The following is a 54546-nucleotide window of genomic DNA, read 5'->3' as shown; positions in this document are numbered from 1 at the left end:
TGGTATGCAAACTCAATATGAATTATCCATGTGATGTGGTTTTCCAAAAAGCTAACATGCTCTTAGATTGTGGTGAAAGACACACAAGGTTTATAATGAAGGAGGTAATAGTGCTCATTTATACTGCATCTGAAGCACCATTTCCAGGTCTGTTCTGAATATATTTTATTTGGGGCGTTGATAAGCTGGTGTGCATTCAGAGAAGGGTGAACAATATGATGAGAGGACTTAAAATCATGTGACATGACGCTGAATTGAAGAAACTAGAAATTGTCTAGAAGAGACAGTAGCGGAGGGGCAGTGGTGGAGAAGGATATGATTTCTGTCTTGAAACACATGGAAAAGAGTTTAGATTTTTGTCTGCTTGACCTCAGAGGGTAGGCAGAACCATGACTGATCAGTAGACATTACAAAGAAGCAGATTTTCATTCAATATGAAGAAAGACTTCCTAAGAGAACTGCCAGTCATTAGAATAGTACAGGACACCTTGGAAGTTAGTGACCTTCCCAATGCAGGTTTTCAAGCAAAATCTCAATGACTACCTGTAGAGAAGGTTGTAGAGGGGATTCATGCTTCAGATCAGAATTGGAATGATATTGGAGGCTCCTTAGTGTGGGATGCTATTACATAAACAGAGTAATTTCCAAATTGGATTAAGGTTCAAAAGCAGATCAGTCTTTATGTAGATTGTCATTAGGGTTCCATAGGAGTAGGTGAACTGGGGGTAGGTAATGGTTTGAGCTAATCAGGAAAACTTCCTAGAAGAGGTGTGTTTTAAATGAGTGTGGGAGGTGGGAAGTGATTGGTGAGGTCAGGTGAGATGAGCTGTTACATATTTATGAGGCAATTGAATGTAGGAATGGAAAATTCAGACTGGGTAAGGGTAAGTAACAGTAAGGGTAGCAACATGGCCAGCTTTCCACAGTGAAGAAAGCAGGCCGGTATGTGGTGGAAGAGAGAAAGGCTCAGGGTGTGTGAGACAGTGGGGTTAGCTGGTGGAGAGCTTCAAAGAAAAAAAGGCAGACGTCTGTATTTTATTTACTAGGTGAAGGGAAGCTGGGTATGGGCTTAAAATAATGGGACGACATGGTTGGAGTTAGAGAAATAAGGAAGCTATTTTAGCTACAGATAACTTTGTAGAAGGATGGAAGACCTGGGTACTGGGAGCCCAGCAAGAAGATTATAGTCTTCTACATCTTCAAGGAGTGTAGCTTCTGTAGACTAGTTGGAGGTAAAGAATGAGAAGAGGGAGATTTGAATGACATTATAGATGGGAAAGCTACTGCATGAACCTGGGAGGGGAGGAAGACAGGGAGGAAAGTCCCCCAAATGATTCCAACATTTGGGACCTGGGAGAAAGGTAGGGTAGTGGTACTTATATGAAAAAAAAACAACTCCAGAAGGAAAAGCGAATCTCCAGGCCAGCCCTAGAGAGGAACTTTGAAAATTCTCTCTCTGATTGGTCTACACTCTAGAGGTGTCTTTGCACTCTAGCACTTAGTACTGTACCTAATATATAGTAGGCACTTAATAAATGCTTGTTGTTTGACTGATTGACAGATGTTGGGGTTGTTTCTTTATAGAGTTACAATAAGGCAACGTGACGCAATGGAAAGAATCAACAGATGTGAGTTCAATTTTTAGTTGCATGATCATGGATAAGCCACCCATTCCTCTGAGCCATTTCCTCAACCTTATTCAACAAGTATTTTTTAAGTTCTCACTATGTACAAGACAGTGGGGTACAAAGGGGAAAAAACAAAACAGACCCTGCCCTCAATAATGTCTGTGGAGGCCTCCTTCCTCTTCTATTCCTCCTCTGGAATGTGCTCAGCCACCATTCCTGGTGACCACCTGGAAGCTTGCAGGGAGGCTGGCCATAAGACTTGTTTCCCAGTTGAATCCCCTGAGTTGGAATTATGTGCTTATACGAAAGGGGTGACCTCCTTCTCATCTGGTCCTCTTCTTTCCACTTTCAAAGCATGAGGATGACTCTCTGAGCTGCCCAGAGGGTGAGGGTCTTCCCACTTGGCTGTAAGCCATAAGCACAGGCTCTGCCTAGGTGAGTCAGTGCCTAGGATGGGGCTGCCTCCCTTCTGTGGCTTCTTTCCTCCCATACAGGGCCTTGAGGGAACTTGAAAGGCCTGTAGACCTGTGGTTGGAGTTGAAGCTTCTCCCACTGACAAGGTGGCACCCCCTGGAGCTGACAGCATGGAGAAGAGCATAAATCTAGCAATTCAACTACCACCGGAGAAAATGATTGAGCAATGGGACAAGCAGGCTAATGTGAGGGGGGAAATGCATGAAATAAATAAAATACATAGGATTACAAAAGAAGTCAACTATGTTGAAATAATTCTAAAAAAATTTTAAGTTCATAAGTTAAAAACTCTTTCTTTTAAGCTATCTAAAGCCTATATTTTCTTCAGCATTTACCACAGCAGGCACACACAATAAACACTCAATAAATGTTTGTTGAATAAATGAGTCCTTAACTGCTCTGTGAGATTATTATTATCACTTCTTATTATAATGGGAAGGATGGTTAGTGGTAAAGACTTAGGAATTTCCCTATATATAAACAATTCTTTCTGACTAAGCAAAGTCCTTTTTTTTTTTACTTTAGGAAAGCACATTAACTTCATTCAGTTAGTTTTCTCTGACCATCTACCTCCTCTACTAAATTGTTGCTGAATAGTGGTAGAGGAAATTACACTATTATTCTACACTGGGCCCTCTCTGCAGCAAGGCAGTCCTCTTAGCCTTCCTTAGTTGATTCTCTGTCCCACTCTCCAAAGTGGCTATTCCAGTTTTTTCCTGCAGCCTCCCGTAGTCACTGCTCTGTGTCTTTGCACGGGCATTTTCCATACCCAGAATGCACTTCCTTCTCACCTCTAACACTTGGAGTCTTTGGAGTTTCTTTCAAGACTCAGCTCAAGTGCTGCATGACGTTTTTCCTGGTTCCCCTCCTAGTGCCTTCTTTCCCTCTGCAAGGTAATCTTGTATCTGCTTTGTAAATGCCTACAAATTAAGGACAGGACTGTCTTACTTTTGCCTTTTCATCCCCAGCGCTTAGCACATTACTATGGTAGGCATGTAAAAGGCTTGCTGATTGATTCAGTCAGCACAATGACAATATTTATTGAGTATTGATACTATGGTTTAATAGGTGACTGTGACAAGTCCCTTGGGAACTGTATTTAAAATGACACAATAATATTAAAATTCTTCATATTAGGAAAGTTAGTTTCTGTGGGGTATACATCTGTTTTATATTTGTACAACTGTATTTTCTTTTTTAAGTATATCTCTTAGAAAGTTTACATATACTTTTTATTTCAGTATCAAGCTCATTAATAAATTGCATTTTTTTTAAATAAAGAGAATTCTAGACATCGTGTCCATTCGACCATTTTAGAATTAAAATAATAGGGTAATTTGTTGCATAGAAATCTAGTGGCCTGAAGGAGCTTCTTTAGTATCAGAAAGCAGCAACCTTTCTCCCACGAAGTGGCTTAAAAATAAAGAAAATATGGCTCATTAAATACTGGACTTTCCCTGACCTAGTCCCATACTGCTTATCTAAGGAGAAAGCCAAATTGGTGCCCAAATAGATGCACTCTGTGAGAGACACACATGGTCCTGGCTTGTTCAAATTCATTACATTGTTTTCCTGTAGCCTCTCACTTCTTAGGCAATTGTCTTCCCATGCAATTCAGTGCATAAAGCAGCCCAAGTGAAACTCCAGAGACTGGCTACATACGTTAATAACACTATTCTTCCTCCTGTAACTTCAGAGTGACTCATGATACTTTGTCTCGTTTCCTCACCCTCCTAGGAACCTTATTTCAAAAATCATTAGGCCCACAAAATGTCTAGTCAGACAGCAGAATCTGAATTGATCCTGCCCCCACTGAATCAGTGCCTCCTGATAACCTCTTCATTATCCTATTCTCCGTCTCCTGATCCCATATCATTAGACAACAAACATACAAGCATCTACCTGAAGCATGTGGAGCGGAAGCTCCCTCACAAATGTAGATGCTTATAGAAATCAAACAAAAAGAAAACGGAAAGAAGTGGGAAAACAGGTTTGCTTTTATGCTCATAGTCTGCTTTGCTATGGATCCTGGGTATATATTGGGCATGTTAGTCAGAGTTTTCATTGGTCCAGGCAGAGAATATGTGATCACAGGCTGTTCTGTCCTCTGCTTTTTGAGACTTAACTGGAAGAATATTTTGCTTGTAGTTTCAACAACATCCACTATTCCTTCCTTTGTTCTTATTTGGAAATGTTTCATGTTCTTAGAAATCTGTAACTTCCCAAGCCTGAAGTTACTAGACAGATATTTTAGATGGTTCATTGTATTCTGAAGAGTTTTTAGCATCCTACAGTGCAAATTTATAGACAAATACATAGATATACCTGTATCTATATCTCTATTGCTTTCAGAGGGAGTTGCTATTATGTAACATACCTACCATGCTGCTCCTAAGGAAATTGTAACATTCCTTCCTGAGCAGCACAATCCCCTTTCACTGTGAGGTAGATGAATGTTACCTTTGGAAAGACACACAGTGGGCCTACCCAGAGACGTTGGCAAGGTGGAAGAAGCAACTGGAACCATACCAGCTATCCCACCCACAGTGATCTCTCCCTTCTTTGAACTTTTAGGGCACTTATCTGGGGTACTGATTCGGCACTGATATAAACTGCCATAGACAGACAGACAGACAGACACAATAGATGATAGATGGATAGATAGATACATAGAGATACATGTGTAGACACACATATGTAAACACACACGAACATATATATACATATAATGAATATATATACATATATATAACTATACTCACATATAAAATCTTGTCTCTTTGAATACATTTAAGCTCCTTGGGGGCAGGAACTATGTCTTAAACTTCTTTGTATTCCCTACAGTACCTTGTAGTTATAAAAAAATTTTTTGATTGATTTCTTATGAACTAGATGGACATTAAGATCCCAGCAAACTCCAAATCTTACTACTCAGGTCATGAGATAGGGGGCAAAAGAGAATTGCAATGGCTCTGTCCAACATGTGTCACTTTAAGCTTGGAAGGAGAAGAAAAAGAAGGAAACAGAATGATGCATGGAATGTGAGACAGGAAAAGTAGAAGGGGCTCCCTAGAGAAGTTTTCACCAACTCAAAATTAGAGGAAGAGAATTTAAGCCATCATAAGAATAACCAGCTAGGTGGTACGGTGCATAGAGCACTAGAGTCAGGAAGACTCATCTTCTTGAGTTCAAATCTGGCCTCAGACACTTACTAGCTGTGTGACCCTGGGCAAGTCACTTAACACTTGCCCCACTTTCCTCTTCTGTAAAATGAGCTGGAGAAGGCAATAGTAAACCACTCCAGTATCTTTGCCACAAAAACCACCAACAGGGTGGTAGGATATGACCAAAAATGACTGAACAACAACAAATAATAATCAAAAGAGGCAGTATGGCATAATAGTAAGTATTCAGGAAGACCTCTAACATATACTTGAGAGAGTGAGGCTGGTGATTTGCCCAGCCCTCCCTGACTTAAAGCCAATTCATTTGCAAGTCATGGCATCGCCCTTCTCATGTCATGGTCCTTGTTGAGAAAGAGGGACAAACAACAACCTGTGACTAGTAGGAGCTGCCCCACTGGGTACCCAACTGGCCGATTCCAGTAGGGCAATGCACTTCCTTCCTTCCTTCCTTCCTTCCTTCCTTCCTTCCTTCCTTCCTTCCTTCCTTCCTTCCTTCCTTCCTTCCTTCCTTCCTTCCTTCCTTCTTTCCTTTCTTTTATTCTTTCCTCTCTTCCTCCCTTCCCTCTTTCTTTCCCTACTTCTCTCCCTCCCTGCTCTCCCTCTGTCCTCTTTCTCTGTCCACATAGGGTATCTTTACCTGCAGGTGCTCTGCCCAAAGGAAATATAAATTTTGATCACTGAAATCTTGCAAGATATCTTAGGGTTTACTGGCTAGATTTCTTTTTTAAGGACCATGCCTTAAACCCAAATCACTCTGGCTCTCATCGATTGGCCAATAATATAGGTCCCAGCCCAAGCCTCACTTGGTCATTGTTTGGGGCCCCGATGGTTCAGAGTGAGTGTAAATAGCAATTGTTTCTGTTATGGCCAGAAACCCTGAGGGTCTTCCCCTCCCAGAATGTTTGTGTGTGTGTTTTTTTTAACTAGGTAAAAGAGGCCTCATTTCTTACCTAGCCTTAATCACGGAATGGGCATTGACCTTTTTAAGGTCAAGGTCTCCCACTGCATCCAGGGTCATCTCCAGTCCTCCTGATCTATATCTTTCCACTGCACCCAGATGGCTCTGGAGGGGAGAGTGAGGATGGTCACTTTGCACAGCCCTCCCTCACTTAAATTCAACTCACTTGTAAGTCATGGTATCACCTTCTTGATGTCATGGTCCTCTTCAAGAACGAAGGGCAAACAACAATAATAACTAGTTAGTTATATGACCCTGAGCAAATGATTTAAACTCCTTAGCACCCTAGACAGCTCTAATACTGTAATGTCCAGATGAGTGGCTGATCTGCATCACTGAAAGGAGTTTCCACATCAGGACTCCCCTACACCATTGAAATCACAAGTCCAGGCCAGAAAGAAAAAAAAAAGAACTAAAAGTCTCTACCACTCAAAGGGTCCTGTCAGGATGACCATGGGTAATAGACTTTAATGACAAAGACAATGACTGACTGTAATTACTCTGATTATCCCTCCTATCACAATAATCTAATACTAAAATTTCAGGGGGAAAATAGATCACAAAATTAAAGATCATTTGAGTTGGTTCTTTTCAGGAAATGTGGACCTTATTTGTCTTGGCATTCCAACCAAATGTCTTGGGTGCGATTCTGTGCTATGAAGCAGACACAGTTGCATTTCAAAGCTGTGCACTGGGATTTCTTAGCTAACAAGGGTGCCATAAGGCTTAATTACTTAGAACCACATTCTCACCTTGCTCTGTGCCCCTTGGAGTTCTTTGTGAAGTCAGTAGGAATTTTTTTTGGTGTAGTTCAGCAAAATGAAAATTTAGCTACAAATGTTTGCAAATTACCTGGAGGTCTGTTCATGGAAATTGTAGAGGCTCATTTATTTTTCAAATAGGAATATGTTCACATTTCCATCCCAGCTGTCACAGACATCAGTATTACTTCAATCATATTCTATTTTCTTTGATTAATTCCAAATTTCAGATGTCTGGGTTGTTTTGTTTGTGTTTATTTTTTCACAGTTGGCAGATTCTACTTCTCTTAGACTTCTTAGTCTTAATCAAACAACTAGCAATGTCCTGTGGTATTGTGACCTTACTTAACACCACTCTCCAGAAAACCTAACACATTTTCTGTTAGGAGATTTAAACTTCTATTTTGTCTCCAGGAGAATTACAATGTACTATTTCAGATAGAGGAGAGTAAAGCCTCTTTATGCTTCCTTTCCAACTTCCTGACACAGACTGGGTTATCCTTGACTGTTGCTAGAAAACGATCAGGCCATTCTCTGCCAGCAGTCTTGCTCCCTGCTGATTCACAATGACTGGCAAGATGGAAAGGTCTTTTACAGGAGAAGGGCAAGAGAGCCTAAACATTTAGGGTTGTGTTCTGATTTCATCTTGTCCCTGTCTGGTCCCAAAGGGTCGTAGGCTTTAGAACTTACAGGGTTCTACAAGATCATCTAGTCTAACCCCGTCATTTTGCATATAAAGTAAATAAAGTTTCAAAGGATTGAGTGACTTATCCAAAGTCACAAGGACAGTAAGAACTGGGATTTTAACCTAGGCTTCCGACTCCAAATCCAGAGTTCATTCTATCACATCAAATGATGACAGATCAATAAAATAATGGTACTTTTAAATAATATCACATGATTCCTAATAGTCCTTATCATTTTCTGCCTACCAGGACAGAGAATCTAGGGTCTTGGTATCATTGAGTAGCTTCTGAGGCAATTGTTGATGGTGCCTAGTCACTTTTCCCAATGACAGGGTCTTCAGTGTTAGATTAAGTTTGAATTCTATTATGGAGGCAATAAGGAGCCATTGAAAGGCTTTGAATATAAAAGTGACATGCTCAAATTTGTGCATGTGTAAGAAAGACTATTCTGGAAGTGATTGGAAGGATGAGTGGAGAGAGACGTGAAACCAGAGGCAAGGGGAACCGTTAAGAGGCTAATGCAGTAGAACAGGTGGATGATAATGAAGGTCTGAACGGTGACAGAGGGAGTAGATGGGATGGAACAGTTTAAAGATGTATTACAGTGGTAAAATGGACAGAACTCAACAACTGATTTTTACATAAGGGGTAACAGAAAGGGAAAAATCAAAGATGACACGAACATTTTGAATGTGGGTGACTGGGGATGCTGCTGACAGAAATAAAGACGTCAATCCTTTATATGTTGTGCTAGAATATATTTATAACTGTATTTTTATGTGGAGAGTGTACATTATAATGTGTATAGCTTATGCTTATAGAGGACAGGATGTATGTTGGACATACATTCTGTAAATAGTACTAAAGAGATATTTAATAAAGATCATCAGAATTCAGGCTGGAGGTATATACAATATAATCATTGTTTACCTACCTATAGGTTATTTAATGTTCTCTTAACAGAAGGACTCATTGAAAGTATAAAACAAATTAAACATTTAGATATAATGGATAATGGTATGGTCAAAGAGCAATGTATAATTAACTATCAACAATTAATGAGGACACCAAAAGAGGGAAGCATACCCAGGAGGGATGGGAAGCTATTAAGAATATTTTGAAGAAAGAAAGAAAAACAATTCCAAAAAGGAGGAAAATACGGAATTCTCTAAATCCACTAATGTGGATGCAGAAGGAACCCCTAGACTACTTTGGAATTCAAAAGTCATGTACAAAAGATAGAATCAAGGACAGTGAATAAAGAAAAATATATACTTATGATATGGTGCTATAAAAATAGTGTCAGAAGTAGCAAAGCTCATGATTCCATTTAATTTAATTAAACAAATATTTATTGGTGTCAGATACTCTGCTAGTCAGTGGGGAAAGAAAGGCAAAAATGAAACAGTCCTTGCCCTCAAGAAACTTGTGCTCTACTGAAAAAAAAATTGCTAGCTATATTCAAATATTCAAAGACTATTGTAGATAATAAAACATATATATCATCTATTATTATATAGCACTTTAACATTTGCAAAGCACTTTTCATATACCATCTCATTTGAGCTTCACAACAACCCAGAGAAGTCAGTTATTATTATTATTCCTAAGAAGAAACTGAGGCTCCAAGAAGATAAATGACCATGGTCACCTGGTCTGGAGGAAGCCAAATGTCCTCTTTTTCAAATCAGGGAAGAGAATGGAGTCCAAAAAGCACATGCAAGTGACCTTGACTTCCAGTCTGGAAAAGTTCTGCCACTTATTCCCTACATGACCTTGGACAAATCTCTTGTCTTTTCTGGGTTTCAGTTTTTCTCATTTGCAAACGATCTCTAAGGTCTTTTCCAACTCTCGAATCAATGATTTCAGGATGTAGAAAAGGAAGGCGAAATGACAAAGCGCCATCACGATTTCATCAAGAACAGGTCATGCCAAACTCACTAATTTCCTTTTTTCTGAATATATGATTAGACTGGTAGATTTGGGGAGTGCTATAGATGTAGTCTACTTAAATTTTTCATATTTTTATTTTGGACAAGATAGAAAAACACGGGCTAAGTGACAGTACAGTTATATGGATTCATGGTTGGACAACCAGATTCAGTCATTAATGGTTGGATGTCACTTAGAGGTCTCAAATGAAATGCCCCAGGAATTTTGGCCTTGTGTTGTTAAACATTTTGATCACTGACTTGGATAGAGGCATAGTGGTATGTTTATAAAAACTACAGATGACATAAAGTTAGAAGGATAGATAAGTCATTAGATGACAAATTTACATTATAAAGAGACCTTGATAGGCTTAAGTGCTAGGCCAAATCTAAGGTGAAATTTGATAGGTATAAAATTATACTTGGGTTCAAACAAAAATTGACCTCATAAGTACAATGTCAAAAAGAAGGAGCTTGGCTATACAGTAATTCATCTGAAAAAAAAAACATTTGTGATTTTTTTTAGTAGACTTCTAATTCAAAATGAATCACACTGTGAGTAGACAAAAAAAAGTGAATGAAATATTACACTGTCTTAATAGGAGCAAAATGAGGTGATAACATGGAAACACTCTGACTCATTCAGTTCACATTTAGAGTGTTGTCTTCATTTCTAGGCATTACATTTAGAAAGGTCATGGATAAGATGGAAAGTGTCTAAAGGTGGTGAATCAGGATGGTAAAAGGCCCTAAAACCACACTGTATGAGGTTTGGTTGAATTAACTAAAGATGTTTAGTGTTGGGGAAGAAGAGGTGCCATCATAGCTACTTTCAAGAATCCACCATGCGGAAGAAAGATTACACTTGGTAAAGCTGAAAGAGCACTGACTCTGTAGTCAGGGGATCTGGGATCAAATCTAGCTTTTGATGTTTCCAATCAATGTGACCTTGGGCAAGTTAATTTTCCTAGGCCTGTTTCCTCATCTATAAAACGAGAGGGTTAGATTAGACAGCTTCTGATAGTAGAACCTGAAACAGTGGGTGGAATTTTCAGAGAATCAAATTTAGAATTGATGTAAGGAAAAATTTCCTAACAATTAGAGCTATTCCAAAGTATAATGGGATGCTTTGGGAGGTAGTGAGTTCCCCCTCAAGAGGTCTTCAAGCAAGGGGGTAGCTAGGTGGCACAGTGGATAGAGCTCTGGCCTTGGAGTCAGGAGGACCTGAGTTCAAATCCAACCTCAGACACTTGACACTTACTAGCTGTGTGACCCTGGGCAAGTCACTTAACCTCCATTGCCTCACCAAAAGAAACAAAACAAAAAATCCCAAAAAGAGGTCTTTAAGCAAAGGCTGGGTGGCCATTTGTCGGATATGTCATGTACAGAATTCTTGTTCAGGTGGTATCAGATGAAGTAGATGACCTCAGAAACCTCTTTTAACTCACAGATTTCTGATTCTGTGGTCCTGGATATTTCAAAACTTTAAGATTTGGTGGAGTGGACCCATAGCTTTGGCCAAGGACGAAGCTTCTAGTGCCTTCTTACACTCTGTTCTGCTGAATTCAAAATATCTTTTCAACTTTCATCTTCTTCTTCCCATACCCCCCAAAGAAAAAAGAAGCTTTACTCTTCCCCTCCAGATGTTGAAATCACTCTGCTTATTTAAAGAGGCAAACATTGAACATTGATGAACATTGCTCCTTTCGTTGTTGCCTTCTCAGAAAAACCCATTTCAAAAGGATATGTTTCTTGAATGCAAGCAAATCTTATGATTGCTGGAATCCTCTAATGATCTGACCTTCTTAGACTCACTTAGGAATTATGAACATTCTCCAGGGAAACCGCATAATTCTCCACTTAGCCAAAGGCCTGAAACACTAGTGACACATTAACAAATTATCCACTTTGATTGTAAGATATAGGCATATGGTTCATATCAAAATATTAAAACTGCCCAACTTCAGCTTTCGTGCTATCTCAGTCTCTTTCAAAATTCATAGAAATATTAATTCTTCAGGAGCTATTAGTAATGCATACATAGTAGCATTCTTGAGAAAGCTAATAATTATCTCACTGTGGCAAGTTCAACTTACTGCAGTCTTTCACTGCAGGAACAGAAAAATATTGTGACTTGTCATACTAATGCAAATACTGTGGTAGCATAAACTAGGACATGTAAGCTAACAATAATAAAGATATACAAGTTTCATGTCACGTTAAATCTAATTGATAAGATTAATAGTAAATGGACACTGTGATAAGAAAGGCATGTACTGTGAATGGCTGAGTGGGAGACACTGAGACAAATCTCCCTTTCCTTATTACCCCAGTGTAATTATCATTTAGTCAGCACCTGCTGGGTATTGGCACTATTTTTAACAGTGGTAAGAAAAATATGAAAAGATTATGTTCCAAACAAGCGCACTCTAACTTGATAATGGAACTAGACATAACAGTTATTAGTCCTTCTGAACCTATTAAGAGAAAGCTTTTGAGATAATGGGTCAACGGGCAATATTTTCTGAATTGGGGAGCAGCCTTGGAGGGAGTGTCTTCCAAAGGAAAAAAAAAGTTTCTGTAAGGGGAACAAGTAAGTGCGTCAGTATCCCTATCAATATAACTGATGCTGTGTTATTTCTTCATATCCTTCTGATTCACTATTTAACTAATGCCAGTGTAGATAGATCTAAATCTCTTTATGGTGGTGGTATGTGAGTTGCTGAGGTTGAAAAATTTGCAATCTTAGACCCACCGGTGATAAGTTGTACAGAACTTAGCTAGGCTGGTCCTCAGATGGCAGATGTGTCTAACACTGGGCCCATACTGAAAACCTTTTCAGCTTGATAGGACCTGCTGGGGAGGTCAGAACTTACACTGTACCAAGCTCGACTATCACAATGAAATAATAAATCTGTAATTCTACACTAGACTTTCACTGGATTAGGGACAGTACAAAAACCTTCCCCCAAAGGTTCAAGATTTTAAAAAATAAATAATCTGGTAAATTGCAACATGCTGCATAGCCATCTCTATGGTATGATTCAGCTCTTCTTATCTCAGGATTTTTTCATCACTATGTAGTAAACTACAGTTGTAACTAAGGTAACATTAGGTAGTGAATGGCTGAAACGCTGGACCTGGAGTCACAAAGACCACCTGTACATTCATCACTTCTCTGTCATGGATAGCATATTCATCACCAGTCATCTGGAATCATGGATGATTATTGTATTGATTAGTGTTTGTTTTTATTCTCTAAGGCTGTTTTCTCACTTGTAAAATGGGAATAATAATAATACCGACAAAATCTATCTCATGTTTTTTGTAAGGCTTAAACGAGATAATGTATATGAAGCACTTTGCAAATTTTAAAATGTCATATAGATGTCAGTTATCATTATCAGCTTCAGTCTTTGTATACATTGTATGTATTTGTTTAAATGAATACTGTGGTAGAACCCCACCCCCTCTCTTTTTCCTTAAATGATTCAGCAAAAAAATGCCTTCTGTGGAACCTCAGCACTCAGGGCTATGTTAACTTTGCGCAACTTGGGATTTCACCTCATTGCTTCACCTTCGTTTCAGCAAAGTGATTCACACTGAGGCTGCTCAGCCCTCCTGTGCTGAGGGAATAACTAAAGTCTAAACAGAGGAAAAGCATCCTCAACCACAAGCAATTTATTTGCCATGCAGCAGCTTGAGAAGCTTCCAGGGACTTTCCAGCAATACATATGACTGTTTACTTAGACGGGCAATGGTTATGTGACTGTGGTCATTGTTGCCATCTTCCCAAGACTCTGGAGTTTGATTTAGGGCCTCTGGTGGCTAGTAGCATCCTCAGGTGCATGATCTGGAAACTCTGCTTCATGATCAGATCAGAAAAGAAGGATATTGTTATCCCCTTCCCTCAGGACTCATTAGGGGAACACTTGATAAAAGTGTACTGGGGAATCTTGGCTTCTGTCCTAAACATGGTCTCACTGAGGTCTCATCGAGGGATAGTGTGACAAAAAATTTTAATAAATGCCATTTCTGTAGCACCTTTAAGATTTACAAAATACTTTAAAAAAACCCAAGATGGGCAATACGGGGATTATTACTGTCGCAATTTTATAAAAGGAGAGGCTAAAGAACAGAAAAATTAAGTGATTTGCTCAAGGTCACACAACTGGCAAACAGTATAGTTGAAGCAAGGGTTCTCCATTGCAGCTATAGAGATTTGAAAACCTCTCTTTCCCCACCCTGCTTCTCAGTATCCAGCTAGAGCTTTGTTCTACGGTAAGGAAAATGGGTGTCCTTGCTAATGTTTCTGGTTGCAGCCCAGAATTGGTGACCCTATATCAAGGAATACCAAGGCACAGAGTCCTGCATGGCTTCTAGAAGGAGCTGTAACTGGGATTTTAAAGCCAGCTCTTACTCCATAATACAATGGCAATACTGTGATCATCTAGTCTTTTCTCCTGAATCAAAGTTCCAGAACCACTCCCCTACCCAACAGCTGCTAAAAAATACCAATTGGCCTAGAAATATAGTTGTAAAAGACATAATTCTCAAAGGATTTTATCAAATCCAAAAGCATTTATTAAGCACCAGTGGCTCTGGGCATAGTGGAGGAAGAGTTGCCAGATTATACAAAACCTCATGCCTCTACATCATGAACACATATTCCAGAAAAGAATTGGTAGGTATTAGACATGGCAGGCTCCAAATAATACCACATAGAGTAAAATGACTACATCTTAACAAAGAGGAAAATATTTCATTGACATTGCAGTTATCCCTGAGTCAGCTATCAATGTATAGCCAGATTCATAAGACCTAAGATCAGAATTTTCACCCCCCCCCCACACACACAGAGGAATAATAATGGTTAAAAAAAGGATATGTATCACAATTAAATGATTTGACCCTGAATTACTTAAAGAAGCTATTGAAAATTGGAACTGGACAACAGAAATGACATTGACTCTGACTATAATAATTATATCCCTAAATTTAAACCATGTAAATTAAGTATCACAATAAGAAGACCAAAAGAGCCAAGAAAGTATTTTGGTCAACAAATATGTTCACAAAAGAGCACGATAGGTGTTGCCAAAGGCAGTACCAGGACCAAATATAAAGTCATCTGTGGACTCTTATAAAAGATGAAAGATGATTATGAGTAACATTGTCTCATAAAGCAGAGAAAAGAAATGGAGGCAAAAATCAACTTAAAGAAAGTTTGGCAAGATATCCAACAAAGCAAACTCATCCCATTGGCATTCAAGGAAGGAGGACTACAAACAGAAGAAAAATGGAAAGGATCTGCAAAAATCACAATTTATCTCCATCCCTTTTTGAACCCTAACATCACAGTCCCTACAGTGATTGTAGAAAAGGTAAAAATGTCACTAAGAATAACAAAGATGGGGAAAACAGCTGGAATAGATCAAGTATAGATTAAAAAGATCCACGCTGGGGGTGATGGAATTGTGAGAACACCGAGGGATGAGTATACAATTTACGACACAGTTTATCACTCAATCCAGCTACTAGTGGCTATTATCTACTAATCCACAGGATATTCTCTCCCCTTTTTCAATGAGATCAATGCTGATGCACCATCTTTCTCTATGCCCCAATTCTTGCCCTCATACTAGGGCAATATACATATGGATGTTCTCTGAAATACTTCCTAATCCCTCAGTTTCCTTGATCTATTTCTCCACTTCAGATCCACAGAGAAATGAGCATACGCTTGATCTTGTCATTAGTCACAAATGTTCCTCTGTAGTGTGAATGGACTCCAAAATTCTTTTAACTGACCACAATCTTTTTTCACTTCAATTTTTCCCTATGCCTTTCAACCCCTAACCCTATTCTTCATGCATTCTTACCAGAAGGTCCAATCTTTCTACCTCTCAATATTCTCAATATTCAATACCATCATCTATGCTCTGGCTACCTTATCCCTCCTTCCTAATCTCAACCTCTTTTCTAATAAGTTCAATTCTACACTATTCTCTACTCTTAAATCCCTTTCCTCTCTGTCCTATCTCCATCATGCCTTGCTAAACCCTAACCCTGCTAAACTCCAACCAAATGCCTCCTTCACTCCTATTTGTGTGTTGCTGAATGGGTACAGAACAGTATAGAGAATGGATATAATATAATACAGAAAGAAAAGAGTTGAGTGGGTCCACTATCAATTTATATTATCTAATCTCAATTAGTCTTTCATAGCAGCAAGATATTTCTTTTCTCCAATTAATTCTCTATCCCACTCACCACAGAAACTGTTTCAAATCTCTCATTTTTCCTTAAGCTTCCCATAGCACTTCTTTCTCACAACCTCTCAGTTAAGGACCTCTCCTCATACTTCACTGAAAAAAGATTCACTGAGAGCTCCCTTTTTTCACTTTCTCCTCATGTCAGATATTTCTGACATCATTTCCTTTATCTCCTCCTCCATTCCAGTATCTGATGAAGAGCTGGCCCTTTTATTTCCAAAACGAACACTTCTATATGCACCTTTGATCTCATCCTCTCACATATTCTCTATCACATCATCCCCACTCTTATCAAACCTACTCTTCCTAATCTTCAATCTCTCTCTAACTACTGATTTCTTCCCTGCTGCCTACACATATACCCATTCTTTAAAAAGGCTTCACTTGTCTGATCATCCCTATTAATTATCATGCTATCTATGATCTATGACCTTCCCTTCTTTGTTAACCTACTTGAAAAAAGTTGTCTATACATGATGCCTCCATTTCCTCTCTTCTCATTCTCTTTTGGCTTCATCAAAATCTGGCTTCTGACCTGGTTTTCTACCTGCAACTACCTCTTCAAAGTTAGCAATGATCCCTTAACTGCATACTCTAATGGTATTTTTACAATTTTCATCCTTCTTGAACTCTCTGTTATAATTGTCATTGTTGATCACCTTCTCCTATTGGATGTCGTCTCCTCTCTGGGTCTTCATAATACTATTCTTTCTTGGTGTTTCTTCTATCTTTCTGACCTCTCCTTTTCTGCCTTTGCAATATCTTCATCTTTGTAATGGCCACTCATTGAAGTTACCTCCTACTGTTCTGTGTCTTTGCTTTTCTCTCTATACTGTCTCCCTTGGTGATCTTTTCAGCTCCCATAGGTTTAATTATCATCTTTATGCAGATCATTCTGTATACTCTATGTGGATGATATGTAGATAGGAATATGTATCCAGTCCTAACCTCTCTTCTGAATTCCAAGCTCACATCTTCAACTATCCACTAGACATTTCAAACTGGATAGTATAAGCATCTCAAATTCAACATGTCCCAAGCAGATCTCATTATTTACATCTGAACCCCTTCTCCCCTATACCCCTGCCAAATGTCTTTCTTTTGCCTGTTACCATAAAGGGAACTACCATCCTCCCAGTCTCACAGTATGAAACTTCAGTCTTCTCATTCTCACTCACCTCCAGATATCTGAACTGTTGACAAATACTGTTATTTTTACCTTCACAACATTTCTCCTATACATCCATCTCTACTCACATTGCCACTACCCTAATTCAGTCCCTTATCACCTATTGAAATAACCTCTTAACTGGTCTTCCTGCTTCAATCTTTCCCCACTCAATTCATCTCCACACAGCTACCAAAGTGATTTTTCAAAAGGGTTCATCTATGTCATCTCCTGCTCAATAAACTCTGTTGGCTCCCTGTTACTTCTAGGATCACTAGAATGCCCTTTACTTGACATTTAAGGCTCTTCATAACCTTCCTACCAGAACTGTCTTTCTCACACTTCACTCCCTTCTAGGCATCTTAGGATCCAGTGACACCAGCACTCTTTCTGTTCCTCACACACAATAGTCTACTGCCTTTCTCAGTACAGTGCACAATCTGTTCTCTTATGCCTGAAGTGCTCTCCCTTCTCACCTCAAATTCTTGAGACCCATGACTACATTTAAGACTCATCTTAAATGCCAGTTTCTTCAAGGGGCTTTCCCAGTCCCCCTAGTCACTTGAGCCTTCCCCTCTAAGGTTGCTTGTCTCATAATTTGGTTGTATCTTGCATGTACTTATTTATTTACATGTTTTCTCTCCCTTTAGTATGTAAGCCCTTTGAAGGCAGGTACTCTTTTTGTATTTTTTTTGTCTTTCTTTGTATTCTCAGTGTTTAGCACAGTGCCAGACACATACTAAGTATTTAATAAATGAGTTTCCATAATACAAATAAGCACAATGGGATCTTACATTTTTTTCTATACTTTTGGAATCTTCCCTTCCTTCACATATCAAAAGTATAGAAAAAAATCTCAGATCTTGTTAATACTGGAAAGGAAAAAAAGCTGCCCAAGAGAACACCAATAACTACTGACTGATATGCCTACACTTCTGTCTACACATGAATTGAGGGTATCCTCAATGAGGACATTAGTATGGTACAAATAGGCTTTCTTTCACAAGGGATAGTCAATAATGGGCTTGCTCATTGATTACAGAAAAAATATTTGATTTTATAGAACAAAACAATACCTTGTATGAGCTTTTGCTCATTCATTAAGATCATCCAGGACTCCTTGGAAGTTGCAACAATAGAAAGAAAACTGTTCAATGGTTCTCTGAAAATAAACATCAGGAGAGGCACAAAACAGGGAGATGTGTGTTCCCCAAACGTATTAACCTTAGTGATGGAGGAGATCCTCAGCAGAATCTAGTTCAGAGAGGGATTCCCTGTGGATAGTGATATCTTCCAGGTTCTCCTGTTTAAGAATTCCATTATGCTGATTACGTTATATCCCAAGATACCACAGACCCCCCTGGAAAAGATCTGTAATCCCTCAAAGAAATTTGACCTGTCTACCCACCCAGGAAATACCAAATGGATAAAGAATGTCTACTGTCCAGATTTCAACATGGATTCAGATAGACACACTACAAAGCTTGTCCAACAGCAGGCGTATCTAGAATAGACAATACAAGCGGACACTGAGGTGGACCCAGAGTTGAAAAGAAAAAGAAGAGTGGGCTGGATTGCTTTCAGGAAATTGCAAACCTCTTTTATTGACCCTGAACTTCCTATGAAATGAAAGACCAATTTTTTCAATTCTAACCTTTTACCAGTGTTTCTATATGGGCAGTGAGACACGAAATAGCCACTTCTGAAGACCTAGACGTGAATATCACACAGAGGGTGATGGAGTGGCACATGATAAGTGTGAGCAGGCTGCTCACACTTGTAACACATGTAACCAACAAGGAATTCCAAAGACATCATCACAGAGTTATATGATAGGAAGAAAGCACAGTCGGATCAACAAGCAAGAGATGACAGATGGAAAGCCGGAGTGCTCCTCTGAGACATTTACAAGGATCACTGTGTGACCCTAGGCAAGTCACTTAAGCTCTGGCTTCCTCAGTTTCATCATCTATAAAACAGAGATAATAATAGCACCTACCTCACAGAGTCAGTATGAGGATAAAAATGAGATGTAAAATGCTTTGCAAAACTCAATGTGCTATATAAATACTAGCAATTATTAATAGTAGTAGTATTTTAGGATGAGCAGACATGGACAAATTGTGATCCTCACTGTAGTTAGATCTCCCAAACTGATGAGATCAGAGATTCATTCGAGTATGGTGTGAGATACAAAATATACGAAAGCAGGGTCCCCGCCATCCAGAAGCTTATGGTCTGGTTGCTACTATATTTCCTTGGGAAGAATAGGGAATGTCTTAAGTGTTTTCTTCAAAAGAATGCAAAGTTTAATTTCACATACCAAGAAAACCTAAATAATAAGAACTTCACCATTTTTAATGAGTTGGCATCTTGCCTTCCATACCCATCAGCAGATGAGTTTTTAGTAATAATTTAGTAATAATCCCAGTCCCTGGGACACAGAGCAGAAGAATAATGAGAGTTGGGCCAGTTGGCTAAAGTGCTAGACAGTAAGTGCATGCCCTGGCTAATCACTGCCAGAGGCAAGTCACTTGATTAATCTAGACTTTTGTTTTTTTAAATTTCACTTTCCTCCTCTATGCTGTCTCATAGCTCAGCTCTAAGGAAGGCAAGGTGCTTTTGCATCTCAGAAGGAATGCACATGATGACTTTAAAGTGTTATTAATATAAATATTATTAGTATGAAGAAACAGCTTTGATACTACAAACAAATGAGAACTTATGCGGCCTATCCTGGGGCCCAATAATATCAAAACTTTAAGGCTCATGCCAGGAAGATCCAGGAACATTCATCTAACCCAGGCAACACCCTATTATTTAACTAACTGTCATCCTGAAAGACAAATACTAGGGCAGCACATAGATTCTAGTGGCATAGAGCAAAGTGACACCCAGGAGGCTGTGTAACAGCTCAGCTCTCCAGGAAGTGGCTGGCTAGGGGCAGAGGTGGAAGGCGTCTGTCACTTCATAAGATTTGACTCAATAGAGAAGGTTATTTGAAGCTTAACCTCTCATGTTAAATCTTCATTTTTTATTTTCAGAGTCACACTTTATATTCACTTATGTGATCCTTTGAGTTTCTCAAAGATCTTAACAGATGTTATATAATCTAACTAATTAACACTTCCCCAGAGGCCAACAGCCTGAGAGAAATGAGACTTGGCCTAAAAGAAAACACATTATTTGGTTGTTGTTTTTTTTTAAATAAATCATTTTAATTTAAAAAATACAGCCCAAAGGCAAAGAATATTACCTTAGATCTTCAGGAAAAGTGATGCCCACTGTCTTTGGATGCTTCCTCTTTGTATCACTGCTAAGAGTGGAAAGGACTTGTGAATATCATACTGGTTGATAAATTTTCTGAACCAATCTGCAATGTTATGTGAAGTCCCTATAAAGTAGCTCAGGGCAGATATTATTACTATTTTACAGGACACTAAAAGCAGAGATAGAATGGAGTGAATCTTTAAGGATACACCCAAAGTCAGTGGCCAAAGAAATGATAGCTCAAGGACTTGGAAACAGAGGATAAATGTGGATCCTCTCCAGAACTGCCACACTAGCAGAACAGCAGAGGGTACTTAGGCCAACGTAGGAATTGACACATGGATGTCAGAGGAAAGTCCCCAAATTCTCTTCAAAAGCTACTCTAGATTACTCAGGCCTTCATATTTTTATTTGGGGTTATTAGTTTATACTGTACTCTTTGATTTCACACAAAAAAGCCTCATAATTTAGCTTTTTTTTTTTAAGGCAATTGGGGTTAAGTGACTTGCCCAGGGTTACACAGCTAGTAAGTGTCAGGTGTTTGGTCTGAGATCATATTTGAACTCAGGTCCTCCTGACTTCAGGGCTAGTGCTCTATCCACTGCGCCACCTAGCTGCCTCATAATTTAGCTTTAATTTGCTAGGGGAGATGGTTGAAATAATTATCAACTGATTTTTTTTTTTTAATTTTTCTGCCATAAGTAAACTGAGGGGAAAATCTCCCTTGAGGGATAATAGGTCACATGCAATAATCATTTTATTGTTGTCCTTTTTTAATATCACTTTCATATTGCCCTGCCTGTACTATATTTCTGTATCAGCCTGATGAACAACACATCCATATTTAGGATTTTGTGAGAAATGTGATCTTACTGTAGGTTAAGCAAATACTACTAAGGGACAATGAAAACTTTGCACTCAGAAGCACACAGAAAGACTCCCCTACTGATTTAATGCAGGTATAAATCTTCAAGTAAAATTATGGCCTACTGGCTGCAAAGTTACCTACTGCTCAGAGCAACCCAGAGCACAGCAACTAGAAGGAGTTTTTAAATGCAGGGCAGGCCCAGGGGCAAATGATTGAAAAGAAGTCAAGTCTATCATGTAGCTCTGAGGGAAAAAGCCTTCATGGTGCCAAGTCAAGATTGTTTATTTAAGTATTTCCATGTACTTGGTCTTTCAGAAGAGCTGATACAGCATGGAATCGAGCCTGAATGCAGAGATGAAGTCACCAAAAAAGGCAAATAGCAGTGGAGAGCACCAGGGTTAGTGGACACACTTCCTGCTGCCACCAGCCATAAACTTTTGACCACCCATCATCAGTGTACTATTGCACTCAGCATGACCCCCAAATAAAGTGGCTACAGTTTGATCTAGAGATCAATTCCTAAGTAGAACTGTAAAACAGTTCTCAGCGTTCAGACCATCCTCTGCTCCCATGCACCAACGTACATATAAACTCTTGTGGGGATTGGAGGGTGGGCCTAAGAATTGGTGGAGGTGGTATGTTCTTTTACCAACAGCAGAGGACAACTCTTAATTTTCCCTCCAGATGGAATTTGGCACTACCTTCCCCATCAATTAGATTCCACTTCCAAGTTAGTCAGATTTCTGACCATAAAGAAGAGAAAAAACACCACCACAACCACTAAAATGCCCAGTTAATTAAAATTATATAATATACCAGTGTTGATCCTTTCTTCCTTTAGAGAGACAAACATTACAGTAGTCAGTATGGTGGACTCAGCTTGTGGACATATAAAATGCTTTTAGCTGTGATAGCTTGAATAAAGAAGATTTCCAAACATACTGACACTCAGAGCTTTGAAAGCAAATAAATAAAAATGAAGTAACAATTCTCCTTTTCCAGATTAGCCAAGGGCATGTTTTTTCATCTCTTTCCTATACAGTAGTCTCAGAAATAATACCATAACTTAAATGCCACACTAGATCAGTGAAATCAACCTGAGACCTCTTAAAATTAGGCATGAAAATGGCATCTGCTCCCAATATTGAGAGACTCTAGACCAGGAGTCTTAACCTAACCCCAAAGGAATCCATAAATTTTAGGATGTCTGGGAGCTTGGATGAGAAAAAAATATATATACTTATTTTCACTAAATGATATTTATTTAGCATTTCCTTCCATTATGAATTTAAAAAAAAACATTATTATGAGAAGGGATCCACAAGTTTCTTTAGTCCTGTCCATAATATAAACAAGAGGCTCATATACACCTGGGAAATATTCAAAAAAGCAAGCACCAAGTTAACAAGTACTATTAAGTTTCTATTATGTGCTAGTCACTGTGGTAGGCATTGCGTATACAGTACAAAGAATCAAATGATGCCTGTTCTCAAGGAACTTAGATTCTATTGGAGCAGACAACACATACATATACAGATGTGTGTACAGAATAAATACAAAATGAATTCAAGGTAGGTAAGTATAAGATAGAGAAAGAGAGTACTAGCAAGCAAGTGAGATCAAGAAAGGCTTTGTGTGGTACTAGATCATGTCCTGAAAGAAGACAAGGCACCTTTGAGGCAGAGATGAGGAATGAGGGCATCCCAGGCATGTGGAACACATAGTACAAAAATAGGGAGACAGGAGAAGCAAAGACAACGTCGGTTTGGCTGGATCTTAGAGTAAGGGAATGGAATAATGCATTATGAGACCAGAAAGACAAGTTGGGACCAAGTTATGAATGGCTTTAAACAGCAAATAAAATTGGACCAGAAATTCAGAAATCCAGGTCTCAAATCCGCATGGATTTTCTAATATGCAGGGCCACAAATCTCTACTGCTTATCTTTTTAAGAAGAAAATTGAAAGTATTATAAAAGTGTTTCTCTTATGGCATATGGATTCACTAATTACTTCTAAATGGAAGTTATAAACAGCTAGCATATCAGATGTATTTATTTTTATTGATGTCTTTTGTTTTTATATCACATTCAATTCTGAATATATCTCTTCCCTCAACCTAGCAAGTTTAGTAGCTGCAGTTTAACTTAGTGATCAATTCCTAAGTCCAACTCTTCCTATAATTCTCAGTGTCCAGACACTCCCTTGCTTCCACACCTCAATATACTTGCTGACTCTTAGAGGGACTGGAGGAGGGGCAGGTGGGCCTAAGAATTGGTAGGTACTAACATAAAAATATTAAAAAGAGAAAAAAATAGTTTAGCAAAAGTAACAACATATCAACCCTAACAGTAAATGCAATATCCTATATGTATGGCCCTCTACCTCTGCAATAAAGAATGGGAAAGAACATCAGATTTATCAAACACCATACACTGTTCCAACTATTACACTCCAGATGAGTTATGGAGGAGGAGACGATTTAGATTGTTGGTACTTAATAACCCTCAGAGCAAGTTGGCCTTGGTGCTGTTCCACTCAGTGTCTTGCCTTTTTCTTTCTTCTTTTGTTTTTTTTTCTCCATCCTTTTTTCCTCACCTGTCTACTGAACAGTCCATGGTACACCCACATACTGCTTAGCTCTACTAGTGATTCTCATTAATAGTTAGAGGCTATTCACCACTATCTCATAGTAATCTAAATTTGTCCCATCTTATTTCACCCTAGGCCTCCAAACTTACCCAAAGATAGTAATGACGCTCCTTGTGAATCTTTAATTTTACTATTTAAAAAATAAAAAGATCAGCCCCACTTCAGTGTCACATCAGTAGCGCTGCAGTGTCAAGAAAATCCAGTTACCATTTTGTCCAGATCAGAGGGTGGATTAACTTTGATGTCTGTCTGAACCCTGTGTGATATGCCATTAGAGCTCTGACTCCCTACAAGCACTCACATTTTCACATACAAGGAAAGAGAAAGTGCCTGCTAGGAGCACAGACTGACTTTTCCACAGTGATTGAGATGAAAATCATGTACTTAGGCATCTGGACGGTAAGAACATTCTGTCATTTGGGTATGTATGGTTTTCCCCACGTCCCACTGGTCTTAATACCAAACTTTTCTAAGGCTTCCTTGAAATCCATTGTTGTTATGAAGACTCAACTGCAATTAAGACATTTTTAGAAGATACAAACATGCTGACATCAGACTATGGCACCTCTACAAGATAGATAGATGATCAGAGGTGACAAGTGGATGAGAAAAAGGGTTCCAAAGGCAGCAAGAGACTGTGTGTGCCTGTGTGTGTGGTGTGGACGCAGAGGCTGGGAGTAAAGCATCTCGAAATCTGAAGGATAACTGTGCATTTTGTAAGGCTACTGAATAGTCAGATGATTAGTAAAGGCTTTTTAGTGATGATGACAGTCTGTACTGGTGACATTGTTAGCCTGATTGTTTTGTTCATTATGTTTAAACCTCTAGATTAGAATTAGCTTGAAGGAGACAGAGAAACCATGGGTCTTTCATTAAGTCACCTAACTGATCTTTCTCCATCTAGTCTCTTCCCTCGACAATCAATTTTCCACATTGGTCTGACCATCTTGCTCCTCTGCTTAAGAAGTTTTAGTGACTCCCCTAGCCTTTAGGATCAGACATAAACTTGTCCATTTGGCCTTTAAAACACACTTGGTCTGGCTCCACCCTGTGTTTCCAAGCTGATTACTCATGGCTTCTCATCCCACATTCTGTGCTTCTGTGAGACTGGCCTACTTGCTGTTTCCTACACGTGACATGGCATTCCATCTCCTCCCCTTGTGTCTTTGCATAGGCTGTTGCCCATTCCTGAAATGCCTTCTTCTCACCTTTGGATCTTGGAAGCTCTAGCTCCCTTCAAGTTCAGCTCATATATCACCTCAGTCACCTCATTCTTTATTCCTCTAATTGTTAGAGTCCTTCCTCCCAAGTCAATGTATTTATTTTGTATATATCTTGCATTTACTTAGCTTTGAATATATAGTAACCTCCTAGTAGAATGTAAAGTCCTTAAGGGCAAGCAAAGACTGTTCCACTTTTGTTTTCCCATTCACTCACCAAGCCTAAAAGTGTCTAGAACAAAACATATGTTTAATATATGTTTGTTGATTGATTTATTGATTGAGGGAGGTACTGCTATGTGTCCATCTTGCAGTATCTTTCTTAGAGGGTGTCAAAGTACTTCAACAGAATGTTTGATTCTCTTGTGATGCCAGCTATTGATTACTTAGGGAAGGAAAATGAATGAATAAATGATGCATTTATTAAGTGCTTACTATCTGCAAAGCACTGTGCTAAGCACTAGAGATATAAATGGAAAAAGACAGTCTGCTCACATTCTGAGGGAGACAATACTTATGAAAGGTTTCAGTTGCAATTCAGATGGAAAAGTTTAATGGCCCTTACGGTACAGTGGCAAAGCAGATAGTAATGCCTCTTTTTTTACAATGTCATTTACACTGTTGAAATCATATCAGTTTTGATGTTGAACATCAGAACTTTGATAGTGCCAAGGACTTTGGTGACAAGAACTTTCTTTTCTGGGTCTTTGATAGATGTGGCTGTTATACCTGTCAGTATTGATATAACTCCCTTACTTCCAAAAATATGTCTATTCATCTACAAAGATCTCACATTTTAGAGCTATGCAAAGGCCTAAAAGCTGTGTGATTCTTAGCACCCTATCTACTTCTTTTTATGCAATTATGCTGCAGGCACTACAGAAGCAGAACCAGGCCACAGAAGACTAAGCTCAGGTCACTCTGTTTTTTTCTTTGTTTCATGCTTTGCTATGGTCAAAGAATTCATTACCTAATTGCTAGCCTACTAGCCACTGATGAGTGTCTCTATATATACAGCTAGACTGATCTTTAGAAAGTAGGCATAATCTGCTATTATCAGGACTATTAATCAAAGCCTTTTCTGCCATAGCTCATATGTTGCTGGCAGAGCCTTTAAGGGTCACTTCTGTACAACAATAATACATTGGAATGAAATTCTGCCCATATATGTGTGTATATGTGAATATACATCACACATATGCACATACACCCATACACACATACATATGTGTGTGTGCATATATATATTTCCCACAAAGCCCTCCTCCAATGCTTCATTGTGGTATAGAGGGTGAACCTAGATTCTTGAAGGTTATGCTTATTAGGAAACTCAGATAGGTTCTACCAAGCAAGAAAAGCATTTGAGTATAGGCCTAGTGACAGAGTACACATAAACTGTCTTGAGCACCAGTCTAATGATAATTAGCGAAACTCTTTACCAGGTTGGACTTTAATAGGCTGTCTACTAAGTTGTACAAAAATTGCAATCTGCCTAGAGGTAGAGTTCATGACTATTAAATAATGATCTTGGAAATGTGCATATATTTATTTATATAATTAAATATTTCATATATAACATACACATGTATGTACATATGTATATTTATATATATGTACACACACATACACAGACATATTTTTCCATTATTCTTTAAGTAAACATACAATCAATCAATCCGTAAGCATTTATTATGTGCCAGGCACTGTTCAAAATGCTGGGGATACAAAAAAAGGTAAAAGATGGTTCCTGCCCTCAAGGAGCTTACAATCTAAGTGGAGAGACAACATAAATGGACTGAAATGAGCAGAAGAAGTGAACTGGGTCGCAATCAAAGTAGATGGAGAGTGATGAGGTAGAAAAAGATGGAAAGAGGGAATTACACCAGATGAGTTCTAACCTGTAATGAGTCTCTGAGCTGAAACACAGAGCGTGCAGAAAGTTGAAAATGGGGAGGGATGAAGGTCAGGGGCAGGCGGAGGCCTTGTCACATTCATCTTTGTACCCTCAGGAATCTAACAATACATTTTCTATAGTAGGTGCTCAATAAACGGCCCTTGAATGTGTGATGTGGTGTCAGAGTGCTGGACTGGGAGTCCCCAGGGCAGAGGACTTGGGTTTGAATCCCACCCTGGAGCCCCGGTGGGTGTCCTTGTCCGTAGGTGAGCTGACGCCCCCCCAACCCCCTCATTCCACAGAGGGGAGGTCACGTGATTCGCTCAAGGCAGCCCAGACTTCAAACGTCCTTCCTCGGACCAAGAATCTCCCTGTGCCCCAGGGCTGTGGGACCGGGGCAGGATGAGGAGGGGGAGCCCGTGCCTGTTAGGCTATCCCCCCCACCCCACGCCGCTCCTTTCACCGTCCCCTCTCCCTCCCCGCTGCTTCCCTCCTTCCCCCTCCCTCTCCTCTTCCTTACACGCCTCCTCCACAGTCCTCCCTCCTCCCCCACTGAACACGCTCCCCGCCCCTCACCCCGGAAGTGAAAGCCTCTTCCCGCCCCTGCTTCCGGCGCGTCGGGTGTGCTGCGAGCGCGGCCGGGAGTCCTGGGTCGGTGACTCGTGCGGGGCGTCTCGAGCTCGGGTCATGTCTCGCAACCTGCGCACGGCGATGATTTTCGGCGGCTTCGCCTTCCTCTTGGGCGCCGCCTTCTACCCCATCTATTTCCGGCCCCTGATGCGGACCGAGGAGTACAGTGAGTGTGACCGCTGACCCCGGCTGTCAGTCGCTACCACCATCCCCCTTGGGGCTCGGGTCCGAGAACTGCTTCCGCCCGCAGGTCCCTCAGACTTGAGTCATTCTTCAGCCCCCACCCCAGGGTCCCTTCTCTCCCCCCTCTCCATACTGGGGTCCAGCTTTGGCCCCCCCCATGCTGGTTTCCCTTTTTGTCCCCCTTTCCCCCGCCTCCTGGCGTCACATTCTGTTCCCACCTCTGTCCTGGGGTCACACACTCTCTACCCCCAGTCCCCCATGCTGGGTCACATTGTCAGTCCTGGAGTCATGAAGACCCGAGTTCAAATCCAGCCTTAGACACTTGGGCAAGTGACTTCACCTTTGTCTGCCCCATCTCTAAAATGGGTTTAACAATAAAGCTTTCTTCCCAGGGTTGTTCAGTGAGGATAAAGCGAGATAATATTTGTAAAGTGTGTTTTAAACCTTACAGAGATGCATAAATGCTGTTATTATTTCTTTCCCGCCCCCATGGTGGTTCTTTTTGTTTTCCTTTCAGCCTCTCTCCTGAAATCCTAGGGTCACATTCTGTACTCCTCTCTTAAAGCTGGGGTCACATTCTGCCTTGCTCTGCCCCTCTATTGCACTGTCATTCTGCTCCAACCCCCCATGTTGGGGTTACACTTTGGCCCTCCCTTTTACACACATTTTATAGAGCTGCATCTTTGCATCTATGTTAACACTCTGGTCTTCTGGGCCTTATATCTGGGTTATAGGCTATTTCCTTCATCTCACTTGGCCTCTGTATTGTAGGTTATACCCCCCCATCTCCTTCTTACTCCCCCCCCCAAAAAAAAATCTGTTGCCTCCCAGTTGAATAGTGAGTGGTTTACATTAATAGCAGTTTGAAACATTAAGAGAAACCCAAGGGCCCAAATTTGGCCTCCCAGATGTGGCTTTCAGCAGAAATCTTTCCCAAGCCCTTAACCTGAATGTGGGGTTGTTATATTTCTGGCCCCTTTTCTCTCTGCCATAATCAGTGAATCTTCAAGATTTGGGAGATTCTTTTCCTTTATTACTTTGGCCGCTGTCAACCCTGACCAAATGACCAAAGAGCCACTACAACTCTGCAACTGCTGTTAATTCTTAAAAATAAAACAGAGAGCTCAACACAGATTATCAAAACCACAGTTAACTCTAAAAATAAAATAAAACAAAACAAAATAAAACCAAAGAGTGAAACTTTCTTCATTCTGTTGGAGGAAGAAAACTAGGCACATATGTGCCAGGGCCACCCACAGTAGGAGACCCACTTTGGTGTGGACAAATCTCAATACTTATACCAATAGCTACACAGTGAGCTGTAACTCTGACAGTGAGGGGTAACAGCAACATTGAGATAAGTTTGATTCAAAGCAGGACTTCATGATCAGAACATGGGTACTACAGGTGCATGTCCAAGCTCAGAGACAATTCTGGGATTTTGCTGTGGCTGAGATCATCCAGAGGGTGAGCATCAAACTTGGGGCACAGCTTGTTTGCTGGGCCTTAACTCTGGAAAACAGGGTGTCTCCTAATAGTAAAAAGAGAGGGGTAGTCTTGGCATGGGGATCCTGACATTTCCCCCTTTTGGCCAAAGGGAGAGGGTCTAAAAGAACCCCTCTCCTTCTGGCCAATAAAGAAGAAGCCCGTATAAGCCAAGATGTCAGGAGAGGCCAGCTGGGCCAGGATGAGATGTTGAGTTGAGGGACAGCCGTAGGCTTAGGTTGGTGAACTTAGGGGTTAAGGTAGCAGATATAACAATTTGTTAGCCCCTTACCCTTAGCAACGATGGAATGGCATTTTTATCCCAGTAGGTTAGTTCCTTGAGGGGACCTATTGGGAAGTGTATCCCAGGTAGGAGAGCCAAGAAGGTAGAGGAAGAGTATGCCAGTACATGTTTAAATCAGGGCCTTGATGGTCAGGCACATAACAAAAAGGAAAAGGGAAAAAAACTTGGACAATATATATACTCAGCCCTTGCCCAGTATCTTGGGATAGCTGTCTCATCTGGATGTCGGCTGCTTCTGGGTCCATACTAGATGAACCTTGAGGTCCCTGGAGGATTCTGCGGTCCATTCAGGAGCAGGGGCTTTCTTCAGATGATCCAGGAGTTCTCACCCATGACTTTGGCAGCTATGGGAGTAGTGAGAAGGACCTAGTTGGGGCCCTTAGAAACAATGATTGATTGATCAGTACAGGGCTAGTTTTCAGACAAGACATGGGTTGCTTGAGATATACAATTGTGAGAAAACTCCTTGCCATCAGTCTTTGGGTCTGAGTTTCTGGTGAGCGTAACATACATCCTGGGTTGAAGGTCTCTAAACAGCATATAGAGATGGTCCAGTTTCCCAGCCATGGAGGGCTAGGTTCAAACAATGCAATAAAAATTTCCATAAATTCCTAATCATAATTACATTAAATAACATTTCATTAACGTCAGGTTACAGGTAAAAGTACCTAGAGGGGCTCATGGTGGACTAGTTTTGAGAAGAGAGATTCCACATGTCACCAAGGTAACCAAGAAAACTTAAACATAAACCATGCAAAGCAATACAATAGTTATCACCAATATTAATTAACATTAAGTCTCCTTGTATCCTAGTAACCCATTCTCGATATCCATTTAACCAGCATATTGTGAGTCCCAGATGTCTCTTGTTATCTGGTCCCTAGATTTCTTGGACAATAGGCTTTATTCTCAGGACAGCTCTAAAGGGGGCTCTGCTTCTCTGGTTCCAAATCTAGGGGTTCCTACATAATTCTGACTTAATATAATTTAGTACAGTCACTTAAATTTGGCTTTCCTATTTTGAAACATCATAGAATTTCAGTTTATATACAATTTGCTGTTTCTATCCTTACCTAAATCCTGTACCTAATATAAGAATCTTTTAAAAATTTATGACAGTTCAATCACAGACTGAACTCTTCTGCCTTTTAAAATTATCTGACAGTTTAAAAATGGGAATATAATTTCACTTTCTTTTCCATCATCAATACAATTTCTGTGTAAAATCCTCAATCCAGTTTTGAGAACTTATTACTAAAACATGCTATTTACATTCATTTTACATTACTTTTTCTATTTTTGCCCAGCAACCCGGAAGGTCTTCCCTTCCCAGTTTTATTTTATTTTATTTTTTGATTAAAGGGGACCATCCCTTGTCTCGCTTCTTAAAGAGGCCTATTCACTAAATGGGCATTGCCTCACTCAGAAAGACCTCATCTTTAAAAGGCCAAGGTCTCCCACTGCATCCTGGGCCATCGTCAGTCATCCTGATCTGTTTCTAGCCATTGGACTCAGATGGCTCTGGAGGAGAAAGTGAGGCTGGTGACTTTGCACAGTCCTCCCTCACTCAAATCAAAGTCAATTGCAAGTCATGTCATCATCTCCCTGCTGTCATGGTATAGTGCTTAGAGAAAGCAGTCTAATCCTGTTGCTTTTTCAAATTTTACTATTCTATTTATTTAGAAAACTTTCACATTACATCTTTGTCTGATTACTTTATCTAATCATTTCCCCCTTAGGATATCATTCCTATGTTATAATTTGACCATAAATACAGGTTAAAATGGGAAGATGTTCATACTTGCATCTTATAATAACTCAGAGATATTCTAGAATCAATCTACTTACAGAACATATTGATTATAGAAATTTGCTGTAAAAGGAAAAAGAGGGATCTAGTTATAACAATGTCTGTCTTAACAGGGAAGAACTTCCTTAGCTCTGTTTGATTCCAGGCATGAGTAATATTTGACAGCTGATCATGTAGTCATAGGGTATCAAAAGCAAGGCTCAGGATTAACCAAGTGGGAAATTCCTTTTCAAAAAGGAAATTGCACTATGGGGAAATAAAGTCAGGAAGATCCTACCTTAGGCCAGGCCAAGTTCATCTCTAAAACTTAGAAATCAGAGAAGGAAAATTACCCACTGCCACTCTCCAGGCACAGACATCAGCAATTCCTAGACTGCAGCACATGCCATTTTCTACTATAGCAGGCCTGTGTAACCTGTGGCCTGCAGCCTGCCATGCCAAAGGATTTTGGGCAGCCTGTGAAGAATGTAGATTATCTGACTTTATTTCTGTAATTCCAACATGGGCAAAGTTGAAATGACAAGAAATAAAATGTCTTGCATGTTTTTTTTTTCTTTTTCTCTTTTCTTTGTCTTTTTTTTCCTTTTCTTATAATCTAATCTCTTGAGTAAAGTCTAAAGTTGAAGTTAGTCCTTCTTGCTGGGACACTTGCTTCAACTATGAAAGTTCATTAATCTTTCCCAGTGTTCTAAACTTTTTGGCTAGAGCCCTTAGTAATTTTTCTGGCTGGCTGTATTTTAAATCTTTCAAGGTAATAGAATACACAAACAACATAAACATGAACACAGACATTTTACATTTTACAAAGGCACAAACATAGACAAAAAATGATAAGGTAGATACATAGGACAATTCTATCTAAACTTTTTTAAGGGAGTCCACATTACAAAAGGCTTCTTACTTGGTGGTTTCGAGTAGCCATTTATTAAAACCTGATGATGGCCAAGTTGGCCAACAATGTCACATTATGCCAATTACTTAAGAACCTGCAAGTATCTGTTCCATGGACTAAATGAATATGCCCTGCAGCCAAGTATTTGTTGGAAGTTCACTCTTAATTACCAGATTTCCCAGATGATAACCAAAGGGAAACAAAAACAAAGGTACCTGATCCAAGAAGCCAAAAGAGACTGATGAATCCTCTCTGCAGTTGTGACAACCAGTTTCAGTTCTCCAAGGCAGCAAAGCTAGACCAAAAGATGGGAACTTGGAAATCAGAGAAGGAAAATTACCCACTGCCTCTCTCCCAGTTTGAAACAGCAGAGCTGAAAGGGTTCCTTCGAGTCACACTGGAGGAGGAGGCATGGGGAATTAACCTTTTCTGATCCCACTTCTGACGCCAACTGTCAACCCTGACCAAATGACCAAAGAGCCACAGCAGCTCTGTAGCTCCTGTTATTTCTAAAAAACAAAACCAGAGAGCTCACACAAGTTATCAAAATCACAGTTAACTCTAAAAATAAAACGAAACCAAACCAAACCAAAGAGCTAACAGTGGTTATAGGCAAAAAGCTTTCTTTATTCTGTTGGAAGAAGAAAACTAGACACATATGTGCCAGGGCCCCCCACAGTAAGAGACCTTTAGCGCAGACAAATCTCAATACCAGTGGCTGCAGTGACAAGAAGGGGTAACAGCAGCAGTGAGACAAGTTTGATTTATAGCAGGACTTCATGACTGGAACATAGGTACTACATACAGGTGCTTGTCCAAGCTCAGAGACCTCCTCTTACTGGTGTGAAACAACTTTGGGATTTTGTTGTAGCTGAGATCATCTAGAGGGTAAGCACAAAGGATTGATATGCCAAGTTCAGGGCACAGCTTGCTTGCTGGGCCTTAACTCTGGAAAACAGGGTGTCTCCTAATAGTAAAAAAAGAGGAATGGTCTTGGTATAGGGATCCTGACAACACTTTATGTCCCAAGAGTAATTTTTTTTTCATTTTGGTAATCAAATCCAATAATTTTAAAAGCTTAACCTTGATTAACTCAGTGATGATTAGAGTTGTAAAGATATTTGCATAAAGAGAAAATTTTAGGCTTTATATTATTGTTTTGGTATCCAGGAGAACTGAATTATTTTCAAACTGGAGGTTGGCCACAGTTAATACAAAGAAGTATAATAGTGCCTGGTGCTTAGAGATCTTAAATGAATAATAGGCCACAATTTGACTTCTGGAAATAAAATGATTAGGCACACATTTGTCTTTCTGTAGTACTGTGTAAGCATTAATTCATTCAACAGATAGTTATTAAGTTAGACCCAGGAGACAGAAAAATGAAGAAAGATTGTGCTGAAGACTGTACAATCTAATAGAGAGGATATGATATGTATACAAATGAGTTTGGTATGTCAGAAGGTTGTAAATGCAAAATAGAGGTTAGATATGCTATGAAAAATCTGATGCTAGAGATCACTTTCACTTGTGGGGATAAAGGGTAGCTTCATTGGGGGTTGTGCTTTCAAGGAAGGGAGAGATTTTAACAGGAAGATGGATTGGAAAAGTTGATTCCAGGCATTTGGGTCGTCACAAATAAGGACACAGAAGTGGGAGACTGATGGTAAGGACCACTTTGAACATGTTTTGGTAAGAGTGAATTGGTCAGTTTGGCTCTAAAATAGAATTTATGAAAAGAAATAATCTTAGAATGCTAGAAAGGCTCAATAGGTGGGGCTAGGTCCTGGTAGATCTTGAGTTGAATCTAAGGCAGGGAGAAAGAATTTTAAGCAAGGCAATAACTTGAATAGAGCTTTAAGGGCTTAAATGGTGCTTTAAGAAAATTAATGTGGCAGCATTATACATGGTGAATTGAAATAGGGGTAGACTGGAGACCAGTTAGGAAATTATTCTAGTACTCCTGGTAAGAGATAATGAGGTGTTTAATTAAAGTGATGACAGTAAGAATGGAAAGGAAGGGATGAATGTAAGAGATGTCTGTCAATACACATTTATTAAACCTACTATGTGCCAGGAACTGCTAAATGTTGGGGATTCAAAAAGAAGCAAAAGACAATCTCTACTCTCCATTTATTTGAATATATGTTAAGTTCTTTGTAAACCGAAAAGCATTCTGTAAGTGCCAGGTTTTATATTGGTTATGTATGGAGAGTGTCCATTGTGTATTACTGTAATGATGTCATTTAAGGCAGATCAGACTTTTAAAAATGTACTCAATGTATGAAATGTGATCTTTGGTTCATATTATACATGAATCTTAAAAAAAAAAGATTCTGTATCCTTCAGATAACATCTTCAGTAGCTAAACCATCCAGATCATAACCAGGTCTTTCTTGGAAGCTTAACTAGAGGTGCTTGGGACCTGAAGCTAGCGGCATAGGTAAAGAGTTGAGAGAGGTTCAGTCAGGGGAGCTGCCAGTGGGAAGATTTGGGAGCACAAGTGCTACCAAAACATAGCCCTGGATTCAGGAACAGGATAAGCACTGAGACACAGGGAACTTTGATCAGAGGGCAAAAGACAAGAGTGCAGTTATTGGAACCAGTGTGTAAGGAAAGAGTGAGGTCAGTGACAAAGATGTCACAAATGCTGAGTTTCTGAGCTACTTGCCTATATTCCTTATGGCACATCCCTTTCCAGCCCCATCCCAAATTCTAGAATCCGGGGTGGGGCTGAACATATATGTGGTCCTATCTGCATAGGTACACAAGGGCCGAGAGCCAACTAGGGCATTAAATGTTGAAGAATGAGATGGTTTCCTCATACTTCTTAATCCCTTACGATATGCCTTCTGACCTTAGAAACTAATCTCCAAAGTTACCAGTGATCTCTTAATTGCCAAATTCAGGAATGTGGCCTTTTCTCATTCTTCGTTTTTCTTGACCTCATTGTAGCCTTTGACACTGATAACCCTCTTCTCCTTGATATTCTCTTTAGGTTTTCAGGGTACCACTCTCTCTTGGTTCTCTTCCTACCCATCAGAACAGGTCTGTGTCCTTTATTAGGTCTTCATCTAGATCACACCCTCTGACCATAGGTATCCCACAATTCTCTGTCCTGGACCTTCTTCTCTTTTCCCTCTATATTAGTCCTCTATGCTGACGATTCTCAAATCTACCTATCCTGATCTCCAGTCTTGCATTTCCAACTGCCTTTTGTGTATCTTGAATTGGATATCCATTTTAAAGTCAGCACATACAAAACAAAACTCATCATCTTCCTCCTAAGTCCTTCCCCCCATCTTCCCTATTACTGTTGATATTGCCACCATCCTCCCAAGTCCTCTAGGGTTTGTAACCTAGATGACATCCCCTACTATTCACGATTTTTCACATGTGACAACTCCCCACCCCCCATCCCCTATCCAGTCTGTTTCTAGGGCCTATGAATTACACTTGTGAAATATCCCTTGAATACTCCTCCCTTCTCTTTTATACTGCCACCACCCCGATACAGATTCTCATCACCTCATGTTCGGACTATTGCAGTGCCCTGTTTGTGGGTCTACTTGCTTCAAGTCTCTCCCCACTCCAATCTTTCTTCCACTCAGCTGCTGAAGTGGTTTTCCTGAAGTGCAGGTCTCACTCTGTCACCTCTCTCTCTGCTCAATAAATTCCAGGGGCTCCCTATCATCTTTAGGATGAAATACAAAATCCCTCATAACCTAGCCTCTCCCACCTTTCCAGTGTTCTTACACCTTATTCCCTGAGCTCTTCTCCTCCTTCTGGCTTCCTTCAAGTCTCAAGTAAAATCTTATATACAGGAACCCTATTTGAACCTCTCTTAATTCTAGTGCCTTCCTGCCTTCCTTCTCCTAATTATTTCCTGTTTGTCACACACACACACACACACACACACACACACACACACACACACACACAGAGCTTGTTTGTACATATTTGTTTGCTTGTCTCCTCCATTAGAGTGTGAGCTCCTTGAGGACAGGGACTGATTTTTGCCTCATTTTGTATCCTCAGTGTTTAGCACAGTGCCTTGCACATAGTAGACTTAATAAATGCTTGTTAACTGACTGATCATAAAATCTTATGCAATCGCATTAGTGATTACTTCATTTTAGCTCCAATATGATCTTTGGATAATTTTTTAACTTAACACAAGCATTTAAGTTTTATTAAGTGCTATGAGGTTTACAAATACCATATAGAATTAGAGAAGATGCTATCATTGCCTTCGAGGTTATTAGAAGATTGAGGAGAATAAGTAAGACTCCACTATAACTCTTTGCACTTGAGATTTGATGTATCAAACAAAGTTATGTAGTTTTATTGTATATAGAGGGAACCCCAAAGGAGCTTTTCATCATTCATATTGTTGACACAGCATTATGTTTCTAATGAACCACTCACTTAGGGTATGAGAATTTCATTTAGTGCAGATGTTGTAATTTAAATGCTGTCTATCCTAGTCTACCTTATTCTGATATGTTGTGCCGCCTTAATAAGATTCGGTTTAATTCAGTATATGTTTAAGTATTTTTTATATGCAATGCGTTGTGGTTTACCTGGAGAAAACAATGATGAAACAAGGTAGTCTCTGATCTTAAAGACTTTATCATCTAATAGGGAAGATATGAAAAATATATAACTAACTTGAATACAAGTTGTAAATACATAGAAGACCACCAAACAGTGCAGTATGAGAGATAGGAAAAGGTATAGATTACTTCTAGGTAGAAGTATTAGGAAAGGCTTTTTGGAAGAGAAAACACTTGAATTCAGCTTTGAAGGATGGGAAAGATATCAGTGGTTGAATGTGGAGGGAGTTCTTTGTGGGTTTTAGAGACAGCCTACAGAGGCCAAATCCTAAGATGCCCTCAGTAGAAGAGCAGAATCTATGAAATGTGAGGCAATTCGTGTAAACTGCAAATAGTGTGAAATCATTTTCCAGGCTACTGTTTAAGTCATGTCGTCCATACTTTAAGGTTTACTAATACGATATTCATATGAATATAGGTTACCATCAAATATAGACTGCATGCCTAAAAAGAGATCTTGTTGAAAATTATCACATTAAAAACACTGGCATATATAGGAGAAAATTGTTTTTTCTAAAGTAAGATTCTGCTAGCAAGCCCCCTCTGCCCACCCAGAAGAAATCTTATATAGCAAATTAATGAGAATTTAGGAAAGTGAGGAATTTTAGAATGGTAAGAAGGCATAAGAAATTAGACTTCAGAATGTGATAAATACATTTTTAAAGATTCCAAATATAAAAACTTATACTAACATGGCATAATAATTATGTAAAAATGTGTTAATTTAATAAAGATATTTTTATGGAGCTTCATGGAATATTCAGTTGCTGCCAGCTTCCTCTGCTTTAGACTAGGGCAGGAGTTCTTAACCTGGGGTCCATGAACTTTAACAAAAAAAAGTTTGATAATTGCATTTCAGTATAATTAGTTTTTTTATAATCCCATATGTTTTATGCATTTAAAAACATTCTTGAGAATGGGTCCATAGTCTTTGCCAGATTGTGCAAAAAAGGTCCATGACACAAAAGAGATTAAGAATCCCTGACCCAGAGCTTTAGCTTTTAGCAGAAAAATTGCAATTGTCTAACGTAAATAAAGAAAAACTAACAGAATGTATCTGAAAATGAAAAAAGCTCTCTTTAAACTCAGCAACTTTTGATAGTTCCCTAGGTTTGGTTCTATCTTGTGTATAAGTGAGGATCCATTTTAGCTATTACTTTGCAGTTCATATTTTCTGGCTATGGCCACTACATCCTGTGATTTCTTCCATTCGAGCAATATCCTATTGAGGTTAAGTGTAAAAATTATGTTGCGTAAAGAGCTAAAAAGATGGCTTTGGGAAAGGAATAGCTTGCCAACTTATCTGTCTCTCAGATGTCCTTTGCACATGACCATGGTGAAACAGATGGTGCTTCCCTAGCCTTTCTTTTTTCCTTTTCCAGCACTTAGCTCAGTGCCTGGCCCCTGATAGGCACTTAGTGCTTGTTGACTTGACTTTTCTGAAGTACCATAGCATGGTCTCAACCTGCTATATCACTATATCACCTTTACTCCTGCCATCTTAAGACTCTACCTCCTTTTTCTCTGATCTCCCCAGCTAAAAATCTCCTTTCCTTTCTCAAATAATTTTAGTCCTTGAAGCATTTAGAATTTTAGACTATCTGGATCTCTCTTTTGCTTATACTTATTACTACTTAGCTTATATTTATACTTATTTTTTTACATGTTATACTTTCCCCCGTCCCTCCTCCCCCACTTGTGACTGTTGTGTTTTTGTCTTTATCTTTGGATCTCTAGTGCCTTGCACAGTGCTTGGCATATTTAGTATATTTCAGATATACAGATGAAGCCTAGAGTGTTGAGGTTATTGGTTTTTGTTTTGTCCCTGTGATTTCATTGATTTAGGGTGCTCTTAGTGAAGAAAGTCCCTCAACCAATTCATATTGGTCACTGCTCTGCAACTTAATAACCTTAGATAGAGTGTTGTGGGGTACTAAGAGGTTAAGGGTTTTGCCCAGGGTCACAAAGCCAGCATGGATGAGAGGTTAGAGCCAAGTTTTTCTGACTCTTAGGCCAACTCTCTATCTATTGTCTGTCCCTAAGTGACAGGTTAAGATTAAACAAGAAGCCCTTAGGAAAATAATTTTACCTCTTTAGGCCTCAGTTTATTCATATGTGAAATGGAGAAATTAAACTAGATTACCTGTAAGGTCACTTTTTCTTTTTAAAAATAAATATTTATTGATTTTAAAAAAATTATATGAGTAGAATTGGGATTTGAATTGAGAACTTTTGACTCCCAAGTCCAGTATTGGGAACAAATGAAAATTATTTTCCCTGCCCAGGCCAATCTAAGCACCCTCATCTCACCCTTCTTTCCCCCTTCCTCATCTCAGCTAGGTCCAGTCTTTCATTTGACTGTAAACTAAGCAGCTTAGAGAGCTCATTCACCTAGACTCAAGGTGCCCAGTACTACTCAGTTTTGGAGATTGAGTTCTTGGGACTATAGATAGGACTTGAACAAGTTTTTCATGACTGAGGAGATGTTAGAGAAGAATCACTCTTATATCTTTCAGTCCCCCCAACTCCTAGAGCAGTTCCTCACTCCCTAGCCTAGCCTATAGATTCTGGCACTCTTATCACTCTCTTCTACCTACTTTTCAACCCTGACTAGAACCTTAGGGCCATGTTTCTCCAAGTGGGAATTGAGCAAGCTGCAAATTTTGATGAGGGCAGCTAGGGATCCCCTCACACCACTGTGCACTTTCCCATCTCCCACTCATTTCTCTGCCCCATGCTTTAGTGATCCTTCTCTCATGGATTATCTTCTTGCCTTACTCATCTTTGCAGAAGGTTCATCTATACTGCCTTCCATTTGTGTGTAGCCGAGAGCTCAATCCTGGTCCCTCTTCTCCATTTATTCTTGCTGACATTTCTGCCGAGTTTGACACTATTCTGCACTCTCTTGACAGTCTCTTCTCTCTAGTTTTTTGAGATACTGCTTTCACCTAGTTGTCCTCCTACCTATCAGATTATTCCTTCTTCCATCTCCTTTGCTGGATCCTCTTCCAGGTCACTCACTCTAAACTGTAGTTGTCCCTCAGTGGGTCTGGACCCTCTTCTCCCTCTATACTACTTTACTTCATGATCTCATCAGTTCCTGTGGATTTAATTACCATCTTTATGCTAATGATTCTTAAATATACTTGTCTTGCATCAGTCTCTGCTGACCTCCAGTCTTGCGTTTCCAGCTGCCTTTTAGACATCCTGAAATGGATATCCAGGAGATATAGAGTAAACTCAACATGTCCAAAAGTTAATTTGTTACCTTTTTCCCTGAGGCTGCCACCACTGTGGTATAGGCTTTCATCTACCTCACACCTTGATTATTTTACTAGCCTGCTGGTGGGTTTGCCTGCCTCAGAGTCTCTCCCCATTCCAATCCCATCCTGCAGTCAGTCATGAACCCCCCTTACTTCGTAAACTCCAGTGGCTTCTTAATGCCTTCCAGCAACAAATACAAAATTGTTTGTATTCAAAGCCTTTTGTAACCTAGCCCCTTTCTACCATTCCAGTCTTCATACACCTTACTCCCCAGTATGTGCTTTTAGATCTAGTGACATTGGCCTCCTGGATGTTCTAGGAACAAGACACTCTATCCCCTGGCTCCAGGCATTCTCTCTGGCTATCTCCCATGCCTGGAACACTCTCCCTCCTTCACTCCACCAACTTATTTCCTTGGCTTTCTTCAGGTCTTAGCTACAATCCCATCTTTTACAGGAAGCCTTCTCCAATCCCTCTTAATTTCAGTGCCTTCTGTTTGGTAATTATTTCCTGTGTAATCTTGTATAGAGCTTGCTCGGTATATATTTGTTTGCATGTTGTCTCCCCCATTAGATTGTAAACTTCATGAGGACAGGACTCTCTTTTGCCTTTTTTTGTGTCTCCTTTGCTTAGCACAGTGCCTGGTGCATAGTAGGTACTTAGTAAATGTTGCCCACAACCAGATAGTACACCAAACAGAGACCATGAAATAAACTTGAGACATGGGCCAGGCGGAGTGGCAGAACTGACTCAGTTTATTCATCTGAGGGCACAGGATATATAGAGAAAATCTAGCCTAACTTCAAAGAGTCCTCCCCGTGAGATACTCCCCAAAACATCTGCTGAGGATGTGACAACATAAATTTCCTCGTTATCAGGGTTCCTAGATTGGGTTGTATTTTCCAAGGTTTTCCCAGGCGCCTTGGTGCCACCTGCATAGAGGAGTGAATGTGTAAATGTAAGGTTCAAAGAGTGAGAAGGAATGTCTCAGGAACCTCCTAACATGGAGAGATTGGAGAGCCATACCTCTTAATCATTGAGCCCTTTTGGGTAAAAGCCTGGGCAGAGGTCAGACTCTGCCCCTGAATCTTAAACCCACATCAGACTCTTAAGATCGGCCCTCAACAAGGAAATGTTTATTGATTAATTATATGTTTTCTCTCTTGGTTATCTCATATAATCGTATGGATCTATGCAAATGACTCCCAAATAAATCTACATATTCAGCCTTAAAATCTGAACTGAACTCCATTCTCAAGTCTCCATCTGTGTGCTTATCTCTCCACTTGGGTGTCTCAGAGGCATCTCAAAATCAGCTGATCCAAAACCGAACTCATTATTTTTCCCCTTAAACTCAGCCCTCCTAACTTCAAACACTGAGGTTCCCAAACAAAGAATCATCCTTGACTCAACATTCTAACCCCCTTTGTATACCCAGATCGTTAAAAGTATTGTTAATTCTACCTCTTAAGTGTCTCTTGAATTAATTCCCTTCTCTCTACTTAAATCACAACCGCCCTGATCCAGGCCCTTATTACTTCTTACCTGGATTGTTATTAAAATAACACTCTAATTGGTCACCCTATGTCCAGTCTCTCCCTTCTCCAATCCATCCTCTACAAAGCTGTCAAATTGATATTCTTAAAACATAGGTCCTCAGAACACAAGATCTTATGTTCAAGAAATTTCCATGGTTTCTCATTACCTTTAGGATACAGATTTCTCTTTTTTGGCATTTAAAACTCTCCAGAGTTGGCTGCAGCCTATCTTTCCAGGCTGATTATACAGTCTTCCCCTCAAGTCCTTGATAGTCTGGCCAAACTGGCCTTCCCTGGACATGATGTCTCCTATTCTAGTACCTTTGAGCAGGCTCTCCTTCAGGGTTGTAATTCCCTGCCTCCTCACCTTTACCTCTTGGAACACCTAGTTCCCTTCAAGGCTTAGCTCAATTTGCCACTGCCTTCATAAGGCCTTTCCCAGTTTCTCTCCACTTGTCTGTGAATATGTTGTATCGCTCTGGTGGAAAATGAGCTCCTTGAGGACAGAGACTGCTGCATTTCTCCTCTACTCACTACCCTCAGCACAGTGCCTTCTGCATAGTAAGTGCTTAATAAATGACTTATTGATTGATTGATTGATCACCTATCTCTAGGGATCCTCTCTTGCCTCGTAGATTTGCGGTATGAGAAGTTAGAATTGATGCACTTTGTAATAAGACTCCCTGTGTCATCTTTCACAACCTTATTTAGCGTTTATTGAGCTGCTGGGGAAGCCACTGCTGCTAAGGACACTAGTGAGGCTTAAGCTATCCGTGGTACTGAAAGGACTCAAGTTTTATGCCAGCCAGCTTTTTAGATGAGGGGTGGGGCCCTGCAGTTTGCACTAGTATGAATGACAAAGACAGTCACTTGGACGTTGCTATAGATCTTGTCTTAGCTTTTGTGTCATGGCTTTTCCTATATTGTTAGATCACTGTACCCTACCTTTACGTGCTTCAACAATATATTTTTCTGAGTGTAGTATAATTAATAAGGATAGACTGGTGTTGCTAAAGTCATACTGACTTTTAGCACATTGACTGGTTCACATGGACACTCTAGGGATGCAGCTCAATTATCCAAGCATCACTAGATAAAATATGATAAGCCAAATAGTTATTTGGTTCTGCTTGGGTAGCTGGTTTAACCTTTCCCTGGTTTTTCCATGTGTTATGGAATCCTTACTTATGTGATATCCTATGCAGCCAGTTGTGACTTAGTAATTTGATGTAGGAGTTTTACATAAAAATCATTATTATTTAGTCAGATAACAAAGTAGTAGATTTATTTCAGGATATGAAAATTAAGAACAAAAAATTGTCTTTTAAAGACTTTAAAAACATGCAGTAGGTTCTTGTAACTACATTAATGAGACTCATCAGTCTTCACCCATTCCTCTTCTTTGACCTTTTGGTTACTAAAGTCTCCAATTAAATCTGCAAGGCCAACCACTGCCTGTGCACCAGGGGGCAGAGTTGTGCTGGTTGTAAGAGCCTTCAAACCAATAATATTTAACATTTGCTTTTGAATCATTTTGCTGCTTACGTAGTTCTAATCTGTTCACATTTTGAAGTCCTTAGTCTCTTTTCCTGCCTCGCCAATGTTCTGAATTCTTAGTCAGGTCTCCTATGAGAGTAAAATTGTAGCCTATGGAGAGTTCATCTCGATGTAGCTTTAAAACCTGAGGGATGAGTGACTGCTTTTCTAGTAGCATAATAATTTTTCCTCATCTTTATTTGTTTGTGTCACTCCTCTGCTCAAACATCTTCAGTAGCTCCCTGTTGCCTTTAGGATAAGATTCAGACTCCTCAACTTAACATTTATGACCCTCCACAATATGTTCCTACTTCTCATTTCAGCCTCATTTTATACAATTCCCTTTTCTTTGTGCTTTCATTCCATCCAAACTGGACTACCAGCTGTTTGGAAAACTTGACAGTCCATTTCCTGCTTCTCTGCACCCCCATAGGCCACCTCCGTGCTAGAATGTACTCCTTCAAGTTCCTTTGTGCTCATGTGCTCCTGTTGGAATCTCCTCAGGTATTGACTGTGGATCTCATCCCTCCTTGGAATGAGGACTATTTGGTTTTTGTCTTTTTACTCTAAATTCCTAGCATAATGCCTTGCATATGGTGGGTATTTAATAAAGGTTTGTTGAATTTAATTGGTATAGATGGGGCAAAAAGAATCACAGAATCTCACAGTTGGAGAGAAGCTTAGAGATCATCATGGTCCAACCTATACTTGCACAGAAATTCCTTTTACAACATCTGTGATGAATGGTCATTCAGCTTCTGCTGGAAGACCGCTCTCTAGTGAAGGGGATTCCATTATCTCCTGAGATGCTTCCTTATACTTTTAGATAGTTCTAATTGCTAGGAAGCTTAGCTTTTTATAGCTATATACATATACACATATATCAGTATCTGTTTAGCTATATACACACATATATGAGAGAAAGTGCACAAGCTTGCAGTCACACTTAAAATCAGTTTCCCTGCAGCTTCTACACTGAGGCTAAATCCTTTACATTCTTAAATACAATTATGTTGTTGGGTCCTCCCCCTCCCCTTCCCACCTCCCCTGCCCTTGACTGTAAGTAAATAGTACTCAGTTCATTCTGCTGACCCTCATGGTATTTTTTCCAACACCCTCACCATCCTGACTCCTCTGCCTTCTACCACCTTCTAATTTGGTAAAGTCTTTCGTAAAGTATTGGGCCCAGAACTGAGCACAGTATTCTTTGTGTGGTCTGACCATGGCAAGATACAATGGGACTATCACTTCCTTCATTCCAGACACTATTACAGCTTTTATTATTATAGTTTAAGATTACATTAGCTAATTTTGGATGCCTTACCACACTATAAATTTATATTGAATTTGTGTTCTACTAAACCTACACAGATATTTTTCATGTGATTTTGTCTCCCATCCTATATTTATACAGTTTTTTAAACTCAGTTATTTGGATTCAAGTACTTTGCCCATAGACTCTGCTTTTATCCCTCTTAAATTTTGTCTTCTCAAATTTATCCTAAGGTTCTAGCCTGTTGTACTTTTTTGGATCTTTGTCTCATTTAGTACATTAGCTATGCCTCCCAGTTTTGTGTCATCTACAAATTTGATAAGCATGCCATTTATGAATTAATCTAAATTATTGATGAAAGTGCTAAATAGCCCAGGTCCAAGGATGCCCTTTTCACCTAGAAATCTTTTCAAGTCTATTTCATTCCTTTAAAGACCTCTCATTGGTTCTGAGTCTGAGTTTTACTTAATCATCTTGTCCACTTCTTGCTTGAGAGCCTTTGTCATATGCTCTGCTCAATTAGGTTTGCTATGTTTATAACATTCTTCTGATCTATCAGTTTAGTAACTCTGACAAAAGAGCTATGTGCTGTTGCCCCCAATTTAAAGATAAGAAAACTGAGGCTCAGAGAGATTAAGTGACTTGTCTAAGGTTACACAACGGGTAAATGGAAGAATCCAGTGCTCTTTACATTGTATTATACTTTTCTTTTCTCATTCCACATTCCCAAGTGAGAGTGTTCTCTCTTGCTTGGTTTTTGCTCAATATTGTGAATTTATATAAAAGTACTAAGTCTTCAAAAACATTCATGAATTAAAGAACCTTGTGATGTAGATAGGATACTAATATTCAGTTATCACTTGGGAGAAACTGATTAGGCAAAGTATTTAAATTACCAGCCCAAGCAAAGCCATAACGATAATCAGCATTAAAATTAGAATTAAGAGATTATACCCTGTTTAAGAGAAATTCTTTGCTGTTCTCACACTTCATTAACAATTAGTAAAAATCTGTGAGGACAAAGATTCCCTTCTTGGTAATATCTCCATGGCGTTACAGTACGGTAGGGAATAGTTAAATATTCTAACATCGCTGCCAAAAGCCAACATCCTTCAGTGTTCCTCAGAACAGGCTCATTGGGATAATAGTTGTCCTAAAGAAAGTTTCTTTTGCTTTCTATCACTTGCCTTATTGTACCTTAGAGAAGAATGTGTGCTACCAAGACGTCTGATTTCCATAAAAATTATCTCCTTAGTAATAATAGCAGCTTGCATTTATATACTGCTTTGTAGTTTATAGCATGCATTAGCAATGTGGTGTAGTGGAAGTAGCCCTGGATTTGGAGTCAGAAGCCCTGATTTTGTATGATTTAAGCATTCAGGTAACCTCTCTGTGTCTTAATTTCCTCATCTGTAAAATAAGAGGTTGTATTATATGATCATTAAAGACCCTTCAATCTCCAGATACTGTGGTTTTCATGACAACCTTGTGAGGTTGGCATTTCAAATATTGTTCCCATTCGACAGATGAAAAAGCTGAGCCTACAAGCATTAAGGTGGCTCACCCAAGATTACACAACTAGTAAGCAGCAGGTCTAGAACTTGAACCTAGGCCTTCTCACTCCTGGTTCAGTTATAGAATCTCTGACTCTGTTTACTGACAGGCAGTCTTTCCCACCATTCTCTTGTTATCAGAGAAAAGTTCTTTGGTTCTTTACAGAGGAGAGTATACATGCTTTTGTCCCAGATCATGTGAACTGTGGTCATTGTTATTTTCTCTTGACTTATTTCAAAGTGACCCTTCTTGGAGGATTATTTTTTACAAAGAAGGCTTTGTTTCTACAGGAATATGGATGGAAAGGATGCTATTCTGTATAGCACTCAGCTCAGAAAACTACAAATTAATGGATTCCTGATAACTCATTGTAATTAGGTAGAGTTACTGCCTCTAAGAAGTATTATTCAAACATATTTAAGTCTCATAGTTCCCACCGGAAGAATCCAGAATCCCCACTGGAAGGACTGTAGAGGTCATTGAGTCCAACCCTGTACCTCACTCCTGAATTTATAGTATCCCTAAACAAATAGTCATCTAATCTTTGCTTGAAGATCTCCATCATTGGAAATACCTTATAAATACCTTATCAAGGCATTTAATTCCCGTTTGGGGATAGTTCTTACTATCAGGAAGTTCTTTCTTACATTGAGCTGAAATACATCACTCTTAGAAACACATTTGGACCTAGGACAGTATAGAATAAGTCTAAGCCTTTTCCCTAACAACCTTTCATATAGTCAGAGACAAGTCATTTCTCACCAGTCTCCACTTGTTAGTTTTTAAGGAAATGTAATGCAGTGACTTCATTTTTTTCTTAGTGAATCATCATTGTCTCACGTCCTAGAATTGGGTGTCTATTCCCAGAGGAAACTGACCCCCACTACCCCACCCCTATTTTCCTATTTGTAAATACAGAATTGAGTGTTCTTTTATCAACAAAGTAAGTAAAGTAGGATCACTCATCGTGGACAATTATTCTTTGGAGTGGGGAATAGGGGTTGTAAAAGCAATAAGCTTTCAGTATAAATTCTTGCTTATTGGTTGGGTCATGCCATTTGTATCTTTATAGGAAGCTAGAGAATCAAGTAAAGAAAATGATCCAGTGTTAAACAGTATAAGAGCTAAATGTGGATTCAAGGAAACACTGTCAGTCTGATTAAAACAAAGGTTTTATTACAAAATTTAATTATTATAATTTTCTAGTAAATGTCCTTTGGCTACAAGTCTGTCTTCTAAAATACCACCATTTGTTTGGCAAGATTCTTAAAATAATAAGTCTCTGTTTTCACAAGACTTGGTTTTATTCTAAACCACTTAGAAAGATGTCAGAATGCTAGAAGCCTACAGACAGAAAATGCCCAATTTCTCTTGGCCTTTGCATGTTCAGGACAGTTCCAGAGAGACTGGCATAGCCTCTGTAGCTTAAATGCTATTACTAATTGGCACAACACCTGCAATCAATTAGGGAAGCTTCACTTACCCAAACCAAAGCCGCCCACCCAAAGATTAATTTTCTGCTCTATTTCCTATCAAAAACATAGCATATTTCCTCTCTTGTTCTTCCATGAAGTGCAGTGCAGATATTTAAGTTGCATCGTATTGTTAATTGTATTTGTTCCTTCAGTTCAGCAGCATTTTCCTTTTGATATCACGCCCACGAGTTCTTTCAAAATTAGTCTCTTTTTGTTTTTGTTGCCTTTCAGAAATGCTGAGAGCACAAAGAATAAGACATTAGAAAAATTCTCCTTTGAAGGATTTTTTCCCCCTTTTTGGTTGAATGATATAGAAAAGACTTTGTGTTCTGCTTTAAGGGATCCAATTCCTACTACCTGAAAACCACAGATGATGATAGCTCAGTGGTACCCCCGAATTTAATAGCTTTTCTGTGTGATTTTCTTAATTTGGTTATCCAGGACTATCCCATTACCTTGGCCCTTGAAAGTACAGCTTTTCTTTCCTCTCTCACAAAAAGTCATATTTTGGTTTGTATTTCTCAGAGCTGGAACAAGCCATAAATCGGGCTGGTATTGTTCAAGCAGATGTGCAGCCACCAGGTAAACTCATGATAATTCTAATTTGCTGAGTAATGGTGGGGTGGATTCTTGCTATTTGGGGAAGACATTTTTGTTGTCTCATGGACCATATACTAATTATACTGGATTTATTTCTTAATAACTGTCATTACATAATTGCCAAGGAAAGCTTTAAGATGGGCAATTTGAGTATTTAAACCTAGATCTTTGCATGTTTGCTTCATTCTTGTTTTGAATATTTAAAATGGACATTAAAAATACAGCAAATTAGGTAGGTTAAATATGCAGTTGAATATGAAATATGAGTAGGTGTTTTACAGGTTTTACCAAGCACCTATTTAGATGCCAACCCCATGGGAATATACCATTTACTTGTGGATTATTTTAATTGATATCACATTCTTTGTACAAAAAGCAAAGGGTCACCTTTATAGCCAAAGAGTAAGCTACTTTAAGGAAATTTGAATTGTCTGAGACTGAATGATTTGTAGCTCTGTGAATGGCTTATTAACTAAAAGTTTAGTGATTTGTGGCAAAGTTCCTTCTCTCACTAGGCCAGATAGCTTTCTTCCTGTTGTGAGGAGATTGTGAAGCCATTTAAGTGTACCCTCAAGGCTGGCACAGCATTCTAGCTGTCTCAGATTCCTGGATTCCAGCAGAGTGCCTGGGCTGTTTTAAACTGTGTGGAATTGCACAACTGAATTTTTAATGTCATTTTGTTCATTTGGGGTTGGAGGTTTGAAGCTGAAACCTGTCTTATTGAATACTTTCATATTATTTTTTCCATAGGATTAAAAGTGTGGTCTGATCCATTTGGAAGGAAGTGAAGAGGCTTGTGTCTGATCTGAATGGGAAAATAAACATCTTCATATCCTCTGTGCTGCAAGAAATATAGATCGTCTCTGTAGAGTGATAACTAGAGAAGATAGAATTTTTTAATGGAGTAAATATTAGTGGTTCCCACAAACATTAATTCCAAGAATTAATATTAAGTTTTTCTGAAGTTTCAAAACACCGTTGATGCAAGTTACACTATTAGGAAGTTGGGGAGGGGGGAGGAAGGTTGTAAATTTGTTAACTAAACCTCTGCATTCTGGATAGAAAATAGACCTACTTATTATTCAGTTTTTACAGCCCAAGAGTTATGATTTAAATATGGGAAGAACAGCACACTTGGGAAGATCCTTTTAGTGTTTTGTGTGTTGCCATTTCTCAAATAAGATACTGAAATGAAGATTTCAATAAGCTGCTTCATGGAATGTGAAAATGTTAGAGCCAAGAAAACCGTTTTGGACTCTACCCTGTGCTGTTTATTAACAAGCACAGTCCATCTTAGTTATGTCTTGTTGAAGATTACTTAGTTTTTGAATGTCAACGTGAAGTAATATAAATGAGAGGTAACATGATTTAGTGGAAAGAGTATTGAGTCTTCAGTCAGAATACTTGGATTTGAGTTGAACTTTCCCACCTACCAGCTATGTGACACTAGATCCTTTCTAGATCTCAGTTTCTTCGCTTGTAAAAATGGGTGAATTGGACAAGATAAACCAATCCCTTCTAGCTCTAACATTCTGTGATTAAGTTACTTTGCATACGTGGTGGAAGTAGATGTTGGATTAATATAAGTGTAAATGTGTACATTAAAATCATTTGTTTAACTTTGCTATTGTGTGAGCAGCTTTGTTTGAATATTTCCTTTTGTAAACTGATTAAATCATACCAGGAAGCCGTACTTGCCTTAATAAGTGGTGTAACTGGAGTCTGCAAATATTTGTATTCGAGTGAACATTAAATCACAAATGTCCACTGTAGGCGTTCATCATGTCCTGTGGTATTCTACAGGATAGGTGTAGAGAAGTTCTATGTATTCCACAAGATAACAGAATTCCTTATCGCCTTTGGGCACCTGCATACAAATTCATCAACACATTAGAACATCTACATTCATCAGTACCAGGGGCTTTCAGCTTAGAACCTAAGTGCAGAAAGCCCTGGTGGCTCTTTTTTAGGCCACTAGTAATGAAAGGATAGAGGACAGAAGGCAAACAGCTCTAGAGATTATTAGTTCACTCTTAATTACGGCACACCCTTAACCTCTGTGTATTAGACCACAAAGGTTTGATTGTCCAGTGACCATACAAATGAAGTATAGCAGTCAGTCAGAGGGTAGAGAAGAGAAATAAATTAAGTTAGCTAATCTTACTTGAGAGGATTAGAGTAGAATATGCTGGCCGATAAATTATTTTATTTATTCTATGTTTTATTTATTTTTGATAAATTGGGATTTACAGTAGATCTTAAAGCCATACAAGTAGCTTCCCAATTCCACACAGTCCAACCACCACCACAATCCTCACTCCAGTGGGAAAGAGTATACATTCTGAGTTCCTGCTCTTGCTTAGAGACTTGACTAGTTCCCTTAGTTCTGGGTGATTTCTAGACTCGGGAAAATTAAAGAGTAGCTCTTCACAGGAAGGCTAGATACTTCTAGATTAAGGAGTTCATAGCTCTCTTCAATTTTTATTACCTTGGATCCTGTATTTTCAATCAGTTTACTTAGTTTTCTTAAACTTAATTAGAATATGTTCAAACCCAGTCTCTGATCTTCCCATGCCCTGGGGTAAGTGCCTGTTCCATTTTATAAAATGATTCCTGTCTGAAGGAATTTTCTTGTATTCAAGGTTTCCATATTACTAATGTTTTCTGCATGATTTTTTACTTTCCCCACCCTCACTCCCTGCCTTTCTGTGACCTTAATACTTTTGAATTTCCTAGTTCCTGATCTAGTCTTGCTTTCTATATATTTGTCTTCTGCACACTTCTCAGCAAAATCAAGATTAGCAATAAGTAACCACCTAGGATTTAACAGGGAGCACCTTATAAAAGGCTCATATGTTTGGTTACTTTCCCTAGCACTTGGATGTTTAGCAATACTTGAATTAAGTCATGCTTTAGTGTAAAAGCTCAAAGCCTGGACTCTAGGATAGGCTGGTTTGTTTTTTGATTTTTTACATGGCCTGCATATCCCACTGTATCCCTCCTCTAAGAACTATTCCTTATGGTAAAGAATTTTAAAAGAGAAGGGAAAATAGATTCAGCAAAACTAACGAGTATATTAAAAGCCTCTTGCATTGTATGCAATGTTCTACACCTGTAGACCTCCACGTGTGCAGAGAAGCAGGAAGAGGTGATTTCACATCTCTTTTTGGGGGACAAGTGTGGTTGTTTTTCACAACATTTATCTGTGTTATTTCCGTTTACGTTGTAGTTATTTTGTGTATAATTTTCTTGATTCTGCCTACTTCACTTTACACCTGTCTTTACACATAAGTCTATCATATTCAAACAGCACACTAACATCCCAGTACATTCATTTACCACATTTTGTTTATCCGTTCTTCAGTAGATGAGCATCCTCTGTGTTCTCAGCGCACAAAAAGTACTGCTGTAAATATTTTGCCTTATATAAGGCTTTTCTTTTGTTACCTACCTTCTTAGGGGTATTTGCCTAGCAGCAGAATCTCTGGTGATTTGTAGCCTTGGGAGTGGAATTTTCCCATCTTGCTTAGGATACACAAATGCCTTGTTCCACCCTTGATCCTCCACTCCATCCATCCTGCCTTCCCAACCTGTTGCCAGACTCAGCTCTTGACCAGAATACCTGCTTGATAGCACCTTATAGAAAATCTTTCATTGATTTTAACAGGTTTTTAGTTCTCTTTTATATAGATGAGGAAATAGAAGCACAGAACAGACCAGAGCTTGGATTACATCCTTTGAGTGTTCTGATTTATAGATTTAGTCTCAACCACTGGGCTGATCTGCCTCCTGCAAATGAGAGATGAAAGTTAATGTACCGGCTAGATTCCAGCTAGAAGTTACTACTGTTTGCTTCTAAGGAGAGGTAAGATCAATGCCTAGTATATTAAGGGAGTTCAACAAATATTTAAACAAAGTGTAATGACTGAATGTGCCTGAGGATATCCTGGAGCTACTCTGACCCCCATATGATGTAACAACAAAGGGAGAAATGCTAAGAACATGACCCTGGGGATCCTACCAATGATATCCCTACTACTATGATATCCCTACTAGGTCTAATAATAATAGATAACGTGTATATAGCACCATGTCCCAGGCCCTGTGCTAAGAGCGAGAGGAAAAATATATGCATGTACAGAAATATTGCTAGCACCTCTCTTTTCAGGGGAAAAGAATTGGAGACTGAAGAGGGGTACCCATCAAGTAGGAAATGGCTGAAGAATATGGTATATAAATGTGATAAGAATACTATTGTACTGTAAGAAATGAAGGGAATAGTTTCAGAGAAACCTGCAAAGACCTGAATGAGCTGATGCAGAGTGAAGTGAACAGAACTAGAAGAATTTAAACACAATGACAATATTGTAAAGACCATCAGCTTTGAAAGACTATAACCGACTACAGTTCCAGAGGACTCATGATGAAACAGATTACCCACTTCCTGATAGGTGATGGACTCAGTACAGATTGAGATGAGTGTGTGTTTTTGTTTGATGAGTTTTGTTTTTGTTAAGGGTTTTGTTTTCCTTACTTTCCCAAAGGGGTGATGAATGGGAGGGAGAAGACAATCTTTGTTTAAAAAATAAAAACAATATCCCTACTAAGGGGTAACATCTTATGCTTATTCATTGTACCCCATTGGACCTTGGAGTAGGAGAGGGAAAAAAATCTTGATAATCAGTATCATGCAGAAATGCTTTCTGTGTAAACTGAACTGACTTCATTCTGCTTACACGAGAATTTGTAAAGCAGCATTGCCTACTTCCCACAATGCATCAAATTTAAGTTAGCCTAGGCATCAATCAGTTCCAAAAGATTCTATAGAACATCTGCAGGTGTTAGCAGGTTTCCTGACTCTCAGATATAGGATCTTCAAAAAGGTTTTATTGATATCTTTTGTTTTCATACCATTCATTTCTGTGTAGAGCACAGTCCACTACCTCTCCCCACGCCAATCCCCCCCCCCCCCCCCCCCCCCCCCCCCGAAACTGAACAAAGAAAACAAATTGAGTGGAACCAAAAGACAATAGTGACCTTGTCTGGCTGTGCAGCATTTGGCCCCTGGCTTCCCATCACTGCTAAAAGGATAGAAGTACATTTGATTTTCTGTTCTGAGCCAAGATTAGTCAGCTTCCTCTTAGTGTTCTTTCCATTTACATTATTGCAGTCTTATAAATTCTTCTGATGTTAATTAATTCACTCGGCACCAGTTCATGTAAATCTTCCCATGTTATTCCAAATTCCTCGTATCATTCTTGCACAATCATTCCATTTCATTGGTGTGTTACAGTTTGTTCATCTGTTCCCAAATCAGTGGGCACTCACTTTGTTTCCAGTTCTTAGCTACCATAAAAAGTGTTGCTATGAACATTTTGGCATATGGTGACCTTTTATGTATTTATACCTTTAGAGTATATAACCAGGAGTGGCACTAGGGTGTGATTGACTTCATTGCTTTTCTGACATAGGTCTCCCACCTTCTTTTAATAGAGGGACACTATAGTTACTTTGGTCTGCTAAATTACATAGATTATTAAATAGACTTCATAAATTAAATAGACTTCAAAGTCTATTTAAGTATATAGGTCTACTTGCCCCTATCGCCTTGCTTTTTGAGTTTTTATATCTATTATTGTTTTTTCTGTCTCCTTTCAAGAGGTAGGATGGCATAATAGATAATGCTGGACTTGGCATCAGGAAGATCTAAGTTCCAATCCTACCTCAAGCTGTTTATTTGTGGCAGCACCACCCACCCATTATTAGCATGGAATTGGGGACCTCCTCCTCAGCGATTCAGAGACTGCCCTCCCTCCTCTTAATAATAGCACCTATCCCACGGGTATATTAAAAAGCCTGAAGGAGATAATGTTCATAAAGCACTTTGCCAACCTTAAAGTAATAGACAAAGTTAGCAATTACTATTGATCCCACTTGTCTTCAGTTTACCTACTTGTTCACATTGGTTTTCCCATTTTATCTCCACTGCCCTTGGGAGCCAGATAAACAAGTTTTTTGAAATTATGTGTAAAATTGGCCCTCACTTGTAGTCTGTTTACTCTAAGGGCTTCTTGAACCTGGGGACTTTTAAAAAAAGATTTTGATCACCGTACATCAATATAATTGGGTTGTTGGGTTTTTTTGAATTTACATTTTTTATGCATTTAATAGCACTATTCTAAGAAGTGGGACAGCTAGGTGATGCAGTGGATAGATTGCTGGGCCTGGAGTCAGGAACTCATCTTCCTGAGGTCAAATCTGGCCTCAGACACTTACTAGCCAGACCTTGGGCAAGTCACTTAACCCTTTTTGCCTCAGTTTCCTCATCTATAAAATGAGTTGGAGGAGGAAATTGCAAACCACTCTAGTATCTTTGCCAAGAAAACCCCAAATGGGGACAAGACTGAAAAAAAATGA

The 54546-nt window shown here is 39.2% G+C and overlaps 1 protein-coding gene across 1 annotated transcript; it reads left to right on the top strand.

Moving 5' to 3' along the window:
- The first annotated feature begins 27559 nt into the window (after positions 1–27559).
- On the top strand, positions 27560–49753 carry SMIM20 (small integral membrane protein 20). Its single transcript, XM_020992308.2, has 3 exons — positions 27560–27765; positions 48055–48111; positions 48880–49753. Exons 1-3 carry the CDS (start codon positions 27657–27659, stop codon positions 48915–48917), a joined length of 204 nt encoding a protein of 67 aa, XP_020847967.1. The 5' UTR covers positions 27560–27656; the 3' UTR covers positions 48918–49753.
- The last annotated feature ends 4793 nt before the right edge of the window (positions 49754–54546 follow it).

This window comes from Phascolarctos cinereus, unplaced genomic scaffold (assembly GCF_003287225.1).
Source record: "Phascolarctos cinereus isolate Bilbo 61053 unplaced genomic scaffold, phaCin_HiC Scaffold_9;HRSCAF=440, whole genome shotgun sequence".
NCBI classification, from domain to species: Eukaryota; Metazoa; Chordata; class Mammalia; order Diprotodontia; family Phascolarctidae; genus Phascolarctos; species Phascolarctos cinereus.
Note: the sequence above shows the minus strand (reverse complement) of the source record. Positions and strands in the feature narration are given on the sequence as shown.

Coding starts and splice junctions, on each gene's coding strand:
- SMIM20 (XM_020992308.2), top strand. CDS start 27,657: ATGTCTCGCAACCTGCGCACGGCGATGATTTTCGGCGGCTTCGCCTTC. Junction 27,766..48,054: donor GATGCGGACCGAGGAGTACA/GTGAGTGTGACC, acceptor TGTATTTCTCAG/AGCTGGAACAAGCCATAAAT. Junction 48,112..48,879: donor AGCAGATGTGCAGCCACCAG/GTAAACTCATGA, acceptor TTTTTTCCATAG/GATTAAAAGTGTGGTCTGAT.